The 60718-nt window shown below is 42.7% G+C and overlaps 1 protein-coding gene across 2 annotated transcripts; it reads right to left on the bottom strand.

Moving 5' to 3' along the window:
- Window positions 1-4074: 4074 nt before the first annotated feature.
- Window positions 4075-46892, bottom strand: LOC117354563 (oocyte zinc finger protein XlCOF6-like). Of its 2 annotated transcripts, none has more exons than XM_033932310.1 (3): window positions 46838-46892; window positions 19169-19288; window positions 4075-7832 (listed from the first exon to the last, which is right to left on the bottom strand). In XM_033932310.1, exons 1-3 carry the CDS (start codon window positions 46869-46871, stop codon window positions 5731-5733), a joined length of 2256 nt encoding a protein of 751 aa, XP_033788201.1. In that variant the 5' UTR covers window positions 46872-46892; the 3' UTR covers window positions 4075-5730. The 2 variants fall into 2 exon arrangements, with proteins under 2 accessions (XP_033788201.1, XP_033788200.1); XM_033932309.1 differs by having other exon boundaries at window positions 4075-7835.
- Window positions 46893-60718: the final 13826 nt, after the last annotated feature.

Genomic DNA, 60718 nt, shown 5'->3' on the forward strand with positions numbered 1-60718 from the left:
ACGCTTTCTTGAATTCAGACACAGTCTGTGTTTCCACCACCTCTACTGGGAGACTATTTCATATATCTATCACCCTTTCTGTAAAAAAGTAATTTCGATTACTCCTGAGCTTTTCACCGCTTATCTTCATCCTATGCCCTCTCATCCAGGGTTTTCCTTCATTTGAAAGAGACTCACATCCTGTACCAGATCTTTCTTCTTGGTTCGCTAGATCCCACCTCATGTTATCTACACCCTCCGAGGTGTCTACCCTATTACAGAGTTTGATATCATCTGCAAAAAGACAAACTTTACCAGATACTCCTGTAATATCGCTCACAAAGCTGTTAAAAAGAACCGGTCCAAGGACAGATCCTTGCGGCACTCCCCTTTTCCACAGAGCAAGCTCCAATTACCACTAACCTTTGCCTCCATCCACTTAACCAGTTTTAATCCAGTCTGTCACTTTAGGGCCCATACCAAGGATACTCAGTTTATTTAAGAACAGCCTTACTGGGTCAGCCCAATTGTCCATCAAGCCCAGTGGCCTGTTCTCACGGTGGCCAATCCAGGTCACTAGTACCTGGCCAAACCTCAAGGAGTAGCAATATTCCCTGCTACCGATCCAGGGCAAGCAGTGGCTTCCCCCGTGTCTTTCTCAATAACAGACTATGGACTTTTCCTCCAGGAACTTGACCAAACCTTTCTTAAAACCACAACCTTTGGCAATGCGTTCCAGAACTTAACTATTTATCAACCATCTATGCGGCACTGCATCAAAGGTTTTGCTAAAATCCAAGTACACTACATCTATCGCCCCTCCCATATCCACCCGTTTAATCACCCAGTCAAAGAAATTAATCAGATTTGTCCAACAAGATCTGCCTCTTGTAAAAAAAAAACATGCTGCCTCGGGTTCTGCAATCCATTCGATTCCAGAAATCTCACTATTCTCTGCTTAACAAGCATTTCCATTAGTTTACTCACTACCGAGGTCAGTCTAACTGGCCTGTAATTCCCCACCTCCTTTTTACTTCTGCTCTTGTACAGAGGGACCACATCCAGCCTTCTCCATTCCTTAGGAACCACTCCAAACTACGATGAGACAATGGAGCCACCCTTGCATATATCTCACCAGGCCCCATTGTTTTGTCTATTTTTAATTTAGCTAGCTCCTCACAAACACAATCTTCTGAGAATCTATCCTGGTCTGCCACACATCCATTCCTATTTGTTTTCTGCAGTTCAACACCCGGCTTTTCATCCGTGAACATAGAACACAAATAAATTGTTAAGCAGTTCAGCCTTATCCTTATCAGTTTCTGCATATTTGTCCTCTTCACCCTTGAGCCTCACAATGCCATTTCAATACTTCCTCCTATCGCTTACATAATTAAAAAATGACTTGTCCCCCAATTTTACCGTATTGGCAATCTTTTCTCCCATTTGCATCTTTGCTTTTCTGACAGACTTTCCCACTTCTTGTAGCTTTTCCACATATTTTTGCCTGTCTTCCTCTTCCTGCAACGTCTTGTAAAATATGAAGGCTAACATAGTAACATTGCAAATGATGGCAAATAAAGACCTCTGCCCAACATTCACATTTATTTTGGAGGCAATGTTAAACCAACAGTCTAGTAATTATTAATTTTACTTGTTAAGTTCCACTATATTTTTCCTCTCTCCCCTGTGATAGGCAAGATCTGTATTCTTGCCTATCTCAGGGGAGAGGGGAAAAAAATATTTGAACGTGGTAAAAATGTATATTCTTGCTCCTGCAAAAAGGGTGAACAGAATGCTTGGAATGATTAAGAAGGAGATCACGAACAGATCGGAGAAGATTATCATACCTCTATACTGGGTCATGGTACGCCCTCACCAGGAATACTGCGTCCAGCACTGGTCACCATACATGAAGAAGGACACGGTACTACTTGAAAGGGTCCAGAGAAGAGTGACTAAAATGGTTAAGGGGCTGGAGGAGTTGCCATACAGTGAGAGATTGGAGAAACTGGGCCTCCCTTGAAAAGAGGAGACTGAGAGGGGACATGATCGAAACATTCAAGATAATGAAGGGAATAGGCTTAGTAGATAGAGACAGGTTGTTCACCCTCTCCAAGGTAGAGAGAACAAGAGGACACTCTCTAAAAGTTAAAAGGGGATAGATTCCGTACAAACGTAAGGAAGTTCTTCACCCAGAGAGTGGTAGAAAACTGGAACGCTCTTCTGGAGGTTGTTATAGGGGAAAGCACCCTTCAGGGATTCAAGACAAGGTTGGATAAGTTCCTGCTGAATCAGAATGTACGCAGGTAAGGCTAGTCTCAGTTAGGGCACTGGTCTTTGACCTAAGGGCCGCCGCGGGAGCGGACTGTTGGGCATGATGGACCACTGGTCTGACCCAGCAGCGGCCATGCTTATGTTCTTATGATCCATATTGCCATTTTCATTTACCTTTTCAGCTACTACATTTGAGAACCAAAGCGGCTTTCTTTTCCTTTTTACGTAATTTTCTAACATAAAAGGTTTGTTGCCTTTAAAATAGCTCCTTTCAGTTTTGCCCACTGTTGTTCTACTTCGTTCAGCTCTTCCCATCCAACTACCTCCTCCTTGAGGTATTTCCCCATCATAACAAAGTTAGTTCTTTTGAAGTCTAGAACCTTCAAACTTGAATGCTCCCTCTTTCTGCGTCTTAATATTAAACCACAGAATTCGGTGACCACTAGATGCCAAATGATCGCCCACTATGACATCAGAAACACATTCCCTGTTTGTAAGCACAAGGTCTAGAATAGTTCTATCCTGCGTGGATTCTGTTGCTAAGTGCTGGAACAATTCTTCCTGTAGCGAATGCAATACCTCCTTTGCTTCTGGACCTCACAGCTGGGTGGTCTCCCAGTAGAGTTGGTGGAGACAAAGACTGTGTCTGAATTCAAGAAAGCACGGGACAGGCACGTGTGATCTCCTAGGGAGGAGAGAGTGGATGCTGCAGATGGGCAGACTAGATGGGTCATTTGGCCTTTAATGCTCTATGACCTCATAATGCAAGTGTAGAGCCTTAGACAATAGGGAGAGAAAGAGTTAACGGTTATCGTGGATGGGCAGGCTGGATGGGCCATTTAGCATTTATCTACCATCATGTTTCTATAGCCATAATGCTCTATGACCTCTCAATGCAAGTGTTAAGAGCCTTAGCTTATAATCATAAAGTTCTATGACCTCATAATGCAGGTGTAAAGAGCCTTAGCCAATAGGGAGAGGAGGTGGATGTTGCAGATGGGCAGACTGGATGGGCCATTTGGCCTTTATCTGCCGTTGTGTTTCTATATTAAAATCACCTATCAGCAGTACTTCCCCTTTCATAGCTATCTTGTGAATATCTTCAATTAAATCTTTGTCCATTTCTTCCGACCTTGAAGGAGGCCTGTATATCACACCAATGTAAATACATTTTCCATGCCATCTTTCCAGATTAACCTAGCGTACTTCCTCTTTACCCTATGTCCTGCAATTCTGTCATTTTAATATTATTCTCCTCCACTCTTTTTGCCTACCCTGTACCTCCTGAATAGATTATAGCCAAGTATAACTATATCCCAGTCATGGTACTCCATGAGCCACGTCTCCATGACTGCCACTAAATCAAAATCAGCTTCTACAATTAGAGCCTCTAGATTTGGAAATTTTGTTACCCATGCCATGGGCATTGGTATACAAAGCTTTCCAGCCATCACCCTTTTGTCTCATTATAATAATTATATTTGATGTTTTGCATTCCTGATAGTTATTAATGGCCTTGGAGCATTTTTCACCAATCCCCAGCAAAATTAAGAACATACAAATAGCACTGGGCCAGTCTAGCCCAGTAGCCCGTCCTCACGGTGGCCAATCCAGGTCACTACTACCTGGCCAAAACCCAAAGAGTAGCAACATTCCAGCATCTCAAAGAATAGCAAGATTCCAGAACCTCAATGAGAGCAACATTCCAGAGCTGAGATTGTGATGTCATAATGCCTCATCAGTGATGCTACAATGGCTTAATTGTCCTATACTTGGCACACGTAAGAGCATAAGAACAACCATACTGGCTCATACCAATGATCCATCAAGCCCAGTAGCCCATTCTCATGGTGGCCAATACAGGTCATTAGTACCTAGCAAAAACCCAAAGAGTAGCAACATTCTATGCTGCTGGATCAGTATAAACCCTCTTCGGTATATTAACCAGTCTGTTACTAAAAACATCTCTGCTCAGTAGATCTTGGAAAATCATCACACGGTCTAGGAAACTGAAGCGCTCACGTTGATACCATTTGCGCAGCCAAGCATTCAGCTCCAGAATGTGACCTTCCCTCATTTGTCCTTTACCCACGGCAGTAAGGATAGACGAGAACACCGCCTATCCAAGGGCCATGAAGTCACTTTTGGAACATTCAGCGAGACGTCTAGCCATATCATTTGTGCTAACGTGGATGAGCGGCATAGGCTAATGGTCCTTAAGCTAGATGAGTTTCGGCAAATGTTCTGCTACACCTCAAATCTATGCACCACTGAGACAGCATGCCGCTTTTGACATCATGTCCGGTCAGCATATGGGTGGCCTCTGTACCTCTTGGAAGAGAATCACCAACCATCACTACTTTTTGCTTATTGGCTACTGATCCATCAGCTTTGAGCTTCATTAACTCCTGTTTGTGAGATATTTTTTTATCCTCTACCTCCAGGGCTGCAAACCGGTTCTTCAGTTCAACAGAAGATAGAGTAGTGAGGATTCATTTTGGAGAGTCTGGTGATCTGTGTCCAGCTTCCTGCTTTCAGCACAAAAACTCCATCCCCCTTTGCTGGAGATACCCGATGAATCAAGAGGTATATCTGAGATGGATTTCTGATAATCACAGATACCTCTTAGTCTTGCCACCTTGTCTCTTAGTTCTTGTATTTCTTTCATGAGGGATTCAATATGCATACATCTTCCACATGAGACCAGTCCCTAACCTTGGATCAAGCATTCAGTCTGGACAGAGGCAGAAGCTGTAATGGGATCAGCAGCAGCTCTGAAGGCGTGATGTTTCTTAGCCATACTGCAACTAGAAGGGCATTTGAACCTGTGGATAGAAAGAACAAGACCTACCAAAGACCCAACCCTGTTTCCTTTATCAGATATGCGAGACTGAAGAAACTTATATTACACTCAATACATTTAAGCTTGTACATGTAAATGGTTTGACTGCTGTGCGAGTCTATCAGTGAAATTTTACAGTTGAAAGCTGAGTGAAACTTTTAATACACTCAGTACACATATACAGGGTTACGCAAGTAATATATTACTGAGTTTCATCTTATGTTTTATTGTTATAACTTAATATACTGTCTGTCCTGAGGAGATAAAGCAGTGAATAATAGACAATAAATCTAAATTTGAGAGGAAAGAATGCCAATTGTCAAATGAAAGGAAATAAATTGAAGGAAAGGGTAAGAAAAGTAATAGTAGCAGTAATATATTACTAGCAATATTTCACTAGTAATATATTACTTTTAAAAGAATGAGAAACCACTGTTCAGCAAGTTACGTTCCAAAAGTAATATATAACAGCCAATAATTTCATTTGGAAACAGATATATTAGTTACTAGTCTAGGTAGGTTACTATGAAAAATAATGCATAACTTATAAAGTAATATTTTACCAGTAATATATTACTGCACAACTCTGCAGGTATATCATTTATCTCCTCTATGGATCATTTAGTGTATTTTTAAACCTGAAACCCAAGTGAAGCTTTTATTACACTTAGCACATGTATATGGCTTGGTTTGTACCCTGTGTGCATCACTTGGTGTCTTTTTAAACCCGAAAAGTAAGTGAAGCTTTTATTACACCCAGTACATGTATATGGTTTGTACCCTGTGTGGATCATTTGGTGTCTTTTTAGACCCGAAAGCTGAGTGAAGCTTTTATTACACACAGTACATGTATATGGTTTGTACCCTGTGTGGATCATTTGGTGTCTTTTTAGCCATGAAAGCTGAGCGAAGCTTTTATTACATTCAATACATGTAAATGATTTGACTGTTGTGTGGGTCTGTTCGTGACTTTTTAGATTTGAAAGCCGAGTGAAGCTTTTATTACACTCGGTACATGTAAATGGTTTGACTGCTGTGTGGGTCTGCTCGTGACTTTTTAGATTTGAAAGCCGAATAAAGCTTTTATTACACTCAGTACATGTATACGGTCTGTACCCTGTGTGGATCATTTGGTGTCTTTTTAGCCATGAAAGCTGAGCAAAACTTTTATTACACTCAGTACATGTAAATGATTTGACTACTGTGTGGATCTGTTGGTGAAATTTTAGAGCTGAAACCCGAGTGTAGCTTTTATTACACTCAGTACATGTATATGGTTTGATCCCTTTGTGGATCATTTGGTGACTTTTTAGATGTGAAAGCCGAGTGAAGCTTTTATTGCACTCAGTACATGTAAATGGTTTATACCCTGAGTGGATCTGTTTGTGATTTTTTAGATCTGAAAGCCTAGTGAAGCTTTTATTACACTCAGTGCATATATATGGTTTATCTTCCGTGTGGATCCTCTGGTGAGATTTTAAATTTGAAAGCCGAGTAAAGCTTTTATTACACTCAGCGCATGTAAATGGTTTGTCTGCTGTGTGGATCAGTTTGTGAATTTTTAGACATGAAAGCCGAGTAAAGCTTTTATTACACTCAGTACATGTATATGGTTTGTCTCCTGTGTGGACCACCTGGTGAATTTTTAGATGCGAAAGCCTAGTGAAGCTTTTATTACACTCAGTGCATGTATATGGTTTATCTCCTGTGTGGATCTTATGGTGATATCTTAGATTTGAAAGCCGAGTGAAGCTTTTATTACACTCATTACATGTAAATGGTTTCACTGTTGTGTGGGTCTCTTCGTGATATTTTTTATGGTGAAATTTTAGATTTGAAAGCCGAGTGAAGCTTTGATTGCACTCAGTACAAGTATATGGTTTGTCTCCTGTGTGGATCCTGCAGTGAATTTTTAGATGTGAAAGCCGAGTGAAGCTTTTATTACACTCAGTACATGTATATGGTTTTTCTCCCGTGTGGCTCCTCAAGTGAAATTTTAAATGTGAAAGTTGAGTAAAGCTTATATTACACTCAATACATGTATATGGTCTATCTCCTGTGTGGCTCCTCCTGTGAATTTCTAGATGTGAAAGCCGAGTGAAGCTTTTATTACACTCAGCACATGTAAATGGTTTGGATCCTGTGTGGATCATTTTGTGTCTTCTAAGAGATGAAAGCTGAGTGAAGCTATTATTACATTTAGTACATGTAAATGGTTTGACTGCTGTGTGGGTCTGTTTCTGAATTTGTAGATTTGAAAGCTGAATTAAGCTTTCATTACATTCAGTAGATGTAGATGGTTTCTCATTGTTATGATTCTCTTTGTGCATTTGGAGTTCTGAAAACAAGGAGAAGCTCTTATTACATTTAGGATAAATACAGTTGCTCCTCTCAAAAGCCATTCTTGTGAATTCTTGCTGATGTTTTCTCCCTTTTGTTTCCTGGAATTTAGAAGTCACTTTATCGCTATTATTAATTTGGAAGGGTCTCTGGTTCTCAGCGATGTTATTGAGCTCCCTGTCATTTCTCTCACACTTAGTGACTCCATCTGTTGTGTCTCCTGCAGGGTCTCTCTGTTCCTCCGATTCCTGCTTACAGTTCTTTGTATTAATCCTCTCAGGGCCCTGGGAAATATTCTCACAGACATTTTCTGACTGTGTTTGGATTTTTAGCATTCTCACAGGATCTTCTCCTTGATTCTTTATTCTCTTCCATTCTTGTGAGATCTGATGACCTGCTGGATATAAACAGAAGATATTACTCATGAGTTAGAAAAGAGCAGTGGTTTCTAAGATGTAACTTATGTATAATAAAGAAAGCTTAGGTTCTTTCTTGTAGATGTGTCTAGTGGTCCTGAAAGCTAAGGTTTTGCATCTGAACCCAAAGTTGCTTGCAGATTACTGTCAATCATCTTTTCAACTCAAAGTAACATTGTAAATTATGGCAGATAAAGACCCGAATGGTCCATCCAGTCTGCCCAACCTGATTCAATTTAAATTTTTTTATTTTTTCTTCTTAGCTATTTCTAGGCAAGAATCCAAAGCTTTACCCTGTACTGTGCTTGGGTTCCAACTGCCGAAATCTCTGTTAAGACTTACTCCAGCCCATCTACACCTTCCCAGCCATTGAAGCCCTCCCCAGCCCATCCTCCACCAAACGGCCATATACAGACACAGACCGTGCAAGTCTGCCCAGTACTGGCCTTAGTTCAATATTTAATCTTATTTTCTGATTCTAGATCTTCTGTGTTCATCCCACGCTTCTTTGAACTCAGTCACAGTTTTACTCTCCACCACCTCTCTCGGGAGCGCATTCCAGGCATCCACCACCCTCTCCGTAAAGTAGAATTTCCTAACATTGCCTCTGAATCTACTACCCCTCAACCTCAAATTATGTCCTCTGGTTTTACCATTTTCCTTTCTCTGAAAAAGATTTTGTTCTACGTTAATACCCTTCAAGTATTTGAACGTCTAATGGTCCTTTTTCTTAGATATTTCTGGGCCAGAAACCCAGAGACCTGCCCAGTAATGTGCTTAGGTTCCATCTACTGGAGTCTCCCTCAAAGCTCTCTCCAGCCCATCTTAATCATCAAAACTCTCCCCAGCCCGTCCTCAACTGAATGTCCATATACAGGCACAGACCGTGCATGCCAGCCCAATGCTGGCCTTAGTTCCTTCAATGTATACCCATTATTTTCTGATTAGAGATCTTGTGTGTTCATCCCACGCTTGTTTGTAATCTGTCACCATTTTCTTCTCCAACACCTCCCTCGGGAGCACATTTCACACATCAACCACACTCTCCGTAAAGAAGAATTTCCTAACATTACTCCAGGGAGCTGCTCCTGCCCCCTCAGTTTGTACAAAAGCAATCAAGTCGCACTGAAATGACAGATATACCCAGAAGGGAAACGGCACTACATTTCTGCTCTGTAACCAGCATATCCCTTAAGATTATAACATTTAAGTAACTGATCAAAACAGATGTAAAAACTGTGTGCAACCAGCACTAATCTTATATAGAGATCATAGCTACTCGCATGTCCTGCTATGAAGCAGAGGCTTAAACCAGACTTTAGTTTCTTGAGGGTTTTTCTTTTTTTTTATTCCCTCAGTTCTAAATCTAAATCTAAACCTTAGGTTTGTATACCGCATCATCTCTACATTCGTAAAGCTCGACACGGTTAACAAGAGTTAGGGTAGAAAGGAACTCCAGTGGAGGGAAGAGGCAAAATGAAGAGAAAATTTAGAAGACTAGAATAACCAGAGAGGGAGGAGGAGTTACATTTTTGAGAATAACCAGGTTTTCAGATGTTTACGGAAGAGTTGGAGGGAGCTCAGATTCCTAAGAGGGGAGGTAAGGTTGTTCCAGAGCTGAGTTCATCTAAGAGACAAAGAATTCTCCAAATTCAGACTAATCTGAAGACAGGTGAAGCCCACTAACAGGGCAGGGCTTCAGGACCACTAGCCACATCTACAAGAAAGAAGATTATCGAGGTAAAAGTGGATAGCGTAGCTGGTTTTAAGAAAGGTTTGGACAAATTCCTGGAGCAAAAGTCCATAGTCTGTTATTAAAACATGAGGGAAGCCTCTGCTTGCCCTGGATCGGTAGTATGGAGTGTTGCTTCTCCTTGGGTTTTGGCCAGGTACTAGTGACCTGGATTGGCCACTGTGAGAACAGGTTACTGGGCTTGATAGACCATTGGTCGGACCCAGTAAAGCTGATCTTATGTTTGCTAAGTATAGGATAATCAAGCCATTGTGACATCACTGATGAGGTTGGCTCTGGGGCACTGTGGAATGAGGCATTATGACATCACAATCTCAGCTCTGGAATGTTGCTCTCATTGGGGTTCTGGAATCTTGCTGTTCTTTGAGATGTTGCTACTCCTTGGGTTTTGGCCAGGTACTAGGGACCTAGATTGGCCACCGTGAGAACGGGCTACTGTGCTTGATGGACCATGGGTCTGACCTAGTAAGGCTATTCGTAAGTTCTTTCTTTCATTGAACTGATTTTTTGCTTTCTTTCATCAAGCCACACATTGAAAATCCTGGTGCAACATAACCTATCCATCCTCTTCTAGGCAGTACATCTGGTGGCACTCAACGCTAGGGACATAGCAAAGCAATCCCTGGGGTCTACAGCAGGCCCGCTGAGCATGCCTTCAAATCGGAGGACCCAAAAGTAGCGTCTTTCCTGGCTTCTAAGTCCACCCTATTAAACCTAGCAAAAGGTATGAGGAGTAGACCAAGTAGCTGCTCTACAGATTTTCCCCAATGAAACCGCCCGAGTCTCCACCCAACGAGGTAGCAACTCCTCTAGAGGAGTGTGCCTTTAATGTGATCAGCGGCTGCTTACTGCAGCCCACATACATGGAGGAAAGGGCCTCTTATCTCTCGAACAGAGGAGATTGAGAGGGGACATGATCAAAATATTCAAGGTACTGAAGGGGATAGACTTAGTAGATAAGGGCAGGTTGTTCACCCTCTCCAAGGTAGGGAGAACGAGATGGCACTCTCTAAAGTTGAAAGGGGATAGATTCCGTACAAACGTAAGGAAGTTCTTCTTCACCCAGAGGGTGGTAGAAAGCTGGAACGCCCTTCCAGAAGCTGTTATAGGGGAAAATACCCTCCAAGGATTCAAGACAAAATTAGACAAGTTTCTGTTGAACAAGAACGTGCGCTGGTAGGGCTAGTCTCAGTTAGGGTGCTGGTCTTTTTTTTTTTTTTTTTTATAATTTTGAATACTTTACAATATCCAACAATTCAAAAGAAAAAAGGATATCACATAAAATAATACATAATCAAATCATACATACAAAGCTCCTTTCAAGCCCACATTAATGGGGAGTATATCTTGCTATTTCTAATAAAATAAAGTTCAGGAAATATAAAGAATGGTGATTCTTGGTTCATAGTTATGAACCCTGAGTCATTCCTTAATCTAGGATACTATTATATTTAATTCTCCTCATATTTCTCAGTAAGGTGAAACAAATCTCATTTCTATTTCTTTTCTCTTGCAATTAAAAATTGTTGTAATTGTATTGGACCCCAAAAAGAATATTCAATTTCAGGTAGAAGGATGCATCCAGTGCCAACACTCTATCCTTCAATTTCGAAAATTCTTTCCTCCTCAACTGTGTGGTTCTGGATCCATCCGGAAAAATCCTGACCAAATCCCCACAAAATTTTGTTAACCTATTTTTGAAATAAAGTCTCATTATCAACATTTTGTCCATCTCGCTCATGCATGTTATTACCAGGGTGGACAGAGTCTGAATCACATCCTGTGGGTCTTCTAGAAATTTAGTCAAATTTACCTCTGGTGTGGTCAGATGGTCCTCCCCCTGGGCAGATTCAAGTTTTTTGAAAGGAATATAATAATAATTATTTATTGGAAAATTCTCTGCGTTGGCCAATCCCAGTACTTCTTTAAAGAACTTCCTTAATAAAATCTCAGGTGACAATAAGTGAGTTACTGGAAAATTGACCAAGCGTAGATTTTTCACTCTATTCATATTCTCCATAGATTCAATTTTAGAATGTATTACTGTTGAATCTTTAACAGCTGATACAGAGACAGCTTGCAAATTATTACATTGATTTTCCACCACATTTAGTCGTTTATCCAAACAACCTAAGTTAGCATCCACATTTTCTAATTTAGAAGAAACTGACTGGGAAAAATCTCCCACTTGCTTCATCGTTGTCCTGAGAAACCCTTCAACCCTGGATATACCTAACCATAAGTCTTTTAAGGTAATATCCTGTGTTTCTTTCGTTCGTGTGCATTCATCCACTCCACCAGAAAATGTTAAAGGTTTAGGTATTTCAGCGTATACTAATTTACTTAAATGGGTGGATGAAATCACTTGAGCATCAGATATAGTGGGGGTTATATTCCCACTATCACTGGGTACCAGATGAAGGGGAGGAGTACGATTGAGAGGACTCATTGAGGCTCCTGACAAAGAGGAATCTACATCTGGTGGTACCACTGGTGGATTATCCAAAAGTACTAATAAATGTCTGTCCATTGGACCCGATACCACTGGTGTAGAGCTTTTAGGTTTTATCTTTCTTTTTCCCATATTCTTAAAGTCATATAAAAATGTATAGAAAGATTTTATATATTACCAGACCAGCTTCCAGCTCCCGGGCTCCTCGTGGCTCCAAGGGGCTCCCAAGGGGTCTTTCGGCCACGCCCTGCGGCGGCGGCTTGATTTTAAAGCTGTAGAGACGGACCCGGTGACATCAAGGGGTCCGTCTCTGTAAGTGCCTGCACGCTGAAGGAAAATAGCAGCAAACCGCTGCTGCAAGTGGCCAGGAACCAAGCAAGAATCCCCTCAGGCAGTATCCACACAAGCAAGGCTCCCGAATTTAGCCACGGTGGCGGCTTGATTTTAAAGCTGTAGAGACGGACCCGGTGACATCAAGGGGTCCGTCTCTGTAAGTGCCTGCACGCTGAAGGAAAATAGCAGCAAACCGCTGCTGCAGGTGGCCAGGAACCAAGCAAGAATCCCCTCAGGCAGTATCCACACAAGCAAGGCTCCCCAGGGTGCTGGTCTTAGACCAGAGGGCCGCCGCGTGAGCGGACTGCTGGCATGATGGACCACTGGTCTGACTCAGCAGTGGCAATTCTTATGTTCTCACTTTCTTGGCATGACTGGTCAGATCAGAAAGTTGATCAGATACATGAAACTCATTGGTAACTTTGAGGTACCAGAGGAGCATTCGTTCGACATCCAGCAAGTGCAACGCTTTTTCCTTTTTCACAGGCCTCGTAGGATGAAAAGCGGGCAAATGGACTTCCTGATTGAAGTGGAAGACTGAGACTACTTTCAGTAAGAAGGACAAAACCGTGCGTAAGGACAGCCCTGCTTCTGTAAACTTAAGGAACGGTTTTCTGCAGGAGGTTCATTTGGTGACCAGTGCCACCAGCGAATTCACCATAGGCTGAACAAACAGTGGCTGGAAATCCAAAGCCATTGGGCAAAGTTTGGCCATAGTCTTAACCACTTGCAGGGACACCTCTGGAGATTTAGTAGTCACTAAAGCAAAAAAATGAAGACAGAAAGTGAGGTAAAAAGGAAAACTCCGCAGCAAAAGTGAGCCTCACTCATCAGGGTTTGATTAAAGAATAGGGTGGTAGCAAAACGTGCTAACTTTATATGTTGATATATTACTTTAAATTCAACTATTAACAAAATAATTACATTACATTACATTAGTGATTTCTATTCCGCCATTAACTTGCGGTTCAAGGCGGATTACATCCAAACTAAAACAAGAATTACATTTCAACTTTGAAGTAATAGAATAAACGATGAGATAAAATTTTAAGGGAGAATTATGGGTTTTAGATAATGTTTGGTAACTAGAAAAATTAGAGAGTACTAAGGGTTTATAGAGTGTTGGATGTTGGGTTGGGATTGGTTGTGCTGGATAGGTTTAACGTGTTTTTTTGAAGAGTATGGTTTTAATTTCTTTCTTGAAGGTTTTGTAATCTGTGGATGAAGATAACAGAGTGGTGAGTTGTTTGTCCAACTTAGCTGCTTTGGAGGCTATTAGGTTGTCATAAAGTTTTTTTCGTTTGACATTTTTGGATGGTGGGTAATAGAATAGTGAATGGGTTCTTCTGTATCTGATTGAGGAGGATTGATTTAGTCTGTTATTCCAGTAAGTTGGGCTTTCTCCGTCGATAGCCTTGTAAAGTAAGCAGTAGAATTTGAAGTTCACTCTCGCTTCTATTGGAAGCCAATGCGAGTCATGTTATGCCTCTGTGATAGGGTCATATTTTTTTAATGAATAGATAAGTCTCAGGGCTGTATTCTGCACCGTCTGCAATTGCTTCATCATGGTCACGGGACATGGTAGGTATAGTATTGCAGTAGTCCAGCATCCCAAGGATTAGAGATTGTACCAATAGTAGGAATTGCTTCTTTTTGAAGAATGATCGGATTTTTCTCAGATTTCTCATGGTCATGAATGATGTCTTTATTATTTTGTTAATTTGGGGTTGCATGTTACAGCTTCTGTCAATCGTGATTCCAAGCAATTTTAAAGTAGGTTGTATTGGGTATGAAAATGAATTTATTACAAAATTAGTTAACGTTGGAGTTTTGTCATTTTCAAGTAGAATTAAATTTGTTTTGTCAGGGTTAAGTTTTAATTTGTGCTCTGTCATCCATATAGCCACTGACGGAAGCTATGTATATATTAAATAGAGTATGTGATAGGTGATAATAAAGGATCAACAGCGTATAAATCTTTTTACTTATCCTTTATTGCAGTATCATTTGCTAGCCCCATCGTCTGCATGCCCCGACGGAACCCGTTTCACCTAAACAGGCTTTCTCAAGGGTTCAAACAAGAAGCACTTATTTCGGCATCCTCTTTGCTTAGGGGCTGGAGCTACTCTGCAGAGTATATACGCTGTTGATCCTTTATTATTTTGTTAATAGTTGAATTTAAAGTAATATATCAACATGTAGAGTTAGCATGTTTTGCTACCACCCTATTCTTTAATCAAACCCTGATGAGCGAGGCTCACTTTTGCTGTGGAGTACACCTCTGGAGATTCCCAGTGGTCAATGACTAGCTTTGTGATGTGTGGATATGAGGAACAGAATACAGTCAGAGCTACTGAGCCGCTCAAAATTGAGTACTGTGACAGGGCTGGAGGAATTCCCATCTTCAGTTCTCGTAGTGAGGTAGAAATAAAGCCCGAGAGCGCAGAAACTTAGAAAGGCTGGCACACCATGGGGTCTTCCCCCTGGTCCAGGGCCATTACCGCTTCGAGACTGCTACTCTCATGAAGCGAACCACACTCTACCAGAGAAACTGCATCCTGGATCAATAGCGGCATGGAATCAGACTTTCCATCCGCATGGTCTATGTCAGACTGAATCTCCAGGTCCAGCTCTGTGTCCTCGTCTGGCCAGGGCACATGCTGAGGGAAGATCCCCTGCGCTGAATGCAGACACTGAGGACCTTCGGCAGTTCAAGTAGGCATTCCACATAAGCTCACAAAATCTGGGGTGAAGTCTCGAGGACCCCAGGAGGGACCGCCAGTCCTCGTGGGCTCTGCAGTCACCGCACATTTGTGCTTAGCCAGTTCACCTTTGGATGGCTCTTCCCTTGGGAACGGGCCTCTTGCTGACCCCCCCAGCCCTGGAGGACTCGGAGGAGGAGGAGGACGGGCCCAAGGCCTCCGCCCCCCCCCCAATTGCAGGTGGGACATGGACGCTCCTCAGCAGGCCATCCAACACAAACCTGGCATGATTTAGGGGTAGGAAGGCCTGAGGGATCCATCCCTGTCGATTTTAAGTAAAATCAAGGAGTTTTGAGTAGGGGCGGAGAGTCCCAGGTGCCTTCTTCATGGGGGGACACAGGAGCCTCTCTTCCTCTCCATCCCCACCCTGATGTACATCTTTTTTTTTTAATGTAAATATTTTTTATTTCAATTTGTTCAAAATACAACACACTGAAAACTAATTACAACCTGGACCAGAACATCAGATAAGAAAGTCTACCGTGTGGTTTCTTCACAGAGACAAAATGAATCCAACAGAAACAAATACAATGTCCATCCCCCCTCCCCATTCCCACCCACCTTAATCCATCCCCCTTTCCCCACTTAATCCCCCACCCACCTTAATCCATCCCTCCCCCCCCCATCCACCCCCCCCCAATCCCTCCCCCCCAAGCACTCCAGTGTCAAAAATTCAAAAGAGCACTTCGGGCCCCATGGGACAAATTATCCCAAACAGGAGCCCAAATAGCTTGAAATTTTCTCCAACGACCAGGGCCACAATGTTTAACATCCAAATATTCATATTTCAACAAAGTAAAAAGCTCATTTTTCCACAGAGTAACAGTGGGCACCTCTGCCTGCCGCCATAGTAAAAGAATGCATTTCCTAGCCAGCAAAGAGCCTCTTTGCAGTAACAAGGAAACGTACGTCTTTAAAAAGTTCATTGGTGCAAGCAGCATCTTCCACTTGCTGCTCATGCCAGCCTCAGCTCCCTTCTGATGTCACGGGACCAGGATGTGGGTGTGGAGGAAGGAGGTGCCTAGTGGTTAGAGCTACAGCCTCAGCACCCTAAGGTTGTGGGTTCAAATCCCGCGCTGCTCCTTGTGACCCTGGGCAAGTCACTCAATCCTCCACTGCCCCAGGTACGCTAGATAAATTGTGAGCCCACCGGGACAGATAGGGAAAATTCTTGAGTACCTGATTGTAAACCGCTTAGATAACCTGACAGGTGGTATATAAATATCTAAATAAATATATTTTGGAAGAGGTGTGTGCACATCAGCTGGACAACATCCAGAGACCCTGATGCTTCCCAGGCTTCTACTCACAGACATAAGAACATAACATAAGAAGCGCCATCTCCGGATCAGACCTTCGGTCCATCAAGTCCGGTGATCCGCACACGCGGAGGCCTTGCCAGGTGTACACCTGGTGTAATTTTAGTCACCCATATCCCTCTATGCCTCTCTTAAGGAGATGTGCATCTAGTTTGCTTTTGAATCCTAGGACGGTCGATTCCGCAATAACTTCCTCTGGGAGAGCATTCCAGGTGTCAACCACTCTCTGTGTGAAGCAGAATTTCCTGATATTTGTCCTGAACTTGTCCCCCCTTAGCTTCATTCCGTGTCCTCTTGTCCATGTCAAATTGGACAATGTAAATAATTTTTTCTGCTCTATTTTGTCGATTCCTTTCAGTATTTTGAAGGTCTCGAATCTCGATCATATCCCCTCACAGTCTCCTTTTCTCAAGGGAGAACAATCCCAGTCTCTTTATGTTTAAATGATTTTTATTATTCCAGCAGTAAGAAGCAAATACAAACAGTAGTACCATTCAGGAAATAACATTTTCAACAATATAATCAGTTCCCCTCCCATCCCCCCATCCCCTCCCCTCCCCAAGAATCCATGGCCAGTCCAACAGCTGAGAGTGGGAATAAAATCTTAAAGATTCAAAAGTCTACTACGAGCAAGCGGTGTGAGGTCCTGCCAGAAGTGCTCCCATACCTGACAAAATTTGCGACCCGGGCCAAGAGTCAAGTCTCCCACCATGCGTCTCTCCAGTGTTGCGTGCACTATCATTAGGGATCTCCATTGTGCATATGACAGGGGATCACGGGAGAGCCAGTTGGTGAGGATGGCTTTTTTCCCATCAAGAGGGCTCTGGAGATAAATGCTGACATTCCCCTGGGTTTGGGCGAGGCTATATTATAAAATCCAAATAACGCCCTTGGTTGCGGAAGCCATCGCCGTCCCCAAAGCGATGTGGTATATAGGCCAAGATGCAATCCCAGTCTCTTAAGTCGATCCTTGTTTTCCAGTTTCTCCATCCCTTTTACTAGTTTCGTTGCTCGTCTCTGCACCCTCTCCAGCAGTTTTATATCCTTCTTTAGGTTGGGAGACCAATGTTGGACACAGTATTCCAAGTGGGCTCTGACCATTGCTCTATAAAGTGGCATTATAACTTTCTCCGATCTACTTGTGATTCCCTTCTTTATCATGCCCAACATTCTATTAGCTTTCTTTGTGCTGATGGTTTCAAGGTCCTATCAATCATTACACCCAGGTCCTTTTCTTGTTCGCTCTTACCCAGAGCTGCACCTGACATTCTATACTCGTGTTCCTTATTCTTACTGCCTAAATGCATTACTTTGCATTTCTCCACATTGAACTTCATCTGCCATTTCTCCATCCATTTCTCTAACTGACACAAGTCGCTCTGGAGTTCCTCCCTATCCTCCTGCGATCTGATTGCCCGGCATAGCTTTGTGTCGTCTGCAAACTTGATGATCTCACTGGATGATCCTTCTTCCAGGTCATTGATATAAATAATAAATAGGATCGGCCCAAGTACAGAGCCCTGGGGTACACCACTAGTCACTTTCTCCCAGTCGGAGAACTTCCCATTTAAGCCCACTCTCTGCTTTCTGTTCTCCAGCCATTTGCCTATCCATCTTAGTATATCTCCCTCTATTCCATGGCTTTGTAGTTTCCTGAGAAGTCTTTTGTGTGAAACTTTGTCAAACGCTTTCTGGAAGTCTAAGTATATTATGTCCACCGGTTCTCCACTATCAATTTGTTCGTTCACGGTCTCAAAAAATTGAAGTAAATTCGTTAAACATGATTTCCCTTTCCTGAAGCCATGTTGACTGGCTTTCATCAGGTCGTGTGTATCCAAGTGCTGGACTATGCTATCCTTGATCAGTGCTTCAACCATCTTTCCAGGGACAGATGTACGGCTCACAGGTCTGTAGTTGCCCGGTTCTCCTCTCGACCCTTTTTTGAAAATTAGCATGACGTTCGCTATCTTCCAGTCGTCCGGTATCTGTCAAGTTCTAATTGTCAGGTTGGCAAGATTTTGCAATAACTCTCCAATTTCAACCTTCAATTATTTTAAGATTCTCGGGTGAATTACATCCGGTCCAGGGGATTTGTCATTTTTAAGTTTGTCAATCTGGTAGTATATCTGGTCCAAGTCCACTTCTACTGTGGTGAGGCTGTCTTCTATTACTCCTTTAAACACTTCCACTGCTTCTGGTATTGTTGCGGTGTCCTCCTTTGTAAAGACGGATGCAAAGAAGGATTTAGTCTATCTGCAATTTGTTTGTCTTCCTTGATGTACCCTTTTCTTCCTTGGTCGTCCAGGGGTCCCACTGCCTTTTTTGCGGGGGTTTTCCCTTTTACGTATCTAAAGAAGGGCTTGAAGTTTTTGGCCTCTTGCGCTATTTTCTCCTCATAGCCCAGTACACAGCAAAGCTCACAACAGCCACAGCCCAGGATCTGGCACTACAAAACACGCCTTCCTTCTAACTCCCTCATCTGACACGTGAAGTTACAGATAAACAGAAAGGAACTTGGATCTGTCCTTCCCTCCACCTCTCCAGAGCCAACATTGTGTGGCCCAAAGGTTAAGCCTTTACCTATGGACCAAGTGACTGATCCTTATCTCTAAAGAGGCAGCACCTCAAGCACTAACCCTAGAGAAGGTGTCTAGAAAATGCATTTTTATCCCAGTCCTCTTGTTACTGCACTCACCTGAGCAGTTGCTTTTCCCAGTTTCTCTTTCCTCTGATCCTGGCTCTTCCTTGATGCACAGCTCTTCCTCTCGTTCCATGTGGGATATAATCTTAGGGGTGAAGGTCGGAGAACCTGCTCCTGGGGTAAGAAAATTGCATTAGTTTTCTCAAAAGTTTTGCATCCGATAACCTCAAATTCAAGAGTTAGACAAACTTTCCAGCACAGAAAATGTCCCCAACTTCATTCATCAAAAATCTTCAAAACTCAGTTAGAAAGGGACCATTTTGGAGCTCTGCACATTTCACATAAGTAACATAAACCCTCTTTACTCATCTTTATAATCTAGTTCCCATCTAAATAGTGCAATATATTATCAGCCCCATTTCAATATATGAGAACTTTTTCATCCCTTACACAACATGCAGGTCTCCTCGTTCACACCCAGAACATCTGGAATAAGGTGAAACAAATACACAGAGCTTGTTGACTGATGTGAGCTCAGAGAAAGAGCAGGAAACCAAAACCCGGAGAAGCAAAGGGGCTAAAATTGCACTAAATCATTTATAATTGCAATTAGAAAAGCCATCAGGACCAGGTGATTTACCTAATGGCAAAGCTTTACTAGCGTCCAAAATTTCATCCAGCTCTATAGGACGAGAAAGCTCTTCCAGTGCTGAAGATGGTAAGGAAGGCAAAGAAACTGTATCCAAAAATTGTTCAATTTCTGCTAAGGAAGAAGAATGATCTGGAGTGTATAACTGAGTATTGTAGTTAGCAAAGACATCACTAATAGAATCCTGAGAAACACAAAGGGATCCATCCAGACCATAGACAGGAGGAATGACATTACGTACTGCTTTCTGCTTCAATTTATGTACTAATAGGCTACTGGCCTTGTTCCCAAATTCAAAATGCATTTGATGTGCCCATTCCAAGTCTGAGGCCAAGGCCTCCAAATGCAACTTAAGCAAATCAAGACGCAAGCTGTGAAGCTGCTGATATAGGATGGAGGAAGTCTCCCCACTTTTAAGTCGTGCTTCCAATATATGAATTTGGGAAAGCAAGGAACTCTCCTGTGCAAATGTGATTGAAAGGTTATTAAGCGCCCCCGCATAACAACTTTATGAGCCTCCCAAAGAATAGATGGCTCAACATCTATCGTATCATTAAGAATAAGGTAATCCTTGAGTTCTAACTCAATCTGCTCAAAATTTTTGAAATCCAACAATAAAACATCATTAAGACACCAACTGAAGGCCTTACGACTGAGTTGGGGAATGTAAAACTCCAAAGTCAAAGGAGCATGATCCAACCAGGAGCGAGTCAAAATTTCTGCATCAGCCAATAAACTAAGGATGCAAGTATCTCCAAACCGGCAGTCAATTTGAGTGATTTCTATTCTGCCATTACCTTGCGGTTCAAGGCGGATTACACAAGAGTTGTCAGGAGGTTACAAGAGTTGTAACATTACATAAGAATTGTCGTAAGCATTACATAAGAGGTATGTAATGCTTATTTTTTCCAAGGCAGCTCTTGCAGAAGCATCATAGGACACCTTAGGAGCAGAACTATCACAAGTGGCGACTGGAGAAAAGCAACATGACCCTCATTAGGAAAAGAAACATTCACCAAAGTAAAAAATTGTGTGCCTATCTATCTCGAATGATTTTTTTTTATAATGTTTAAACGTTTTTTTATTGATGACAAGTACAGATCCACAAGAACAGCTTGACAAAACAACCAGTGTCAATCAAAATAGTTTTACAAACCAAGCCCCTCCCCTATTCCATGTCTGCGCAACCCAGCAGAATGGAGTAACAACAACCAGAGAGCACAACAATGCAACCTGAAAACCCCCCGACTGCCACCCTCAGGTCCCACCTTCCTCCCCAGGACCCCCCCATCCTCCCCTCCCCCCCAGATGGCAAGCAAAGAGACTGGGATCTCCAGTTAACCCACAAATCCTATTATAACTCATTGAGCAGATAACTGCGCCCCCTAGCATGTAACTGCTCCAAATAAGGCCCCCAAAACTTTTAAATAAAGTTTCCGCCTTTTCCATGTCCCATGAGCATCCTTAGCCTCCCAGCTGGCCAACTGATAGATTGTATTGCGCCAAAGATCTCGAATAATTTTATGAAGTTGCCATGGCAAAATCCCTTGTCAAAGCGATTAGTACCCCCTTTGTCTTATTGGTGTAATGACTAGAAGCAAAATATAATTGAGGAAATGCATGATGTTTACAATAATATTAATGTTTTGCCAACAGTGCATTTCTTGTATAAAGGCTACTTGAGTCTGAGAACACAATATATCCCTAAATAAAAGATGGCACTTGAGGGGGGAATTCAAACCCTTCACGTTTAAGGAAAAACACCTAAGGACAGTCATAGATATACAAAAAATAAAGAGAAGAAAATCAAACCCACAGCCTGAACCGCCCTCCCTCCAACCCACATCACATAGCCCAGCCACAGTATAAATGGTATCCCAAAGAAAAGAAAAAAACCCAAACATGTAATGCCAAATATCCAATATAATAAAAGGATAGTGGCGCATGCGCTTTTAAAAAAGCATGATTACTGCGGCACTGGTGTGTGATCCGTGGCCGTGTTCCATTTTAGAACCCGGCCAATGATCACTCTGGCCACTCCCCTTCTCCCGCCCTCACCAACCCGAAGGAAGCTCAGCAGACCTCCCGCCCTCACCTCACCAACCCGAAGCAAGCTGGACCATACCTCCCGCCCTCGCTCACCGCTGCTGCTGAGCCTCCTCTTAAAGGCAGCCTGCAATCGTGGCCGGCTTTGGCGGGCCTCGCGGGCCGCTTGCTGGCCTCAGTGGCACGTTCCCTCTGACGCACGGGATCGCGTCGGGGGGAGCGTGCTTCCGGGTTGGGGAGCGGCCTGCGAAGTTCGCTGGGGCCGGCCACCACGATCGCGGCCTGCTTTGAAGAGGAGCAGGCCAGGTAAGCAGGGGGATTAATTCAGGGGGCCAGAGGGAGAGGGAAAGGGGCCCTGGAGAGATAGGGAGAGGGAAAGGGGGCTGCTTTGGGGGGGGAGGTGTACTGGGGACAGACAGTTTTACTCTGGGGGGAAGACAGAAAGGGCCATGGAGAGACAGGGAGAAGGAAAGGGGGCTGCTTTGGAGGAGGGGTTTGCTGGGGGGAGACAGAAGAGGCCATGGAGAGATAGGGAGAGGGAAAAGGGGCTGCTTTGGGGGGGAGGTGTGCTGGGGACAGACAGTTTTGCTCTGGGGGCAGACAGAAGGGGCCATGGAGAGACAGGGAGAGGGAAAGGGGGCTGCTTTGGGGGAGGGGTGTGCTGGGGGGAGACAGAAGGGGCCATGGAGAGAAAGGGAGAGGGAAAGGGGGCTGCTTTGGGTGGGAGGTGTGTGCTGGGGGCAGACAGCTTTGCTCGGGGGGGGGGAGACAGAAGGACACAGACAACAGCCAAGGAGAGAGAGAGATAAAGAAACACAGACAGACAGACAGACATTCTATTCTAGCACCCGTTAATGTAACGAGCTTAAAGCCTAGTAAAATAATAAAAGACCTCCCAAGAGAAGCCTGACCCACACCAACCCAATCCCGTTCCCCAACAAAGTTCTACTGATTGGTCCCAACACCAAAAGATGTCAGACCAGCAACAGCAGAAGTGAAAAGAAGGGAGCGCACTAAGGCCGACCCAGAGCACTATACATAACCAATTAGCAAAGCCTCACTAGACAAAACAAGCAAACAGCAGAAGTACAGCAAGCAACAAGCAGTAATGTCCAATAAACCAACTGGAATATAGCTCAAATTGGTGGCACGCCTCTGCCGTCGGTGATACAGTATGAGTGGGAAAATGGCAGCTCCCGGAGCTGGGGTTACGTTGTATGCGGAGGAGGCTTTCCAGACCTTCTACTACGAGGTGAAGCAAAAGGGCAAAGAGATTCTGTTCTGACACCAAAACAACAAACTGAAAGACTAGTGCGGCATGCCGCGTCTTATTTCAACTTGAATCCTTCTAAAGTACTCTGGCTAGATCCTGAAGCAACAGATGAAGAGATCAAGAAGAGGTTTAGACAGTTATCCATATTGGTTCATCCTAATAAAAATCAAGATGATCGAGACCGAGCACAGAAAGCTTTTGAAGCTGTGGAGAAAGTGGTTGGACTCTGAGCAGAAGAAGCGGATTTTGGATGCGATTCAGGCTGGGAGGGAATATGTAGAGCCCACTACAAGAGAAAAGGAAGCGGCTAAAAAAAAAAGAAGGAACGTCAACTGAAATGCCCGAAGATGATCCAGAAGTGTTCAAACAAGCTGTGTATAAGCAAACGACGAAGCTATTTGCAGAGCTGGAGATCAAAAGAAAAGAAAGAGAAGCAAAAGACATACATGAAAGGAAGAGGCAGAGGGAGGAAGACCATCAAGAGAAACTAGAAACTTCTACTTATATGCTTATCCAAAAATTAATGGGTGTAGATATAAGACCTTCTTAGATAGGACCCTAGCATTTCAAGCTGGTAGGCAACAATCTTGGTTAGGTAAATGTATTCAGCAAGCTACATTATCCTATTGCTGTTTTTGGAAATGAATTAAGACCACTTTGTTCGATAAGTTTATTACTTAGTGAGTTTTATTATTGAAATTCTATTTTACAAATATTTGTAGTTTTTACTGTATTATTGTATTTCGCTGATTGTCCAGCTCTTTTTAGTGTAAACCGCCTAGAACTTTTGGTTATGGCGGAATAAAAGAATAAAGTTATTATTATTATTATTGAGGCACAAGAAAAATCAAAACGAGAGGCAGTGTGGCAAAAGAATTTTGAGGAGAGTCGAGATGGGCGTGTGGACAGCTGGAGAAATTTCCAAGCACACACAAAAGGAAAGAAAGAGAAGAAAAACAGAACATTCCTGAATCCCCCCCCAAAGTGAAAATGGAGCAGCGAGAACGAGAGCACTTGCAGTTCTTTTTCGTAGAAACGTACTGATAACATTTCCCTGCTTTCTCACACATTCTCAGTATATAGCCATGTTGCTTTTCAGTGAGGTGGGTTTTTTGGTTTTTTTTATTAATTTTGGTGTACTTTAAGATGGGGGCCTCAGTTTTGTCCTGAAAAGGCAAAGCAGCAGGCCTTAGAGATTGGCATCGATGCTCAGGTGTAGATACTCTCCAAGACTTAAAATCTGAAATTGTGAAAGACAAACGGCCTCTTTTACAAAGCCGCGCTAACGGCTGCGCTAATGGCCCTGAAGCCCATAGAGATTTAAAGGGCTTCGGAGCTGTTGCTGCGCGGCTTTGTAAAAGAGGCCGAAAGTTTCTTGGAATAGAAAAATAGAACTGGAGAATTTTAACCGCAGATTGAATATCCATTGGTTAAATTTTCCTAAATCACCACTAATGTCTTCTCTGGCTTTATTTAAAAAAAATATCTGAATGAAGTTTTGAAATTTTCCTTCGAAGCTTTTCCGCCATTAAATAAAATTTACTATGTGCTACTTAAAAAAGCAATAGCTGTAAATCCAGATATGGGACAAATTAACATAAATGGTCAGGAAAATTTAAATATCACAGACTTGTTTGAAACAAGTATATCAGAAACAACTGAAAGAGCTACTTTATCCTATATCTACCATGTCCTACAAAAATGATCAAAAAACTACAGACCATTCAGAACACAGCTCTCAGACTAATCTATTCCCTCGGAAAATATGACCACATAACTAACGCCTACCTAGACTCACATTGGCTACCGATTAGAGCCAGAATCCAATTCAAACTATACTGTCTAATCTTCAAAGTACTCAACGGTACAGCACCTGCCTATCTAATCGATCGCCTACACCGCAACCTTCCACCCAGAATAAGAAGAACACTGACACCATTCTCATACCCACCACTCAACGGCACTCATCGTAAAAAGCTATACGATAACCTCATAGCAACGCATGCAGCAAAACTCGAACCCTCCATAACCAGATTGTTAACCTCAACATCTGACTTCAAAGCATTCCGCAAAAAACTCAAAACGCTACTTTTCAAAAAGCATATTCAAAACACCTAATCTCCTCTTCCACATACACCGACCAGGTTACCCTCTCCCTGACACCATATCCTCAACCGACCAAAAAAAAAAAAAAAACCTAATTCATCCTACCGATTCATATTACCTACCAACGCCTGGAAAAAGATTTGATATGTAATGTAATATAACTGCTTTCATCCAATGTTACCAAGTCTATACTCATTCTGTAACTATGTCTTACCCTAAATGTCACGTACCCTCCTGGAAATGTCCAGCTTCTTCTTATGTAATCCGCTTTGAACCGCAAGGTACAAGCGGAATAGAAATCACAAATGTAATGTAATGTAATGTTTCTCTTGTATTCGAGCAAGACGTTAATGCTATATTCAAATTGTATTATCGGAATTCACAAGTATTGCTCTATGGTAAAAAAAAATTTGGATGTTTCCCGACTTAACCTGCCAAGCACAAGAAAGAAGAAAACTATTTCTTGCAATGAGACTTGAGGCAGAGTATTCCTTTTGGCATATCCAGAGAAGAGCGACTAAAATGGTTGGGGCTAAAATGGGGCTGGAAGAGTTGCCGTACAGTGAGAGATTAGAGAAACTGGGCCTCTTCTCCCTTGAAACGAGGAGACTGAGAGGGGACATGATCGAAACATTCAAGATAATGAAGGAAAAAGACTTAGTAGATAAAGACAGGTTGTTCACCCTCTCCAAGGGCACTCTCTAAAGTTAAAAGGGGATAGATTCCGTACAAACATAAGGAAGTTCTTCTTCACCCAGAGACTGGTAGAAAACTGGAACGCTCTTCCGAAGGCTGTTAAAGGGGAAAACACCCTCCAGGGATTCAAAACAAAGTTAGACAAGTTCCTACTGAACCAGAACGTACGCAGGTAGGGCTGGTCTCAGTTAGGGCACTGGTCTTTGACCTAAGGGCCGCTGCGGGAGTGGATTGCTGGGCACGATGGAACACTGGTCTGAACCAGCAGCGGCAATTCTTAAGTTCTTATGATTAAATACTTGGAAGTGAAATACATCTTCTATGCACCAGAACAACTGAGAACATTCTTGGATGTGAAGAAGTTGGTGACGTGAATGTTTAGGAAAGATTAAGAACCGCTCTTATGGATGTTGGGACCTTCCGTTAAGCCTTTTTCCTATTCTTTTGAGGTCTTAAATAAGATTCTCTTTACCAAGATCTGTCTCCCTTATTATTGGGGTCTAAGGAAGATAGTAATTTTCATGTTAATTGAAGATTTCCTTTCTGCATTTCTTGTGCAAGAGTTTATCTTGTTGAATTTGTTAAATTTCAATAAAATTAAAAATTTTAAAAAAGCAAAGCAGCAGGCCTTAGAGACTGTCATCAATGCTCAGGTGTCCCCAGGAGAGTGCTGAGGGACCTTCCTCCTTTCCACTCCTTGTTGTTAGGGAACAATGGAGTACAAGGGGTTGAGGAGGCCCCCTTGAACCGCGCTGTTGGTTCTGGAATTGAGGAGTGCACCTAAACTAAACTAAACCTTGGGTTTATATACCGCACCATCTCCACGAATGCGGAGCTCGGCACGGTTTACAGGAAGAAAGAGAGAGGAACTACAGTGGAGAGATTAAAGAGTTAGGTGTAAAGGGGGAAGGTGAGAGGCCTAAGAGGGGGGAAGTGTTACAGTTTTGAGAATAGCCAGGTTTTTAGGTGTTTGCGGAAGAGTTGGAGGGAGCTTGAGGTTCGGAGAGGGGAGGTGAGGTTATTCCAGATCTCAGTGATTCTAAAGGGGAGGGATGACCCAAGTTGCTTTCTGAGCCCCCTCTCCAACCCCTTTCCCTCCAGCTGAGGGATATATAGGTACTGGATCTAAAAAGCCCGTGATGCCAGGGGAGGGGGGGTGGAAAGTAGAGAGAGCTAGCACAAGCTATATAGGAAGAGAACTTGGCACTGGGCCTGAGAAGTTAGCATCAGGACTGAAAGATGAGAAGGTGGCATTAAAGGAATGGAATAGGGACTGAGGCATCTTTTATTTGACATTCGACAGCGGTCCCTATTGTGCAGAGAGGTTAATGTTGTGGAAGGCCTGCCATCGTTGCAGTTCTGTTCTTTTTCCCGTTGTAAACAAACTTGTAATTTAATATTTTGTACATCTCTGTCTAAGGCAGGGGTGTCCAATGTCGGTCCTCGAGGGCCGCAGTCCAGTCGGGTTTTCAGGATTTCCCCAATGAATATGCATTGAAAGCAGTGCATGCAAATAGATCTCATGCATATTCATTGAGGAAATCCTGAAAACCCGACTGGACTGCGGCCCTCGAGGACCGACATTGGACACCCCTGGTCTAAGGTTTATGCGACACTGCTTTTTTCTAAAATGTGTTGACAAATTGTGCCCTAGAAGGCCAGTTTCATTTCTGTTGCAGGTATTAAGGACGTTCAGCCAAAGTTTCTCGTTGTTTCCACTTCAGCAGGGACAAAATAACTATGAGTCAGAAAAAGCACTAAGCTATAGAAAAAGGAGACTGACTCTGTAATCTACACAACCTAAGAGGAGGGCTCGCTATACAAAAACTCAGCTCAGAGAAATAAAACTCTGAAGAGGGAGAGGTAACCCCCTCTTGGGAAAAGAGTTTATCTTCCAATCATTGCTTAATCAATAGTAAAAGCGAGACCAGCTCAAAGGTGTAAAAATGTGTTTCATCTGGGTATATATCTCTTAATTGCTTAATTGAAATACTGTATGCAATTAGGTCAAAAGAAATTTCTTGCATTCAGGTTGCCACTAATACTTTAATTGCACTAAGATTAAAAAATTACATAGGGATGAGATGGATTATACAAAAGAGTTTGTGTATGCATGGATGGATAAGACCCGCAACATTAAATGGTTGAAACGTCCCACATATACACACACATCATCAGACACATCAGAAGATGATAAATCTCGACAGGGACCTATGCAGGTTTCATCTCATAATGTCCATTTTCAGGGGGGTTCCAAACCACCCAACAAGAGACCGGTAAGATCCAAAACATCTCGGCCACAACCTTGACATCTAATATCTTTAATCTCTCCCATCGCGTTTTAACTTCTACAGAAACATCAGTACTAAATAAGGGTCTTTCTTTTGTGCCCACCAGTCACTATGGGGCTTTTGACACCCGAGTGGCTGTGTTTAAATTTATAAGATCCTGCAAACTTAAAAAAATTTTTTACACAGAAGATACTTCTATTGATCCATCTCAAGACAGTCAACCTTTGTTTCATGTCAAATCCTCCTAGTGTCCTCCGGGTGTGGTTGATCCTCACATTCAGACCTTTGAAGATCTAATATTGAGGGACATTGGGGTTTTAGAGAGTAATTCTTCTCGTACTTGCTATAACTTATCGAGACAACAACAAGCTGCAGCATCATCTTTGGCAACTGATACCAGCATCGTCATTTTTCCAGCAGATAAGGGTGGAGGAATAGTCATTCAAGATACCAATTCGTATGTTAGTGAAGCACAACGTCAACTATGTGATTCTACTTATTATACATTGTTGCAGAATGATCCTACACAAGCTATCCAGGACGTTATTTCCCATGTCCTGGTGCAGGCCCTTGAAACTAGTGTCATTACTGATAAAGAGTTTAGGTTTTTGAGTTGCAAACATCCTCGCACACCTGTGATTTACTTTGTTCCAAAGATTCATAAATCTTTGTTGAACCCTCCAGGTAGACCAATAGTTTCTGGAATAGGATCACTCTTGGAACCGTTATCTGCTTTTTTGGACTTGTATCTCAAACACAGGGTTCCTCTGGCGCCCTCCTATGTCTTAGACTCTACTAGCATGATTCATTTTTTAGCATCTCTCCAGGATATACCAGACCATGCTATACTTCTGACCTTTGCAGCCTTATATACCAACATTCCTCAGAAGGAAGCTATTGAGGTCATCAAAATTGAATTACAAGCTCAAGAAATGTCAGACATTAGGTTTCAATTTTTGCTAGATTTGGCCAAAATAGCATTGGGTATGAACTATTTTCAATTTGATCTAGAATTCTACCAACAGATCAAGGGCACTGCCATGGGGTCCAAAATGGCCCCTTCTATAGCATGCCTTTATGTATCTCAGTTTGAAGAAAAATTTTTATACCCTTCTGAATTTTGGGAATTTTTTCTATTTTGGAAGAGATACATTGATGATGTGTTGACAGTTTGGATTGGTACTTCAGATGATTTGACACGTTTTTTTGATTATAACTTCAGCAGGGACTAGATTGCTAAGAGTCAGAAAAACCACTGAACTATAAGAAATTATATTATTGAGTCAGTCTGTTTTTTCTTATACGTTTTTTTGATTGGCTTAACTCTTGTGATTCCAACCTGCAGTTCACTATGACCTTGGACCAACATCGGGTCTCTTTTTTGGACATCAACATCACACTGACCAATGGCTGTTTTTATACAACCATCTATCGTAAGCCCACCGATAGGAACAATCTGTTACAGTATGACAGCTTCCACCCGAAACATCTAAGGAACAACATACCAACTGGACAATTCTTACGTTTGAGAAGACTTTGCTCTACGGTGGAAGAATATGTTCATAGAGCGGATGAAGTCAAACAAAGATTTTTAGTGAAGAGTTATCCCCCTTCAGTGCTTAAGAAAGCCTACAAATGTGGCTTATATGCCAATAGATCCCTGTTGTTGCAAGCACATCATGCATCAGAAGCTAGTTCATTGGTCTGTGTGTTACCCTATTCCATTTATGCTTTCCAAATCAAGAAAATAATCAAAAATCACTGGCCCATTATGCAGTACCATGAGGCCTTTCAAGAAATTCCCAGATTTGCTTTTTCTAAATCTCCTAACCTGAGACAACAACTTACACATTCTCAGTTCCTAAGACCAGTGGCTTCTAGCCCTGTGAGGGGTCAGCACTCCCCATGTGGACATTGCAAAGTTTGTCATCTTAGTGCCACCATTCAACAAATGTCATTGCCTTCTCGACACAAGTATACTCAGCATGTGACTAACTGCGATTCACACCACGTAGTTTATGCTATATCTTGCCCTTGCCAGCTGGTGTACGTGGGAAGCACTACCCGCATTTGAAGCTTCGTATTGGTGAACATTTGAGCCGCATACGCACTGCAGTGCAACATTGGCATAGTAAGAATCATGCCACGTCAGATCTTAGGTTTACAGTGTTGGATCGATACTGCAACACCAGGGGAGGTGATACAGCGCGTATGCTGTGGAGGAGAGAGCAGAAGTAGATTTTTGACCTGAATACTCTCCACCCACATGGCCTTAACAATGAGATTGAATGGGTTGCTTTTCTCTAATCCTGTCTGGCTCGAGCAGTGCATTTTTGAAGTTTTTTGCTCACGTCAGTGTTTTTCATGACGTCATCACGTTGATTATGTCCGGTTGCCTTCCCCCCTCTGGTTTAAATATCGGAGCGGGTGCCGGCGTTCTTTGTTGCATGAAATTCCTTCTACATTTTGCACGGTATGTACTCTGGTGTGCTTTTTCCGTTATGACAGCTGCAAAGCATATTATATTTAGCATAGATATGTGGCCTTGTGAAGTCCGTAGCCCATATCTATAGCGTTTTTGATACTTATATTTTTTGCATTTCAGATATCCTGTGAACACTGCTATGGTTGTTACTCTTTATCAGAATTAAATCTTTTTTCTGGCGGGGTCTCCTGAAGCAGACACCGAAACGGAGCTGCGTCGGGACCCTGATGAGTCTTTGCTTTACAACCAAGTTAAGCTAAGATTTCTACCACTCTCTGGGTGAGAAGAACTTCCTTACATTTGTACGGAGTCTATCCCCTTTTAACTTTAGAGAGTACCCTCTTGTTCTCTCCACCTTGGAGAGGGTGAACAATCTCTCTTTCTCTACTAAGTCAATTCCCTTCAATATCTTGAATGTTTCAATCATGTCCCCTCTCAGGCAAAGGGATGTCGCCATTTGTATTTAAAATTAAGTTCACTCAGATGCCTAGTAAAAGGTTTCAAATCTGCACAATGATGTAACGGTGCACTGGATAAGTCCTGATAGATCTCAATAGCATAAGAACCCCAGGAGAAATTATCTGGCTTGCAGCACTTTCTCTTTAAGTTGATAGCTCGCAAAGCAGGCCACAATATCCTTTGAGCAATTAGCCCGCACCAGACCCAGGGCATGATGAGTTCTGTCCAAAAGGACAGGATCTGCTTCTACCTGCAGTAGAGAACCAACAATCTGCTGCACTACCTTAACGCAGTTAGTATATGTTGGGACTTCAGGAGACCCCAGAATTGCAAATTGTGACGTCGACTGCGATTTTCCAGGTCCTCAAGTTTATCTTGCAAGGCAGTACAATTTTCACGCAGGGTAGCTAAATGCTTATCTACCGCAGTCAAGGACTTAGCTTGCTCATCAAGACGCTGTTCAGTTTCCTCCACTCTGTTACCCAATTCTAGGATCTCTGCCTTTAGTTCTGCCCCCCGAGAAGCCACATCCACACGGACCGCTTTTAAGTCCATATGAATCTCCTTCATCCAAGCATAGATTTCACATATAGGATCATCCTGCATTGGCTCCATCGGGTCCGGAGCACTCAAAGGGGAATTCAAAATCGGAACTTCAGCCGAAACTCCTGCAAAGAGAGGCAGGTGCTCCTTACTTGGCCATGCGTTTTGCAGGCCTCTCTTCTGGTACGTAGGGAAACTTGACAAGTCCAAACTCGGGACTTGAGTAGTCATCAAAAAGTAAGAGCTAGAATGTTACCACGCTAGAAACTCCACATTAGAATATAAAGGGGCCGCTATACCCGCTAATTAATCGCAGGGTAGCTCAGAGCCACGCTAGCATGCAGGCATCTTGGTCGACACTGTCAGTAAACCGCTTTGAATGTGTAACCAGAATACAGCAGTATACAAGTCCCATTCCCGTTATCACAAATATTTATTATTCTATAATAAAGAGATACAGTGGTGCCTCGCATAACGAACGCCTCGCACAGCGAACGCTGCACACAACGAACTTCATGTCTTGATTCATACAACGAACTTCGTTTCACACAACGAACTTCGTTTCACACAACGCATTTCACACAACGAACTTCGTTTCACACAACGAAGTCGCCCGAGCTGCCGATGTATTGCATCCTTCCGCGCAGGCACTGCAGGCAGTCGTTAGTCACTGCGCTTAACTGCCCTCTCTCACTGTATACAGTCGTCCTTTTAAGATAAACTCAATATTTTTTATATATCATGGCTTCTAAAAAAAGCAGGAAGGTGATTTCTGTTGAAATGAAACGGGAAATAATTAGAAGGAGTGAATGTGGGGTAAAACAGTGTGACCTCGTCAAAGAGTTTGGCCTCAGCAAAACCACCATTTTCACCATTTTGACAAATTTATCTTTTTTTATGTCATCTTAGCATATTTTATGCTGCAGAACGAATTATTTTTTTTAACATGTATTGTTATGGGAAAACGCGTTTCACATAACGAACTTTTCGCATAACAAACTTGCTCCTGGAACGAATTAAGTTCGTTGTGTGAGGCACCACTGTATATACATCTACACCATTGATATTGTTTATCGGGAAACAACCTGAGAAAGATCTTTGGCTAACCTCGGTGAGTTTGCATCGTCAGTACTCCCCCCTAGACATTGTACTTGCCCAGAGAATTACAAAATCAGAGGACTTTGGTCTGCAGCAGGTTGTAGAGAATGACACGGGGACAAATTTTTCCCTGTCCCCATGGGAACTCAATGTCCCTGCCCCTGTGAGTTTTGTTGCTCTCGCTGTCCCATTCCTGTAAGCTCTGCCTTAACTGCACACACCTCGAACACTTATGATTTGAAAGTGTTTGAGGCTTGTGCAGATAAGGACGGAGCTTAGGCATTGATGGAATGAGGCATTATGACATCACAGTCTGAGCTCTACAATGTTGCTACTTATGATTTACAAGTGTTTGAGGCTTGTGCAGATGAGGACAGAGCTTAGGCATTGGTGGAATGAGGCATTATGACATCACAATCTCAGCTCTAGAATGTTGCAGGAATGGGGCAGGGACAGGAAAAGAACTCGTGGGGACGGGACAGGAAAAAAAAGGTTTTTGGTTCAAAGACGCATTTGAATCTTAAAATTTCATAAGAGGCTACTTTTAATGCCATTAGAGACTTTCAACTGACTTGACCCTACCTGATGTTGTTTTCCTGCTATGTTCTCCTTTTCTGTTGCCATTGTAGTTCTTCCCACTTTCCTTTTGTATCACGATGTTGAATAATTGCTGTTCTGTTTATGACTTTGTCCATCAAAACACGTTGTTCATCTTTCTCCCTTTTTTAAATTGTACATCGCTTAGAAATTTTGATAAGCGATCAAATCAAATTTTAATTAAACTTGAAACTTGAAAATGAGTTCCCACGGGGACAGGGGATAAATTTGTCCCCATGTCGTTCTCTAGCAGATTGTCCTGAAATAGTGTGCTTTTCTGTATAACTGCTACTTGCTACAAGAGAATCAGAGCTTAATGTACGAGGGTCATTTAATAAATAATGCACACAAATTTTTTTAATTTACATGGTTTTTTTTCCAAATATTTCTTTACAATCCTTCAATATAGTCTCTCTGCTTTGCAATGACCAAGTCCCAATGTCCGGGAAGCTTCATTGTTCCATCCAAGACACCATTTTTGTTCAGTTGCTGAATGGCTCGAGTACCGGCGGAAGAAAGCTCTTCCAGAGATGCAAAATGATGTCCACGTACAGGTTGTTTCAACTTTGGAAAAATGTCGAAGTCTGGTGGACTCATGTCTGGACTGTAGGGCGCATAAGGTAACGCCTCCCAATCGTATTTGCGTAGTTTTTCAATGATGACATTCCCTATGTATGGGCGAGCGTTGTCGTGAAGAATGAGTGGCCCAGCCAAGAGCAACTGAGGTCGAGTTTTGTGCATTTTTCTGCACATTTTTTGCACAAACATCACGATAATACATTGTTCCGACACTTCTGCAACATGGAACTTTGTCTGTGAGGATGATTGGGTCAATGATTGGCTGAGTGGCAGACTTCAGAGGGTGGTGGTTAATGGTACCCTCTCTAAAACATCGGAGGTGACCAGTGGAGTGCCGCAGGGCTCGGTCCTGGGTTCACTCCTTTTCAACATATTCATAGGGGATCTGACTCAAGGGCTTCAAGGTAAAATAACACTATTCACCAATGACGCCAAAATATGTAATATAGTAAGTGAATGCAGTTTACAGAATTATATGGCGCAGGACCTGCTTACATTGGAAAGTTGGTCCTCAACCTGGCAGCTAGGCTTCAATGCTAAGAAATGTAAGGTCATGCACCTCGGAAGCGGAAATCCATGCAGGACGTACTTCTTGAACAGAGAAACTTTAACTAGGACTTCAGCAGAACGAGATTTAAGAGTAATCATCAGTGCAGACATGAAAACTGCCAATCAAGTGGAGAAGGCTTCATCTAAGGCAAGGAAGATATTGGGTTGTATCAATAGAAGTTTCGTTAGCCGAAAGCCTGAAGTCATAATGCCGTTGTACAGGGCCATGGTGAGACCTCATCTGGAATACTGTGTGCAATTCTGGAGGCTACATTACAGTAAAGATGTGCACAGAATTGAATTGGTTCAGCGGACGGCCACCAGGATGATCTCGGGGTTCAAGGGTCTCTCGTACGAAGAGAGACTGAACAAATTGCAGCTCTACATTCTCGAGGAACGTAGGGAGAGGGGAGACATGATCGAAACATTTAAGTACCTCACAGGACGTGTCGAAGTGGAAGATGATATTTTCTTTCTCAAGGGACCCTCGGCCACAAGAGGGCACCCGCTCAAACTCAGAGGCGGAAAATTTCATGGCGACACCAGAAAGTATTTCTTCACAGAGAGAGTGGTTGATCATTGGAACAAGCTTCCAGTGCAGGTGATCGAGGCAGACAGCATGCCAGACTTTAAGAATAAATGGGATACCCATGTGGGATCCCTATGAGGGTCAAGATAAGGAAATTGGGTCATTAGGGCATAGACAGGGGGTGGGTAAGCAGAGTGGGCAGACTTGATGGGCTGTAGCCCTTTTCTGCCGTCATCTTCTATGTTTCTATGATTGAGTTCATCAAAATTTTTTTGGTCATGGGGAAGATGGAGCTCTCCACTCATCATTGAAAAACTACGCAAATACGGCTGGGAGGCGTTACCTCATGCTCCCTACAGTCCAGACATGAGTCCACCAGACTTCGACCTTTTCCAAAGTTGAAACAACCTATGCGTGGACATCGTTTTGCATCTCTGGAAGACCTTTTTTCCGCCAGTACCCGAGCCATTCGACAACTGAACAAAAGCGGTGTCTTGGATGGAATAATTAAACTTCCTGGACGTTGGGACTTGGTCATTGCAAAGCAGGGAAACTTTATTGAAGGATTGTAAAGAAATACTTGACTGTTTTACCAATAAAAATTATTAAAACATAAAAATACTTGAAAAAAAAACCCCATACATATTAAAAAAAAAAATAGTGAGCATTATTTATGAAATGACCCTCGTATGATCAAAGTAGCCAGCTAATGCCATTGTTGAAGTCAGAACAACATAAACCCTCTAACAGAAGAAAGAAACCAATTAAAGAATAGCAAAACTACAGGGGATTACAGCACACCAGAAAAACCTAATATAGGCACTAGAAAAATAGCAAATAAACCATATGACAATGTTTATTTTTCATTCTTGGGATTTATCAGTAAGAGAATCACTAAATTCAACAGCAGTCTAAAGAGCAGGAATAATGAAAGAAGTCCAACAAATTAGGCTTTCATTTTGGTGTTTGAAAGGACACATTTTAATGGATAAGTTTTCTGTCTCTGTCTATGAAAGGACACATTTGAAAAGGACACACATATATTATGTCCTTTGTTCCTGCCTGTGCTGGAGGTAATCAAATGCAGAATGTTCGTGTTTACTTTCTTAATGGTTTGGGAAGAGGTCATTTAATCATGTTAATGAAGTTTCGTCTTTGAGACAATAAAAGCTCAAACCCCCCTGCCATGTACATATCCTGCTCACATACCCCCTCCCCTCTCTTGTCCATCCCCCTTTTCCTGTGATGGCTACCACTGACCCATGTGAAGGATATATAAATGAATGCAGACTGATAATAAAACAGGCTATCCCTTTAGAACTCTGTCTGCGTATCTTTCTTTCTAAGGGGAATTGCCTCCAGACGTCTGAAATAGATGATAGAATGTTTGCAGGACGATTTCGGGACCAAGAAATGGATCTTGTTCGTTTCAATTTGGGGGCTACTTCCGCGATGGACTTGACATTACCAATATTTTGTGAGTATTTCTGAATTTTGAATTCTGTTCTTTAATACTCACTGGTATTGGGGCGTCATGTTCCAACCCTTTATTTATATTGTAGGGTTTTTGGTAAACCCGCCGCGGTTACTGTTCTTTTGGCAAGGACAAATATTAATGTGGAGTTTTCGGTAAGCTCCCGCCACGAAAATAAGCAGCTGCCATTCTTTCGGGAAGAATGAAATTAAGTGAAGACTTTTGGAAAGTCTCTATTGTGGATTTATGTCTGCTCATTCTATCATCTGTACCATTCTTTGCATGCGCTTTTCTCTTCTATCGCTTAGATAAGATTTTATAGAGTATAAGATTATATTGTATATTATTAATGTACCTCGCTTATAAGGTAAGGTAAGCGAAAATTTCTGCATTGTTATATTGTTTTTGTTATTGAAAAAATTCCTGCATTGTGATATTGTTTTTGGTTATGGGTCATAAAGGCACTTAGGCGGTTTACATTTAAGAGAGCTGAACATTCAGCGATTTACAATATGTGGAGGGAGTACAGAGTACAGAGACTATTAGGACAGAGTACAGAGACTATTAGGAATCAAAATTACAAAATATAATGTTTGCTAAGAATTTCGGAGCGGACCTGTAAAGAAAAATCACAGCTTTCCTGAAAAAAGGGAAAAAATTACAATGTACAGTTTGTTTAGAGATTCAGAAATAGCAAGAATTAGGATTTCAGAGAGCATTGTGAAAAGAAACAAAGTATTTGGTGAGGTTCTGTTTAGGTGATGTATCTGTCGAATAGGGTAGTTTTTAGGTCAGTTCAGCTTTATTAATGTAACTGTCTAGCTGTTGTTGTTTATTTGCTTGGAGCATGAAGGTTCTGTCCAGAAAGGTTTTGTATTTACAATTGGTTATGCTTGGGTATGCAAAAAGATAGCTGTTTCTGGTTTGTCTTATTGGGTTGTAGAATACAAGTGTGTTTGCAGGTATGTAGGTGCTAGTCCCCAAACTAGCTTGAAACATATGCAGGAGAACTTGAATAATATTCTTGCCTCAACTGACAGCCAGTGCAGTGGTTTGTGGTGGGGGATGACATAGTCATTCTTTTTTAATCCATATATCAAGCGGACAGCTGAATTCTGAATGATACCCAAATAAATGATATTACAATAGTCCAGGGTAGAAAGCACTAGTGATTGCACTAGTAATCTAAACGATAGTGAGTCGAAGTATTTTTTGATGGTCTTTAATCTCCATAGCATCGTGAAACATTTTGTTGCCACTATATTCGTGTGTTCAATCATAGTGAGGTGTGTGTGTCCAATGTGACTCACAATATTTTTATTGTGTTGGTAATTGGGTAATCATGGTCTTTTATATGTAGCGTTAAATTGGCAATTTTATCCGTTGGGCTTGCAAGGAAGATTTTTGTTTTTTTTCTGTGTTGAGTTTCAGTTTGAAGTTGCTTGTCCAATGTTCTATTTCGGTCATTATATGAGTAATGTATTTTGAGGTTTCATTTGTTATGCTGTTCACTGGGATTAGGATGGAGATGTCGTCTGCATATATGTACTAGATCAGGTTTGGTTTTGCAGTGGGTGTCCTAGAGAGGATATGTAAATGTTGAATAGGGTAGGTGAAAGTGGTGAACCCTGTAGGGCTTAATATGAATTGAATGTGAGTGAACCAGGTTGTGGATGTGTGGTATGGGTGAAGTGGTTGAGTTGGAGTCAGAGATCTGATTCTGATTCTGTGGCAGTCTTTGGCGGGAAGAGGGGGAGGGCAGCCCCTCCTTCTCGTCCTCCTTCTTCTTTGTTTTCAGCACTGTTTGTAGGCTGGCTGAGAACTTTTCAGCAGCTTGTTTGATACATAGACAAATTGTCTGAAATAAGTTTTTAAGAACGATAAAAGAATATTGGAAATGTTATAAAATGTTAATGTATATTCAGTGGACAGAACGAATATGATTTCTGAAACTTTGTTATGTTGCCCGTGTGTGTGATACTCTCCCTCCGGCTCACATCTTTCTGTGTCACCAGTCCTTTCCCGTATGTGTTTGCACTGCTTATAGGTTTAAATTTCTGCCGTTTCTTGTGCTGTGTCGCCGGAAAGAAAAAAAATTCCGTTTTAGGTTTCAGGTTTGTTTGGGGAATTTACCGAAACAAAATTAAAAAGGGTAGAAATACATTTGTGTAATTATTAAAACAGACAGTCAGAAAGGCATATATTTAAAAACAAAACAAAACAAATTATAATGAAAAAGAGAGGGAGAAGGATCAAAACAAAAGGGAAGAAACAAAAAATAAATAATCTAGCACTTTGTAGAAAAGATTAAAATGAATAAGAAAAGCAAGGAGCAAAGTCCCATTACAGTCCTTAAAAGGACTATTATACTTCAAATGCGTCTTTAAAAAGAAAGGCCTTCAAGCTAGTTTTAAATTTATCAAGTGATGAAGTTTCTCTTATATAATTTGGTGCTGAGTTCCAGACGGTAGGGACCGTCACAGAAAAGATATTAGTATGTATGGTGCCAATGTGTCTTAAAGAGGGAATGGATAACAGGTTTTGATAAGAAGAACGTAATGTGCGATGGAGGTTGTGGGGGTAGACCGGAAGCTATGGTTTTATGTATCAGTAACATTATTTTATAAGTAAATCGATGATCTATGGGAAGCCAATGGGAGTTAATCAAAAGTGGTGTGACATGATCAAATTTTCGAGCTTTTAAGTTTAAATGATTTTAATGGCAGTATTTTGAATAATTTGGAGGCGTTATCTTTCTTTCTTAGTGATGCCTTTATATAATGCATTGCAACAGGATCGAGATACAATGCAGATAGAATTGGAAAGAGTAAAAAGTGATTTGACAGCCAAAAAAAAAACAGTATTAGTGCATAGGGATGTCCTGACTTTCTGTATCTAAATACCAAGGTCACTCAAACCTTCACAGCCCTGCCAGACTCCTATCACTTTCCTGTGGACTCATTTTTGGAGACGCAGGATAAGGGAAAGAAGTCAGACTCTGAATTCAGCTTGAGGTATGTGGCACCTTTGATTTTAGGCACTTGCGGCCGCCCCAATGTTAATACTACCAAAGAGGGTCAGGATAAATTAACTTTAATTAATACAGGGGCCAGAATCAGTTTTACAGATAGAAAAAAAAAACAAAAAACAACAGATTCTGGTCAAACAAATGATTTCAGAATGGCCCACTAGTTCTCGTGCATAATTTCAGATTGGAAAAAGGAGCAGTGCGGGGTTTGAACCCCCAAGCCTCAGGTTCCTTAGGCTGTAGAGCTAACTACTGTGCAACACTCTCCTACGCTTTGAGATCTCTAAGCCTCGGGAAATCCTGCATTATCAGGGCCAGCTACCTACCTGGGGACCGCGCCTGTCCGCTCCTCGCGGAAGAGGGGGTCATGGGTTTCGTAGGGGGCAGGCCCCTGCCTCCGATCGAGGTGGTAATAATCCATCCAGAAGTACTGGATGTTTTAATTGCGGAGACCCTGGTCACTGGCTTAATCAATGCCCATCTGGCCGGTGCCCAAAGCCGCCCTTCAGACGGACTTTGGTGCAAAGAGGGGAAACCCTGTATATCAGCTGCCCTTGTTATTGTTGACATGTTTTCCCGATAACCTGAAGTTTTTCCCCACTACAAATGAAACTGCTCAGACTATGGTGAACATTTTACTTCGCGAAATCATCCCTAGGTGGGGATGTCCCACACACATCAACTCAGATAATGGTCCTGCTTTCACTGCCAGAGTATGCAAAGATTTAGCTATCGCACTCCGCATTGAGTGGAAATTTCATCTCCCATATCACCCACAGAGTTCCGGTATTGTCGAACGCATGAACAGGACTATTAAAGACAAAATCTGGAAAGCCACAGCTGGCACATTTGTGATTTGGAAAAAAATTCCTTCCTATTGTTTTAGCTGAAATTAGGATGTTACAAAATTAAAATGTGTTTTTCTTTTCTTTTTCTTAGCAGCGGTTCGGATATATGCATGGCCATCCCAGTTTTGGCACAAGGATATTTCTGGTGTTTTCCAGGGATCCTCTTTGTCACTGCAGAGATAAAGACGATCCAAAGAGACATTAGCTTTTCTAAATATGAGATGGTTATGCTATGCATTATTTGTCCATATACTTTACTCATGTGTTCATCTCTGTTTTGTTTTTCTATAACAATGTGTTTATTTCCAGAGATAAGTTCAGCTCTGAACACTTGACCGATGGAAGAATAGTTTGAAGCCTAGAGCTATGTGTTTTGTCTGTGCCATGTGGTCTGTGTTTTGTCTACTTGTTTTAGTTTGAGGGGTACCCCAGGATACATAATATTGGCCATTTCTAGAACTAGCTCTTTTCCCACTTTTTACTAGCCCAAATGCACAATGTTCTTTTTTTCCTATAATTTGCATATGCTAAATGTAGCTTAGTTAGGGGTTATATTTTTAAGAAAAGGTTTTATTCTATATCTATACAGTGTTTATTCTATGGTGCTCACTAGATATTAACCATTCAGTACACATTTCTGACATAATTTTTTTAATACATTCAGTACAGAATTATGGTCTCTCTGAATTGCCATAATAGTTATATGCAGCACACAAAAACATATATTTTTGGAATGTCTGATTAAGAACCTTAAGTACTTGAATATTGTCTCTCTTTTGCCATAACTATAACAAGTAAATGTATTAATATTGTCACATGTTGCCACATGCAGTACAGGCAACCTGGTCTCTCTCTTCATTCAGTACAGGCAACATGGTTTCTCTCCCGTTTTCTATCTCTTATTTGGATCACACTGAAGTACAGCTGCTGAATGATATTGGGACTCTTTTCAAATCCCTCCCTGTATGCACAGACATCATTTCATCTCAAGGGTGAACACTACTAGTTTCCAGTGACTGACAGATCCTGTGCAAACATCATATCATCCCAAGCTTGCATCTCACCAGTTTAAAGAGACTGTAATTCTTCTTCCTGCACCCTAACTGCAAAGACTTTTACACAATGTTTCCTGTTCATCGGATATAACCACCTTCCTAAGAACGCTTTGCTGTACAATTTCACCTATTTAATCTATTCTATGGACATTCCAGACTTTATTTCTTATGCTGTACGTCTTCTACCTCTTGGTATGGGCAATGAGACATTTCATAAGCTGCTGAACTTTATTGAACAACTTAAGAAAACCTCCAAAGAAGTGAATCATACTATCACTTTTGAAAATGAACAGATTGCACAAAATTTGCTCCGAGATGCACATGTCTCAAGTTTGGGAACTTTTCTTTGAGTATTCGCCCACTGCAAACCATGTATTTAATGTTTTAATTCACCCTATCTTAACTATTCTACAAATTTTGCTATGTATTGTTATGATTCTCCTTTGCTGTAGAGTGAAACACGTGTACATTTCTTTTCTCACAAGGTTCCTTCTAGCTTTTAAAGGCAGTTATACATGAATTTCCAGTATCTTCTCTGACACTTGCTAATTTGGTTTTAATTTGGCATGGCCTATTGCATTACCATTACCAAGGTCCCATACTTACATACTCTCTTATGACATCCTTGTATCTTTTTGCCTGGGCCTCCTGAGAAAGTTTCCTGCATCCCTTATGCACCGCTCATTCGCTCAACGACGGGTAAGATATAGATACGACCTACGCAACCTAAGACAGAGGTTTGAACTCATAATGGGAACTATTCATCTTCATAGCTTGGAGGACAGGGGACGTGCTGATATACTGTTAGAGATTGGCAAGGCATAAGCGAGGCAAGCTGGCTAAGGGTACCACAAGTTTGCTTTCATTTCAAAGAATATGGAAGATGTCAGCATAGCTGTTGCTGGCGTTCAGCATTTTCGGTTGGCATAGCTGGTGTCAGCCAAGGCCCATGTGAAATTGTATCAATCTGACTCTGGCATGGGGATGCAGATAGACCCTGAGGGCAGGAAGACGGTTTCAAGTAGTCCTGATTAAATCATGATTAGCTAAAATGTGTTAATGTATTAATCAGAAACTATTGTCCGAGGCATACTGGAAATTTAACTACAGCCTAGTATTCCTTTTTGGAAATTATAGGTATGCTTCACTGTTGCCGCATTAGATTTTGCTTTAGGTGATATTTACTGGCTCTGTGGAGACCTCCGGCTCCGTGTTAAACTACTCAGCCAGTAGATAGGCCAGTGCGCTTTAGCTATACATAGATGAGATAGGGGTCCCAGATGAATTCAAGGCCCGAGACCAGGTTAAGGCTAGGTTTGAGTCCCTTATTATTATCAATAAGAATGTTGATTGGATTAATTACATTTATTATAATCAGCAACGCTTTGTTGAGTGTCAAAAATACTTTATCCTGTTGCACCTTTATTCCTGACAATGCAGGTCCCACGGGTAAAGTTACTATGGCCATTAAAAAATTAGAAGACCTCTCTGCTGAACTTAAACGTAATTCTGGTTTATCTAATCCTTGGGATCTGTATTTTATTTGGATGCAGGGGTGGGTGAAAGACCTTCTTATTGTTATAATCTTTATTATTATCTGCACTCTTGTTGCTTATGTAATTTTAGACTGTTCCTGCGCTGTTTGACTCATATTACAGCCCCTAAAACCCCTCCTAAAGAGACATATCTAGAATATCTCTCCCTCCACGCTCATACTGTGCATTTATGATGTCATTTTCATGACGTAAGAGGGGATTGAAAGGACACATTTTAATGGATAAGTTTTCTGTCTCTGTCTATGAAAGGACACATTTGAAAAGGACACACATATATTATGTCCTTTGTTCCTGCCTGTGCTGGAGGTAATCAAATGCAGAATGTTCATGTTTACTTTCTTAATGGTTTGGGAAGAGGTCATTTAATCATGTTAACGAAGTTTCGTTTATGAGACAATAAAAGCTCAAACCCCCCCTGCCATGTACATATCCTGCTCACACACACCCTCCCCTCTCTTGTCCATCCCCCTTTTCCTGTGATGGTTACCACTGACCCATGTGAAGGATATATTAATGAATGCAGACTGATAATAAAACAGGCTATCCCTTTAGAACTCTGTCTGCGTATCTTTCTTTCTAAGGGGAATTGCCTCCAGACGTCTGAAATAGATGATAGAATGTTTGCAGGACGATTTCGGGACCAAGAAACAGATCTTGTTCATTTCAGTGTTCTTTTCACATCATTTGGTAACCCAAAGTACTTTGTACAGACATGCCGTTTCTCAGTGCCAAATAAATACAAATGTTAAGTATCCAAAACCTCCTCGAAATAATAATAAAAGGTGTGCAGTGAAAGTTTAAACTAAAAAAATCCTGCGCAATAAAATTCTGCACAGCGCAATAAATCAGGGATGAGCAGCAACACCAATTAGATCCAGTATGAAATCAAACAATAAAACATCAATTTATCTATACTAGTCGTTATTATAAACAGTTCTCGGGGCACTTGGGGCCTCTTTTGGTCCGAGTAGCTAATGGAATCTCTACTGGAGGTATGTTGCCATCTACGATGGGGGAGGCTGGGGTGGTTATATTACCCAAACCGGGCAGAGATCCTTTATTATGTGGGTCTTATCGGCCCATATCGTTGTTGAACTTAGATGCAAAAATTTTGGCTAAGGTATTGCCGTCCCTGATCCATCAAGACCAAGCGGGGTTTATACAACGGAGACAGGTGAGCGATAATATTAGGAGAACACTTAATTTACTTTGGGAGATGGGCACTGGTCGGGACAAGGCGGTTCTGATCTCGGTTGATGCCGAGAAGGCATTCGATAGGGTTCTCTGGGGGGTTTTATGGGAGGTCATGGATAGGATGGGACTAGGGGGCCCGTTTGGAGATTGGGTTCGGGCTCTGTATGCTGCTCCGCGGGCATGCTTGCGGATTAATCAATCTTATACTAATTTTTTCCCCATTTTTCGGGGAACTCGGCAGGGATGTCCCCTCTCTCCATTATTGTTTGCAGTGTACCTTGAACCCCTTGCTTTGGCCATTAGACATCACCCATCGCTAGTTGGGGTTGTCAGTGGAGGGGTGGATCATCGAATAGCGATGTTTGCGGATGATATTCTACTATATGTGGGACACCCTGAGCACTCTATACCCCATTTATTACAATTATTTGACACCTATGGACAGTTCTCTGGGTTTAAAATAAACTTGGCTAAGACGGAAATTATGAATATGACCTTGACGCAGGGGGAGGTGGATGGGTTAAAGGGTACTTTTCCCTTTAAATGGGCTAGCCATGGGATTAAATACTTGGGCATCTTTATTCCCTCGGATCTTGGGAGGATATATGAGAAAAATTATTTGCCTATTTATAGACGTATAAGGGCTGACTTACAGCGCTGGAATGGCCTTTGGCTTTCTTGGTGGGGTAGGATAGCGATCATTAAAATGAATGTACTTCCTAGATTGTTGTTCTTGTTTCAGACTTTGTCTATATCGGTTCCTTTAGGGGAACTGAGGAGATTAAGCAGAGAAACTCGCACTTTTATTTGGCATCGTAAATCCCCACGACTTTCCCAATCCCTGTTGTGGGCACCTCGGGAAGAGGGAGGTAGAGGGTTACCTAATCTGGTGTGGTATTATCAATCGGCACAGCTGAAGTTAGTGTTGGATTGGGATCTGGGGGACCACAAAAGTGGGGTGCAGTTGGAACAGAGATATAGTGGTTTGGAACCCTTGAAATATAGGCTGTGGACTTCTGGCCCGCAGCGTTCATGGATACAGAGCATATCAAACCCCTTCGTACAACATTTGGCAAAGGTATGGAACCAGGCGCGTACTAACTTGGGAGGGGGGGCTTTGGTATCTTCCCTGGATAATATTAAAACTGAACCTCTATTCCCCGCAGGTCGTGATAATGGGGTTTTTCATCGATGGTCTCAAAAGGGGATTCAAGTATTTAGAGATTTACTTGGGACGACTGGGATTGTTTCTTTTAAAGTAATCCAACAGAAATACGACTTACCAGATGGAGATTGTTTCGCATATTTCCAAATTAGACATTTTATGCACGCTCAGGGTTGGGATTCTGGATTGCCGCTCGAGAGGGAAACGTTGGAAAATTTATGGTTATTACTTCAGAAAGTTCCTAAATCATTATCTGTGTTGTATCAATATAGAAGGGGATATTCACCTACTACTTACTCATTTCGTCTGCAATGGGAAAGGGACTTAGGCTCCCAGTTGACAGCTAAAGATTGGGAGGTAATATGTAGGGAGGTATATAAAGCTTCTTCCTGTGCTTTGGTTCAGGAAAACGCTTATAAGGTTCTCACGAGGTGGTATTATACCCCGGACCGCCTGCACAGAATGTTTCCTGGAGCATCTGATCAATGCTGGAGATGTGGCTCCCAATTGGGGTCCTTCTTACATATCTGGTGGGAATGTGGGGTTCTCACATCCTTTTGGAAAGCGGTGATTGGTACTTTATCTGAGCGTTTGGGTGAATGTGTGGTGCTTTCTCCTTTAAGCTGCCTTCTAGGATTGTATAATACCAGGGAGCATACCTGGCAAACTAAATTTACTCGTTGGGTGTTGGTGGCTGCTAAATGCCTCATTGCCAACCATTGGAAAAATACAAAGGCCCCCTCTCATACTACCTGGGTTAACCGCTTGTTATCTTTGGGGAGGATGGAGATAGCAGTGGCCAGGAGGCGCCATACCTATATTACTTACTCCCACACTTGGAGCAAGTTGGAAGATCTGCTGGACACACTCTGAGGGAACTACTAGTATTGGTTGCTCTGTTGTCTGCTACGTGAATGGGGAGGGGGGGGTTGTGGGGTCATGGGCTGGAGGGGGGGTAGGTAGGGATGGAGAAAACTAGATGAGGCTGAATGGTTTTGATTTTGATTTTGGGTTGCGGTTTTATTGCTTTTACTACTGTATTACCTGTATTTTACTTGTATCTGATATTACTTGTTTCTTGTGGTTTTGCTATTATTGTACAATATATTGAAAAATTTTTCAATAAAAATTTATATATAAAAACAAATAAACATCAATTTATCTGGAACAGATAAAAACCCTGATTCTACAGAGACCTGTTTTGTCTAAGTGAAGCCCTGCAATCACCTATAGCCACTGAACAGACGGGGCAGACTGAACACAGTTCTTTCTGCAAACCTCATTTTTCGTAATATATATTCTCACCCATCTCATGGTAGAAACCACACACTCAGCCATCAGCCCCTCAGCCTGACCCCAACCCGTGCACTCCTGTGAGGACATCAAGTGATCGCTGCAGTACTCACTCACTTTCTCACCACATCACATGAGAGAAACATAATCAAAATTGTCTTTATAATGATGGCCCACAACTGCTAATAAATATATCAGTTTATCCCTTACCCAGTGAGATCAGGGTCTGATAATTCTCCTTCATCACCTCCCTGTAGAGCTCTTTCTGCTCTTCATCTAAATACTCCCACTCCTCCTGGGAGAAAGAGACAGCGATGTCCTCAAATGTCACCTGCATCTGAAACAGAAAACAGAAACACACTCAGCATCACCTGCGGCACTTCCAGAATGGGGGAATTAAGTAACTTGCCCAGAGTCATAAGGAGCAGTGTGGGATTTGAACCCACAACCCTCAGGGTGCTGAGGCTGTAGCTCTAACCACTGCGCCACCCACTCCCCACATATTTCATAGGCATATAACACAATCCCAGAGTAGGGTTATATTTTGGGAGACCTCTCAGCAGAGTGAAATATTTCTGTGTGTGTATAACTTGCAGGACTAGAGCAAAAGAAAGCAGTCACACCCCAAATCTTCCTTTGTGAGACTCTGATCTCTCTCCTTCCCCTCAGGAGGGTCCCAAAGTGCCTTTCCTCAGCCCCAGCTCTGCTCAGGGTCCTGACTCTGCACTATCCCAGGTCAGAAAGCTGCAGCAGTGTTTGCAACAAGACCTACCTGGGCAGAGGGTCCTGCAGGCATTTTCCTCAGGATTAGAAATGAACGTGGGGCTCTCGCAGCGTTGGCAGAAGCGAATCAAAGGAAGAAAAAGGCTATTGTTGAGCCCAGACTGATGACATCACGAAGGGCAGAGGCTATTCAGAGACGCACAGCGTCTTCTCCTTAGCCCCACCCCCTTCTAATGCTGATTGGTCAGAAAATTGCTGGGGGGGGTATAAGAGTAGCGGCCAAGTTCCGCCTACTAGCACGGAGAGGGCGGGAGGAGTTTCGGCTCCTTCCGGCACTCATTGGTCAGAATGTTGCTGGGCTGGAGAGTAGTAAAAGGCTCCGCCCACTAGCGCGGATAAAGTGGGAGGGGAGAAGGAGGAGTTTCGGCTCCTTCTAGCACTCATTGGTCAGAATGTTCCCGGGGCGGGGAGAGGAGGAGTTGAAGCTTCCTCCCAGGATCCCACGCGGGGAAGGCTAGAAATACCTGGAGAGTAGCTGAATGGTAGCAGAGCGGCCCCTGCCAGTCTGCCATCAGCTGCCCTTCTCCCCAGCACCACCTCTCCCAGGGTTCAGCTTGTGTCTGGTATGAACAAGCTCCGCCCCTTCAAGGAGGAGACTCTGCAGTTGCATTCGGGGGCCTTCTGTAAAGCTCCGCCCACCCCTTTGTGACGCCATCGGGCAGACCAGCCCACTGTCTCCTCCTTCCGTTCGCAAATCCCCGGATGCAGATTTCCTCTGCTCAGCTTTATGGTCTGAAGTTCTGCACTTGCCCTGTGCAATGGGGTCAGCTGGGAACCCTTTGGTTCTATATACCGGTGTTCGTGGTGCAAAGACTAATTGATTTGCAGTGGACCCTCCTACATTTTATTCCTTTTAATATTGGGTGGGATCTATTATTTATTTATTTTAAAAAAAATTTATATATGTAATTTTATTGTAAACCGTTTTTACAATATAAAATTACATACATAAAATATTGAAACGTGTCAGAACAGATAAAACCAAAAGCAGAAAGATTCACGGCCTCTTTTACAAAGGCGCGCTAGTGGCTGCGCTGCGCTAAGGGCCCTGAAGCCTACAGAGATTTAAAGGGTCCGGGGCTGTTGCCGCGCGGCTTTGTAAAAGAGGCCGTCGATCTTTGCAATAGGTCAAATGCTCAAAGAAATGCATCAACGGATAATTGCGTTTTCAGGTCGATGTTCAGCAGCTCTGCCAAGTTGCTGCACCCTACGCCTGGAACAAACTGCCGGAGTCAGTACTGGGGCTCCATCCCTGGCGCTTTTCAAATCCAGAGTAAAAGCCCCACCCCTGCGAGAATGCATTTAGCTCATAGCCCTCCTCACCCTAAGCCCTTGCTTGTCCTGCTTGTTAATTTAGATTGTAAGCTCTACGGAGCAAGGACCGTCTCATAAGAACATAAGAATAGCCTTACTGGGTCAGGTCAATGGTCCATCAAGGCCAGTAGCCCGTTCTCACGGTGGCCAATTCAGGTCACCAGTACCTGGACAAAACCCAAGGTGTAGCAATATTCCATGCTACTGATCCAGTGCAAGCAGTGGCTTCCCCCGTGTCTTCCTCAATAACAATTTATAAGGTTCACAAGAACTTGATTATAAAGGCCTTTAGGAATTTAATAGTGTTTAGATTTTAAAGTTATCACTATTTAATTTGTCAAGTTTAGTTGACTTATACAGATTGTTTGATTTGATTTTTTCTTAGTGTCCCTCTCTGACGAAGAGACGAAATCCGGATCGGGGGGACGGGAATAAATTCAGAAGAAAAAACATTCAGCATTTTACTGAAGCACTTGCACTTTAATTTTAACAAGTCACCAATGAGAGTTAACAATACCAATCGCCCCCAAATACAGATAAGTATAATAAGTTGGACGGACCTAGAAGTTAGGTTTCAGTATTTAGGGAGGGCAGGGGACTTGTGAAGGCGATGATGGTCCCCTTGTAAACCTCATTGTAGTGACATCACTATTATATGGGTTTCTTGGTCTGAGCACTTCACAAACAAATAATTTGTTTTGCACAAATATAAATGATTAAGCTTTTAATTGGATCATAGCTGTGATTATATTAATATATATTCCTCAATAACAAACCATGGACTTTTCCTCCAGGAACTTGTCCAAACCTTTCTTAAAACCAGCTACGCTATCCGCTCTTACCACATCCTCTGTTGTACAGCGCTGCTTATGCCTATCAGCACTACAGAAATGTTAAATAGTAGAAGTAGAAAGGTGTCACGAGCATCTCCATATACTGTAGAATCCTGTACTTTAGACAGCATAATTTCAATTCAGTCCTTTTTTTATAATTAGCCAATGTAGTTCCATCAGTAATGGTGTAATGTGGTCAAATCATGATTTATAAAATGAGTCTTGCTGCAGCTTTTTTTTCCTTTAATTTCACTGAGATTCCTGAGTATAGGATGTTGCAAGTCTAGTCTTGATAAAATCATTGATTGGACCAGTATCCTGTAGCTTTGATGAAAGAAATATGGTCTAAACTAAACTAAGCCTTAGGTTTATATACCGCATCTTCTCCACTGAAATGGAGCTCGACACGGTTTACAGAGTTTAATTCTTCTTAATTGTAACAAAGAAAATGCAACAGTATTGTAATAATCTAATATGCATCAAAAGAAGAGCAGGACTTGAGGTGATTGTCTCTGATGATCTTAAGGTGACGGTGAAAGCCAGGAGGATGCTAGAGTGCACAAGGAATGGCCAGTAACTCCTGTTTGATGGACTGCAATCCCCCCCAGTGCAGTGGAGTGTCTTGTTACACCATGAATCTCTGTCCTAGGTCTGCTAGGAACACTTGTGTCTCCAGCCCAATAATTAAGAACAAAACTTGCCCATAAGACAAGCCCGGTATTGTTTCCAATAGTGGCCAACACAGGTCCCAAGTCCCTAGCTAGATCCCAAGTAGCAAAACAGATTCTATGCTGCTTATCCTAGGAATAAGCAGTGGAATTCCCCAAGCCATCTCAGTAATGATCTAAGGCCTTTGCGTAGGAAATGATCCAAAGCTTTTTTAAACCCTGCTAAGCTAACTGATTTCTATCCTTCTGGATCTAAAGCTGTGCCAGGCTCCTATTTTGCGGTTCTGTACATTCAGCTTTCTACCTGCCTGCATTTTGGGAGTCCTTTCACAAATTATACGAGGACACACAACATATAATATGTTCTTATAATGATTCAAAATGTGATTTTCTTTTTGCAGGTAAGAGAAGTTTCAAAATGTTGTGTGATCGTGGAACCACGGTACCCCCCCTTTTCAAACCCAGCATGCACCCAAAAAGAGGGCGAAAAAGCCTCAGATTAATGTAACATTATAGAACCAAAAGGTACAAATCAAAACTGCTTTTCACTGGCAAAAAAAAACAGAACAGCTCAGGTTTAGAAAAGGGCAAAGTCACCCAGAGGTACGTTCAAGGAGTATATATCCATTTCTGTTCAAAGTTAGCCATGAATAGATTGGCTATGGAGGGTGCGAATGCAGCCCCCAAAGCCACTCCTCCTCGATCACACAACATTTTCAGTCCTTTCACAAACAGCCATGTGATTCCTGAACCTGGTCATGTAATGCTGCTTTCCTCCTTGACAAGCTTATTTTTCTGCAAAAGCGTAGCCAGAACTCAATTTATGGGTGAGCCTGGGGAAAGAATGGGTAGGCAAGACACATTTCTTCCTGGCCCACTCCTTGCCCCCCCCCCCCAGAAGCAATGAAAATTAAATACCTTGCCTGGCAGGGATCTCCAAGCCCTGGCAGCTGAGGAGTGCTCTCTGGAACCTCCCCCCAACACATCTGAACCATGTTGGCAGTGCATTTCCAGCCACTGATGCCGACACTCCTGGACATGCTCGGATCAAGCAGCAAATTCCTCCCTGAACGTGTAAGGGACGTGGGTGCTGACGCCAGTGACTGGAAATGCGTTGCTGACGGCCCTGGAGTTGTGACAGCTAAGGGGGGCTGCAGAGGCCCCTTCAGCTGGGGAACCTCACCAGTTACACTGACGCTTTGGGGAGGGATCCTGCCCACCAAGGCCACTTTTTCTCTGGCATTAAATTGTGGTTTGCCCTCCAGTTCAGCCTGTCAGCTGATCCTCCCCTGCCCTTATCTCCTCTCATTAATAGGGGATCCAAAGTAGTGTTTATCCTAATAACAAAGAAAATGCAACAATAGAGTTGTAATCTGATGTGTACAAATGAAGAGCGGGACTTGGGCGGGAGGGGAGGGAGGGGGGTGGAGGTGGAGGTGGTGATTGTGTCTGATGATCTCAAGGTAGCAAAACATGAAATAGAATGCTTTACCAGGATAATTGGGGGAGTGTGTATGGTGCAGTGGTTAGAGCTACAGCCTTGGCCCCCTGAGGTTGTGGGTTAGAATCCCGCACTGCTCCTTGTGACCCTGGGCAAGTCACTTAATCCCCATTGCCCCCAGGTATGTTAGATAGAGTGGGAGCCCGCCGGGGCAGGTAGGGAATAATGCTTGAGTCCCTGAATAATTTGTAATCCGCATAGAATTGTAGGATATGCTAAATATAAAGGCTATGTAATGATAAGATGCCTTTTAAGAAGCAACTAAAAATATATTTGTTTGTGAAAGCCTTTTAATAGGTAGTGATGTTTCAGATTTTGATAATCTGTTTTATTGAAGTCGAAGTCTTATTAGCCATAAATTAGACAACTTTGGAGGAATGAGTAGATAATGTTGTACTGATTATGTGTGTATACATGATTATGTATGTTTACTTTGTAAATCGCTTAGGTCTTGGGCAGTGTAGAAATTTTAATATAAATAAATAAGTAGATGTCTCCGATTTCCGGCAGAAGCATTGAGCTGTAGTGTAGACAGCTAGTTGCTACGGCTACGATACACCCGACCACGGATCTGCAACTTCTCAGTGATTTTTACCCCGTTTTTGCTTCCTACATCGAAGCGGCGCCTTCACTATCTGCCGGTAGCACCTTGGATCTTTTTGTGCGTGGCGGGATGGCGTCTAAACTCGCCCGCAAGAATCGCGATCAGGGCAAGCCAACAGAGTCCAAGATGGTGGACCACGTTTCGCCAGCATCTCCCAGCCCCTTGTGGGTGGCCGAGGTAACGGGAGCATTGGGGGATAAGATTTGCCGCTGCTGGGTTAGACCAGTGGTCCATTGTGCCCAGCCGTCCGCTCATGCGGAAGCCCTTAGCTCAAAGACCAGTGTTCTATTTGAGTATAGCCCCACCTGTATACGTTCTGGTTCAGCAGGAACTTATCTAACCCTTTCTTGAATCCCTGTAGGGTGCATTCCCCTATAACAGCCCCTGGAAGTGCGTTTCAGATTTCTACCACTTTCTGGGTGAAGAAGAACTTCCTCATGTTTGTACGGAATCTATCCCCTTTTAACTTTAGAGTATGCCCTCTTGTTCTCTCCACCTTGGAGAGGATGAACAATCTCTCTTTCTCTACTATGTCAATTGTCTTCAATATCTTTTTTGAATGTTTCAATCATGTCCTCTCTCAGTCTTCTCTTTTCAAGGGAAAAGAGGCCCAGTTTCTCTAGCCTCTCATTGTACGGCAACTCCTCCAGTCCTTTAACCATTTTTGTCGCTCTTTTCTGGACCCTCTCGAGTAGTACGAGGTCCTTTTTCATGTACGGCAACCAGTGTGGGGGCGCACCATGGCCCAGTACAACACCATGATAACCTTCTCCAATCCATTTGTGATCCCCTTTTTAATCATTCCTAGCATTCTGTTCGCCGCCGCTGCGTATTTTGCAGATGGTTTCATTGTCTTATCTAAAAGTACTCCCAAGTCTCTTTCCTGGGGGCTCACTCCGAGTACCGCACCGAACATCCTGTATTCATGCATATGATACTTTGGATCAATGCTTTGCCTCTTTAACATCTGAGGTCCGAGACGCCCAGCAGAGAATCAGCACTACCGAAGACTCAGAACAGCGCATCTCACTGGAACAGACAGCACACTCTGCAACTCTGGCAGTCCTGCAGGCTAAAGTAGACAACCTAGAAAACAGATCCCGTCGGAACAGTCTACGGTTTGTGGGCCTGCCAGAGTTAGCTAAAGAGTTGGAGCTGGAGGAGTTTTGCCTTTGCGTCTCTGAGCATATTTTTGAGGTCAAATTGTTTGTGTTTCATCACTTATAACCTGAATATTACAAGTATTGAGTATTTTTTGTTGTGTTTTCACTCGTCTGCTAAACTATAGGCACAAAATGGAGGTGCTGCGCGCCCTAAGACAAGGGAAGAAACTGACCCATGCCAATAAAACTGTCCTGTGTTTCCAGGATTATTCAGCAGAGGTTTCCCAGGCTTGGCGTTGCTTCTCTCCTCTGTGCACCAGACTTATCCAGCGGAATATTCCCTTTGTTCGGCAATACAAGGCCCGATTGAAGGTGGCCGAAGTTTGGCGAGTCTTGCATCCCCTGAAGCGGGATTATTACCACCTTTCCAGGGCTCATGCCATTCTATTGCAGATCGATCTTTTGATCTCTCGCTTTCTGCTTCTAGAAGTTAGAGATGTGGCTATGGGACCCATTGCAATTTCCGACCACGCTGGGTGCACCTTTCTTGGGGTTGGGGAGACCCAGGGGAGGGGATGAGGGTTTGGCGATTCCTGTGCTCCCTCTATAGGGATGTCCGTTTTCAGGACTATCTACTCTTCAAATGGAAGGACTATAAAACTTTTAATCAGGAGAATCGCAAGGATCCCATCCTTTTTTGGGAGGTGGCTAAAGCGGTCTTTCGAGGTGATATTTTGGCTTATGTGGCCCATCAACGACAAGCGTGCCACCGGGCAGTTTTGTTGTTGGAGCGTCGGATGACTCGATTGCAACAACAGTTTGGAAAGTCTGGGGAGCTTCGAATTAAAGGGCAATTACTGACAGCACAACAGGAGATAAATGAGCTTTTACATCAAGAGGCTCTTAAAGCCTCAGCTTATTATAAATTTCAGTTATATAAATTTGCCAATAAAAGTAGTCGCCTTTTGGCACGGATGGCCACTCGGAAGGAATGGATGGGTGTCGCCTTGTACGCGATCTTGGGAGGGGGGGGTGTTTGCATTATAGGCCTGCAGAGATTTGCGAGATTATGGAGCAATTTGGGGGTGGGGCTCTCTATGCAGCACCGGATGCCAAGGACTTAGATGGTGCTGTTGATTTAGACAGTCTGGATCTGCCAACACTGACTGCTACGGACCGCGATTCCTTGGAGAACCTATAGCAGCGGAGGAGGTAGAGAGTGGGGTATACGGAGTGGCTTCCTGGGGTAGGCTCCTGGCCGGATGGACTGTGAGCGGAGTTCTATAAATTGCTAATGGATGAGATAGCCCGCTTGCTAGCGGAGATTTTTAATTTGGGGGGGGTGAAAGGCTTCTTACCGTGCCATCTTAATATGGCCCAGATATCGGTGCTTTTGAAACTGGGCAAGGATCCATTGTTACTGGAATCCCATAGGCTGATCTCTTTGCTTAATTTTGAAGCTAAGCTTTTCGCAAAAGTTTTTGCCAACCGATTAGCGTGGGTCTTGCCCTCTTTGATATCAGAACAAGTGGGCTTTGTGAGGGCCCGTCCGGTCTCTAAGAATATTCACAGGATCTTGTTGGCTTTGGAAAAGGCACGAGCGGATGGTACCCTCTCTTTGTTAATCAGTTTTGATGCCGAAAAGGTTTTTGACCGAGTATTGTGGCGATATTTGTTTGCGGTGCTCAAGGCATATGGGGTGGGGCCATTTTTTTATAACATGATGCAAGCGCTTTATAGTGATCCGGCTGCCTGGGTAAGGGTCAATGAGACGTGTTTGGCACCCTTTTGTATTCGTCAGGGGACTAGGCAGGGGTACCCCTTGTCTCCGCTTTTATTTGTTCTTTCTTTGGATCCTTTGATTCAGGAGATTCAGGTCAATGCGGAGATAAGTGGATTGCCCTTGGGGGATAGGCACTTTAAACTCACGGCGTTTGCAGATAACCTTTTGGTCTTTCTCTTTGATCCGGAGCGGTCATTGCCGATCCTTCTGGAAAGTCTGCAGGAATATGGGGACTTTTCCGGGTTTACCTTGAACCTCCTCAAGTCTGAGGTGCAGGAGCTCTGGGGTGCAGATTTCCCGTTTAGATGGGCGGAGGGCACATGAGCATTCGGTTCACCATGGAGGTGTCCAGCTTTTATCCGCTTAATATTGATATGTTATTAGGTGACACACGTGCAAAATTGGAGCGTTGGAAGGGTTTACCCTGTCTTTGATGGGTAGAATTCATCTCTATCGTATGGACTTGTTTCCCAAGTGGCTTTATGTACTCCAGACGCTTCCAGTTTATTTGCTCAAGAAAGATATTTGAGCCCTAAATACCTTGTTATCTCGGTTCTTTTTTTTTTTTGGGGGGGGGGGACGGCGACCTAAGCTTCGGTGGGCTCTTAAGGGGGGCACTTGGGCTAGGGGAAGTAGGGGGATCCCGGATCTATGGCTCTATAATCAGGCCTGTCTCCTTCAATACATCCATGATTGGGTGATGGGCGCGGATCTTTATACAGATGTGACCTTTGAGAAAGACTATTTCTATCCCTACCATTTGCTATACCTATTGCATGCTCGGCTTAAGGATGTCTCTCAGCCCGCCCGGGGCAGTGTGTTACATCACCCTCTTTGGGCAGTGTGGAAACACATTCTTCTTTATTGGGGGCAGGACCCCCCATGTTAATGTGCTCCTGCCATTGGTGGGTAATGCTACCTTTCCTCCAGGGTTTACACCTTCTGTTTTTAGCCGATGGCGCAGTCGGGGTATATTCCAATTATGTCATGTTTTGCGTGAGGACGGTACCCTCTTATCTTAAGCAGAATTGATTGCCAGAGGAGTCCTGGTTTTGGGGGTCGCAATATGCTTACCAGCAACTTTGGCATTATGTGGGGTCCCTCCTGGTGGGTTCTCTTTCCTGGGATTTCGGAGTCCAGTTTGAGGAATTCTTGGAGACCTCTGAGGAGACCTAGGGGGGTGTCTGTCTCCTACTATCATAAGGGATTGCTTCCACTTTTACCGTTAGGAACTTTTTCAGGGGTCATTCAGCAATGGCAGCGGGAACTCACTTAGCAATTAACTTTATCTATCTTAATGCGGGCTATTAAAAGTATCCCAGGGCTGGTGAGGAGTGATGAACTTCAGGAATGTCACTACCGTACTATGTTACGGGCTTATGTCCCTCAGAGCCAAGCATATTATATGGGACATATAGACACACAACTCTGTATAAAATATCATGAAACTGTGAATTCCTATATCCATGGTTTGTGGGAGTGCTCTACTATTCAGAGGTTCTGGCATGCACTCGCTCATTTTCTGGGGACGACTTTGAACACTCAAGTTTCTCTCTCGGTGCCTGGTATGCTTTTTTTTGTAATTTTACCCTGTTTAATATGCACCCGGCTCGGGAACATTTATTTCTAAGCAAATGTTATGTAATAGGGAAAAAATGTATCATGAACCATTAGCTATCTGAACAACCTCCTTCCATTTGGTATTGGAGGAATAAGGTTCATTTGCTGATGCAATGGGAGGCGAGAGCAGTAGCAGAATCCCAGAAACGGCGTAGACCCTTTCTTCAAGTGTGGACTCCTTATTTGCAGGTCCTGAGTTCCGAGAAGCCGTAATCAAATTTTGAATTCACTGTGAGCCGCAGTTGCTGATGGTGGCTTGTTTTTTTTGGGTTGCCTATTGTTTAATGGGGATGGGGGTGGTGGTTGTGGGATTGTAGAATGGTTGTTGTTGTTTTTTTTTTTTTGGGGGGGGGGGGGGGTGCTTGGGGTTTTGTTGTGGAAACTTTTGTCCTGGTTAGTAGCTGTATTTTTTTCTTGTTGACAATAAAAAGATTTTCAAATAACTAAGTAGAAAGGGTGACAGTCGAAGCCAGGAGGATGTTTGGGTGCATAAGGAGAGGAATGGCCAGCAGGAAAAGGGAGGCAAGAATGCCGTTGCACAGGTCTCTGGTGAGGCCCTATTTGGAATACTGTGAGCAGTTCTGGAGATCCCACCTTCAAAACGATATAAATAGGATGGCATTGGTCCAGAGAGCTGCTACAAAACTGGTTAGTGGTCTTTGTCATAAAATGTATGAGGCAAACTTGACAGACATCAATAATTATGCTCTGCAAGAAAGGTGGAACTACAGCTTTCAGCTATTAAAAGACTTCAACTTATTCAGTCGACTTCTGTCAAACTGATTCACCCTGCGCACCACATCGATCCTGTCACTCCCTTATTCAGGCTTCAACACTGACTACCCGCTTTCCAAGCGGATTGATTCATTTGATTTTTTTTAACCCATGCAACCAAAGGATCTCAGAACGGGTTACAAATCGGGTACTCGAGCATTTTCCCTTCGGCGGGATAACAGTCTAATGTACCTGGGGCAGTGGAGGATTAAGTGACTTGCCCAGGGTCATAAGGAACAGCACATGGATTGAACCCACAACCTCAGGATGCTGAGGCTGTAGTTCTAGCCACTACGCCACACTCTCCTAGTTTACAAATCACGTTTCTCCTCTTCCCACCTTAACAGATTAATTAACCCTTATCTTCCCCTCCATCCTCTGACCTCATCCAAGATCTGCTATCACTTCCCCCTCTATCTGAGATATGTTGGGAGTGGTAGTGTCCAAGAAGGGAATTAAGATCTCCACAGGATATGAGATTGTCATTGATGAAAGAGAGAAATGTGATACATAGAAAAATGACAGCAGAAAAGGGCCATAGCCCATCAAGTCTGCTCACTCTAATGACCCACCCCCTCGACTTTACCCCACTAGAGATCCCACATGTGTATCCCATTTACATTTAAAATCTGACACGCTGGTTGCCTGAATCACCTGCAGTGGAAGTTCGTTCCAATGATCAACCACCCTTTCGGTGAAGAAATACTTCCTGGTGTTGCCATGAAATTTCCCTCCTCTGATTTTTAGCGGATGCCCTCTTGTGGCCGATGGTCCTTTAAGAAAGAAGATATCATCTTCCACCTCGATACGGCCTGTGATATATTTAAACGTCTCAATCATGTCTCCTCTCTCTCTATGTTCCTCGAGTGAGTACAGGGTTAGGAATTCTCTGTTTTCAATAGTAGGGGTGAAATTCTGGAACTCATTGACAGGTCAGTTACGGTTATGTAAACCTAGGGATACAGTAAAACCTTGGTTTATGAGCATAATTCGTTCTGAAAACATGCTTGTAATCCAAAAGACTCGTACTGTATATCAAAGCAAATTTCCCCATAGGAAATAATGGAAACTTGGACGATTTGTTCCACAACCCAAAACTTTAATACGAAATACTATATGTACTCGTATTGCAAGACCTCGCTCGTTTAGAACAGTCACTACACTCTTGCAGTGTCAGAGAGAGAAGAACCATCGGTTCAGTTGTGATGATATGACGCGTGTATACTGTATGCATTCGTATTGCAAGACTTTGCTTGTATATCAAGTTAAAATTTAATAAAATGTTTTACTTGTCTTGTAAAACACTTGCAAACCAAGTTACTTGTAATTCAAGGCTTTACTGTACTCTTAAGAAACTTTTGAAGACATATCTCCTCCTCTGTATCTGCGTGTCTCAGAATATATTTAAATTCTTTAACATGAGCACGCTGCAAATCTGACAGGAAGTTAAGCAAGCAGGGCAAGAGTCGGCTCACACAAGGCTCAGAGTGGGATGAGGCGACCTAAATCGATGGTCTCTCCCCCTTTTATTGAGAATCATAGCTCCATTAATTATTTAGCTAATGCTCTACAAGGTTATAATTTCATCATGCATTTACAGTGAGGATTATAGCAAGGTAACTCATTTACATATTTCATGTGCTTCTCAAAGTTACTATCTCACGTGACATCTGAATACATATAATGGTTATAATAAAGTGATTCTCAATGTGTACATTTCTGATATGTCTCAAATCTTATTATAGCAAATGTTATAATGCATGCTTCTTAAGCTCTCTTGATTAGCCTTAAGCTCAGGGTCTGCTTTGGCACGTAGCCTTAAGCTCAGGGTCTGCTTTGACACATATGCAAAGTCTGATTGTTGCCTATATAAGGGATGCTTAAACAAGATAAGAGATAAGATAAGGGTAAATCAGGTTAATATGTGGCAAGAGTCTTGTGACAAAGGGGGAGGGGGACTGCCTCAGCATTCTGTCTTAAGGTGCAAACCTTTTTCCTTGCTTTGTCAAGAGGGAAAGATAAAGGATTCATACTTCTACACAGGACCTAGATCCATACACAGGGCCTAGATCAGTGTGCTGACCTGGCCTGGTTCAGAACTGCCTGTGTGCTGACCTTGCCTGTGTTCTGATGCCCTGGATCAGAACTTATAATAATAATAATAATAATAACTTTATTCTTCTATACCGCCACAATCGTGCGACTTCTAGGCAGTTTACAACTGAAGAGAGCTGGACAATCAGCGAGTTACAATATGCAGATAATTAAATTACAGTATACAGAATCATGGAAAAGCAGCAATTACAATATACAGTTTGTTTAGAAATTCAGTGGGGTCCTTTTAGATAAAGTGGCGAAATACATAGAACATTTTGTTTAGAATATTTTTTTTTTTCAGAGGGGACATATTAGGAAAAAGAAAAGGAAATAGTGATAGGTGTAGTTGAAGTTTAGGTGATATATTTGTCGAATAAGGCAGTTTTTATGGTTTTTCTAAAGGCGACGTAGGTCAGTCTAGCTACATTTATGTAGTTGTCCAGTCAATGTTGTTGTTTGTTTGCTTGGTACATGAAAGTTCTATCCAGGAAGGTTTTGTATTTACAGCCGGTAATGATTGGATATGCGAATAGATTGCAATTTCTGGTTTGCCTCGTAGGACTGTATAGTACGAAGTGTGATAATAAGTATGTGAGGGCTAATCCCCATTTTAGTTTGAAGCATATGCAAGCGAACTTATCAGATTTCCATCCCTACATTTCCCCTTATTTTACTATTTTAAGGGTTTTACAGAGGTAGGGCAAATCTGCTCGGGATAATTTGCGATAGCGGCCAGAAAATAGACTTATGAAACCAAACAGATGAAACCAAAACAGGGCTGAATGTGCATTTCTTCTTGGTTTTGGTGCTGAAACCAAACCGAAAATTTGGTTGGCCTCTATTACATGGCCTCAGCCTGATAAGCTGTTTTTGAGTACATATGAGGCCAGAACCAAACCATCATGGATTCTGCTGCAAAGCACTATGGACCTGTCGCTACTGCCAAGCCCATGCTGCCAGAGCATGAAGAATGAATATGGACCTTGTTCTTTGTTTTATACTATTTACATG

This window comes from Geotrypetes seraphini, chromosome 2 (assembly GCF_902459505.1).
Source record: "Geotrypetes seraphini chromosome 2, aGeoSer1.1, whole genome shotgun sequence".
In the NCBI taxonomy this organism is placed as follows: Eukaryota; Metazoa; Chordata; class Amphibia; order Gymnophiona; family Dermophiidae; genus Geotrypetes; species Geotrypetes seraphini.

Coding starts and splice junctions, on each gene's coding strand:
- LOC117354563 (XM_033932309.1), bottom strand. CDS start 46,871: ATGAAGGAGAATTATCAGACCCTGATCTCACTGG. Junction 19,289..46,837: donor TCAGACCCTGATCTCACTGG/GTAAGGGATAAA, acceptor TTCTTACCCCAG/GAGCAGGTTCTCCGACCTTC. Junction 7,836..19,168: donor TGGGAAAAGCAACTGCTCAG/GTGAGTGCAGTA, acceptor GTTTATATCCAG/CAGGTCATCAGATCTCACAA.